The 64579-nt window shown below is 58.6% G+C and overlaps 5 protein-coding genes across 5 annotated transcripts in view; 1 reads left to right on the top strand and 4 right to left on the bottom strand.

Annotated features, from left to right (window-relative positions):
• The window catches only part of LOC100346360 (keratin, type II cuticular Hb6), a 13253-nt gene extending 1210 nt beyond the window's left edge, over window positions 1-12043 (top strand). The window contains exons 2-9 of the mRNA XM_002711114.5: window positions 2009-2217; window positions 3676-3736; window positions 4613-4708; window positions 5964-6128; window positions 6317-6442; window positions 9255-9475; window positions 10564-10595; window positions 11633-12043. Of these exons, the coding sequence (XP_002711160.2) occupies window positions 2009-2217; window positions 3676-3736; window positions 4613-4708; window positions 5964-6128; window positions 6317-6442; window positions 9255-9475; window positions 10564-10595; window positions 11633-11784 (1062 nt within the window). The 3' untranslated portion in view covers window positions 11785-12043. The remainder of the gene's footprint in view (window positions 1-2008; window positions 2218-3675; window positions 3737-4612; window positions 4709-5963; window positions 6129-6316; window positions 6443-9254; window positions 9476-10563; window positions 10596-11632) is intronic.
• Window positions 12044-18695: 6652 nt separating this feature from the next.
• Window positions 18696-24320, bottom strand: LOC138843004 (keratin, type II cuticular Hb5). The gene is made up of 9 exons (XM_002710996.5): window positions 23821-24320; window positions 22419-22627; window positions 21828-21888; window positions 21607-21702; window positions 20852-21016; window positions 20517-20642; window positions 20104-20324; window positions 19447-19478; window positions 18696-19032 (listed from the first exon to the last, which is right to left on the bottom strand). The coding sequence occupies exons 1-9, from the start codon at window positions 24238-24240 to the stop codon at window positions 18839-18841; spliced, it is 1524 nt and encodes a 507-aa protein (XP_002711042.1). The 5' UTR covers window positions 24241-24320; the 3' UTR covers window positions 18696-18838.
• Window positions 24321-33189: 8869 nt separating this feature from the next.
• Window positions 33190-40792, bottom strand: KRT84 (keratin 84). The gene is made up of 9 exons (XM_002711115.4): window positions 40216-40792; window positions 38959-39167; window positions 38581-38641; window positions 37961-38056; window positions 36979-37143; window positions 36760-36885; window positions 36091-36311; window positions 35648-35679; window positions 33190-34887 (listed from the first exon to the last, which is right to left on the bottom strand). The coding sequence occupies exons 1-9, from the start codon at window positions 40705-40707 to the stop codon at window positions 34655-34657; spliced, it is 1635 nt and encodes a 544-aa protein (XP_002711161.2). The 5' UTR covers window positions 40708-40792; the 3' UTR covers window positions 33190-34654.
• Window positions 40793-48542: 7750 nt separating this feature from the next.
• Window positions 48543-57940, bottom strand: KRT82 (keratin 82). Its single transcript, XM_051845525.2, has 9 exons — window positions 57475-57940; window positions 55855-56063; window positions 54325-54385; window positions 53811-53906; window positions 53349-53513; window positions 51683-51808; window positions 50564-50784; window positions 49975-50006; window positions 48543-49706 (listed from the first exon to the last, which is right to left on the bottom strand). The coding sequence occupies exons 1-9, from the start codon at window positions 57877-57879 to the stop codon at window positions 49498-49500; spliced, it is 1524 nt and encodes a 507-aa protein (XP_051701485.1). The 5' UTR covers window positions 57880-57940; the 3' UTR covers window positions 48543-49497.
• A 4762-nt stretch (window positions 57941-62702) lies between these two features.
• Window positions 62703-64579, bottom strand: part of KRT75 (keratin 75) — a 9417-nt gene continuing 7540 nt past the window's right edge. The window contains exon 9 of the mRNA XM_008256489.4: window positions 62703-63275. Coding sequence (XP_008254711.1) covers window positions 63037-63275 — 239 coding nt within the window. The 3' untranslated portion in view covers window positions 62703-63036. The remainder of the gene's footprint in view (window positions 63276-64579) is intronic.

A 64579-nucleotide genomic window follows, 5' to 3' on the forward strand; every position in this document is an offset into this window, starting at 1 on the left:
TCTCACGCCGTGTTGTTGGCTGTGTGCCCCGGCGGTGGCGGAGGCTGGGAGGCAGCACCCGCCTGGAGGAGGCATCTTCTCTCGCTCCGCCCAAAATCCCAATGAGGGCCCTTGGCCTGCAGATTCCAAGGGATCATTGTGTGTGGCCTTGGACACTGCTGTCTCCGCTGAGAGACTCGAACGCTCACCTGTGGCTCTCCCCCTGCCACCCGCCCGCCTCCAGCATCTTTCCCTCAGAACGGGCTCCAGGCTGCAAAGTGCACGTGGTGAATTGAATCCTGCAGAGCAGCAGGCACAGGGCTGCTGGCGGCCTGGCCTGAGTGTGCACGCTCAAGGCAGGCACTGCGTGGGTAGTCAGGGTGCGGTCTCGTCTTCCCACCAGCGTGGGCAGTTGAGAGGTTTTGTTTTGTTCTGTTCTCTGCAGCCGGCTTGTACTTTTGGGGCTAAGGGCTTGAGGGGAATCACCCACTTTATAGCTGCAAACTGCAAGCTTTGATGGGGGCCTTGGGAGCCCCATGAATGAATCCAAATGACAGAGCTGCCTCCCTGGAGGGACTGGGGCAGCAGCTCGCCTGCAGCCACAGGCCTGGCATTGTCAGAGCTCCCGGTTCGTCCTGAGGGTCAGAGAGAGATCCAGATTCTGGCCTGAAATCCCAGCAACGAAGCAGATGTGTGCAGGACAGCGTGCAGGCTGAGTGAAGCATCCTGTGGCCCTGAGGGAGCCCCGGGGACCTGTTCCTGCTGCAGCTCAGAGGGAGCGAGCAAAGTGGCCTTGGTTGGTGGTGGAATGAGAAAGCGAAGGGGGTTGCCAGCGCCAAGGCTCAATAGGCTAATCCTCCGCCTAGCGGCGCCAGCACACCGGGTTCTAGTTCTGGTCGGGGCGCCGGATTCTATCCTGGTTGCCCCTCTTCCAGGCCAGCTCTCTGCTGTGGCCAGGGAGTGCAGTGGAGGATGGCCCAAGTGCTTGGGCCCTGCACCCCATGGGAGACCAGGATAAGTACCTGGCTCCTGCCATCGGATCAGTGTGGTGCACCGGCCACAGCGCGCCGGCCGCAGTGGCCATTGGAGGGTGAACCAACAGCAAAGGAAGACCTTTCTCTCTGTCTCTCTCTCTCACTGTCCACTCTGCCTGTCAAAAAAAAAAAAAAAAAAAAAAAAAAAAAGATAGAAAGCCAGGGATCTCCTAATTCCAGCCTCGGGGTCTCCCCTCCTCAATGGCACTGCTCCAGGATCAGGGTACAAGACACCAATGGTGGGTGCATTTTTAGACCTCAGAGGGTCAGCAGGGCTGCAGATGTTCCTGAGGCCCTGGGGCAGAAGTTGCTTCCAGGGACGCTCAGGCTTTGGGCAGAAGGGAGTCCCAGTGGTTGTAGGCTGTGCTCCCTCCCCGCTGCTGGCTGGCTGCGTGGGTGTCCCCAGCTTCTAGGAACAGCCCACAGTCCTCGGCTCAGGGACCCTTCTTCCCGCAAGTTCAAAGCCAGGAATTCCTCTGCCTCTTTCTTTGGAGCATATCTCTCTCTCTCCCTCCCTCCCTCCCTCCCTCCCTCCCTTCATCTCTCTCTTTCCTTCCTCACTTTGAAGGGCCCATGTGACAATCTCAGGACCGGCTGTGACCCATGACAACTGCCAGTCTTTGCACTGTGACCTTGACTCCTTATGCAAGATCCCCTTTGCTATGTGATGAGACATAGTCACTGCAGACCCCAGGGTTGGGGCATGGGCACCTTGGCCGATGTTATTTGCCTTGCTTCTGCAGGATCAAAGCTTGTTTCATTCTGGGCGGAATAAACAGATGGCTGGGAATTGTGGGCTCTTTTCTGGGTGCTAGGAGGGCTGGAGGGGAGTGGTTATTTGGTGAAGGACTGCAATCTGCATTTGCCAACTTTGCGCACAATTTGGTTCCCTGGGGAAAAGGGCAGAGCCCGCCTCCAAGGGGGCAGTGAGAGCTCTTGGGGATCACACACCCCTGGGTTTCCCCTGAACCTCCTTCCTCCGTCTCTGACGGCAGGTGCGCTTCCTGGAGCAGCAGAACAAACTGCTGGAGACCAAGCTGCAGTTCGTGCAGAACCGCGACTACTACCAGGGCGGCCTGGAGCAGCTGTTTGAGGGCTACCTCCAGATGCTGCGGCGGGAGGCGGAGTACGCAGAGGCCGACAGCGGGCGGCTGTCCTCGGAGCTCAACCACGTACAGGAGGCGCTGGAGGGCTACAAGAAGAAGTGAGTGGGTAGCGCAGGGCTTCGGGCCCTGGAGATGGAGGCGGCTCTGTCTTGTCTGTCGACTAGGCAACCAGCTCTTGCAGCTCCGCCCCAGGGAACTGCAAAAGATCGAGAGAGAGAGAGAGAGAGAGAGAGAGAGAGAGAGAGAAGAGCTCCCCATCTGGGAGGGGTGGGACGCCCGTAGGGACCACAGACTCAGAGACTGAGAGAGAGAGAGAGACCAAGAAGTGACCACAGGGTGGAGAGCAGGTGCCTGCAGGATGCAGGAAAGAGAGCGCCCTGGAAGAGATACCTTAGCGAAGACCTGGCCAACACCATACAAAGTATCCGATGAATTGGGATTCGTGGTTTACTTATTCTGCAGACAGACTTCCCCTTCCATAGGCGGGGCCTCTCCTTCCATAGGGCTCCAGGACACAAACACCAGCGTAAATCCTTTGCCTTGTCTCTCCTCCCCTTGGAGAAAACTCAGTGTGATTTTGACATTGACCGGCCGGCCCTGGCTCTGATCTGGGAAGTCAGTTCCCGCCTCCAGACGGACACTTTCCCTGGGGGAAGCAAAGGCAGGCACCTCTTCAGCTCCCAAGCCTCAGTTTCTGCCTCCCACTCAGGCTGTGGGGGCTGCTAATTAAAGAGCCAGAGTTTACTGCAGGCCCAAATTGCCCTGTGGTTAAACAGTTGTAAAAACCCTGGGAACTCTGGTTTTCCACATTGTAGGGGGAGGGGAGGCAGGGCTGCTCCTGGCCAGGGAAGAGGAGCCAGGTTGGGGGAGGTGGGCTGGGGAGCTGCCTCTGAACTCTGGCTCCCTTTCCGGAATTCTGGATGTTGCGAGAGGGGCTGTATCCTTGGAGCTTTTGTCCTCTGTGCATTTGGGGAGCTGAAGGGTTCCTTGGGACACCTGCCGTTGTTTGTTGCATCCCATGAGTCCAGCGGGGTGGGGTCTAGGGACTCCCGTGGATAGCAGATGCTCAGCTCGCTGATCTAGGACGGCGGCGTATTTGCAGGGAAGCTAAGGGCGTCTGCCTGTCTAGATTGCCCACAAAGGCCAGTGCCGTGTGAACGGTTATTATACTGCATCGACCAGTGCATATGAGCTGCAAACAAGTCTGCGCATGCTCAGTACAGGCACATTTGCCACCCGTGGTTGATTGACTCTGTGGATTCGTATGTTCAGTTCCGGTGGACCCGTGGGTGTGGAACCCACGGACACGGAGGGCCAGCTGTGCTCACTGCTCGCCTCAGCGCTCCCCAGGTGACCCCACCCAAGCGCCAGAGAGGGGCATCATGGTAACTCCAAGCACAGTGGGACAGATGCCCAGGTCCTGGGTCCTTCTGATTGGCCACATCTCCTCTGCAAAAGGCACATGGAAAGCACAGGAAAACCCCCGGGGAGCTCTGCCAAGCAGGGGCTCAGGCTAACCAGCCCCGTGGCCGACCCGCCCGTGTCTGTCCCCTCAGGTTTGAAGATGAACTGACCTACAGGGCCACAGCGGAGAACGAGTTCGTGACACTGAAGAAGGTGAGCGACCCCTCCTCCTCTGGGACATGGGGCAGCCACTGGCGCTGGGTGTGCTCTCGAGGGCCAGTCCACAAGGTTCAGGTGCCCTGCTGGGTGAGGGGGCTGGCTTGGTCGGAGTAGCCAGAGTGGGCCAATGGAGGCTTCTTGGAAAGAACCCACTCATCGAAGACACTGCCTGGCCTTTGTAAACCCCCTGATGGGCGGAAATGCCCACTTTTAAATGTTTGGCCCTCATGTGGATATCACCACCTCCCCGCCCCCCACAATTCTCCCCCCATCCCCCACCGCCTGGTGGTCCCACTGAGGTTCATGGCATGGGAGTAGCCGCAGAGGGACAGAGCAAACTGCCCTGCTTCTGCATGCGGAGCTGGGGGGCACCCTGAGGGCAAAGATGAGAAGTCCAGGAATGTCCGTCAGCTTTATGGTACTAGAACAAAATAACCGAGGCATCCCACATCGTAGAGAAAAGAGGTTTACTTACGGCTCACGGCTCTGGAGGTTCGCAGCTTGGGTTTCCTTGCTGGCGTGGCAGAGCCAAGCATCACACGAAAAGAGGTAGGGGGTGCATGTGTCTGTCTGTCCATCTGTGGTCTCTCTCCCCTTAGGAAGGCACTGGGATTCAGTCACAGGGGCTTCACCCTAACAGCCATAAGTAGATTAATTTCCACCCTCTTAGTCCTGTGAGCTTACAGCTGTGTGGCTTAAGCTCTGTTATAAGTTTGGGATGCAGATCCTCTGCAAACCTTAGCACCGGTTTAGCCGTGGACGTGCGGGCTGGACAAGCAAGGCGGAGGCTGAGGAGACGGCCGCAGGCAGCGGGCAGATGCTCAGCGCAGGGCCAGGCCCCTCCCTTCCTCTCCTGTCTGTCTCTGCCAGGACGTGGACGATGCTTATCTGCGAAAGGCGGACTTGGAGGCCAATGTGGAGGTGCTGGAGGAAGAGATCAACTTCCTGCGGCGCATCTATGAGGAGGTAACTCTCTCCCCACTTCCGGGAGAGCAAGCAGAGGAAGGAGGTGCAGGCATGTTCTGGGTGTGGCTGGTCGTCTTCCTGGGCTCCAGGGAAAGTCATGCTCGGCTCCTGTGACCACAGGGGAGTTTTCTCTTGTTCGGGCATCCTTTCCAAATGGAAGAGGTGGCTGGTGGCAGGTGCACAGCTCAGCAGTTAAGCCAGAAGCTGGAAGCCTGTGTTGCATGTAGGAGAACCTGGGAGTGAGTCCCAGCTCTGGCTCTTGACCCCGGATTTCTGCTGATGCAGACTGGAATGCAGCAGCTGTGCTGGCTCATGTCGTTGAGTTCCTGCTACCCTGGGTTGGGGAGAAAGGGGGGACCTTAGATTGAATTCCCAAGGCTCCTGATTTGGGCCTGGCCCAGCCCTGGTGGCTGTGGGCATTTGGGGGAGTGAACCAGAGGCTGGGAGCAGTCTGTCTCTGCACCTGTCAAAGACTGATGATAATAATAAAAAAGAAGTGGGTGATGCCCTTCCTTAGACAATTTTTTTAAAAAAAGATTTATTTATTTATTTGAAAGTCAGAGTTACACACACAGAGAGAAGGAGAGGCAGAGAGAGAGAAAGAGAGGTCTTCCTTCTGTTGGTTCACCCCCCAAATGGCCGCAATGGCTGGAGCTAAGCCAATCTGAAGCCAGGAGCCAGGAGCTTCTTCCAGTCTCTCAAGTGGGTTCAGGGGCCCAAGGACTTGGGCCATCTTCTGCTTTCCCAGGCCACAGCAGAGAGCTGGATCGGAAGTGGAGCAGCTGGGACTTGAACCAGCGCCCATATGGGATGCCAGCAGGTGGTGCCTTTACCTGCTATGCCACAGCGCCGGCCCCTGTTAGAGGATTTGAAAGGCTGCAGTTCACTCCCTGTGTACACAGCGAGGGCAGAAGTAGAGAGCTAACGTATTAACACAAGTAGTCTAGAAACCTGATCAGATGATCCAGGATTCTGGCTGCGGTCTGGTTGGTGATTTTTAGCAGATGGCTCAGTGGAATGGTCCAGTTTGCAGCCACACATGTGGAACTGCCTGGCTGATGTTGGCGTTGGTTAGCAGTGTTCCCCTCTGACTCCTTGCCTGCAGGCCGTGGTCCTGTTCCAGACTTTTCCTTGTAGAGCTGCACGCCTTCGCTTTCCCTGGCTTGCTGGTCCCGGAGTTGTCTGGTTTCCTTCCCGGGGCTTTCAGGGTTGGAGCGGGGGATGCAGAGCTGAGCCTGCGTCTTGCCTCCTGCAGGAAATCTTCCTGCTCCAGTCGCACATCTCCGACACCTCGGTGGTGGTGAAGATGGACAACAGCCGGGAGCTCAACATGGATGCAGCCGTGGCTGAGATAAAGGCTCAATACGACGATATTGCCAGCCGCAGCCGGGCCGAGGCCGAGTCCTGGTACCGATCCAAGGTAACCTGGAGGGCTGAGCACGGAGGAGCGCTGTGAACCTGGAGCTCCCCTGCGAAATGCATCCATGCGCTCCCCGTGGGGTGCTGTTGAGACCCAGGCAGGGCAGAGCCGGGAGGTGCGCCTCTGCAGGACAGCGGGCTGGCTCCGCCGGCCCTCCAGCCTCTGAACGCTGCCTCCCAATCCTGCAGTGCGAGGAGATGAAGGCCACGGTGACCCAGCAGGGTGAGAACCTGCGCAGAACCAAGGATGAGCTCAGTGAAATGAACCGCCTGATCCAGAGGCTGACAGCCGAGGTGGAGAACTCCAAGCAGCAGGTGTGTGTGTGTGCGGGTGGGGGGCACTGGGACCTTGCTGGGGCCTCCTGATGCTTCTCACCCCACTTCTGTTTCCTGCCTAACTCCGGGGGCTGTACTGTCATTGGGAGGCCAGATAACACCCTCACTGTCCTGTCCCAGTACCTGCTATGACCAGACTTCCAAATTCCTGTGGAGCTCACACCTAAGTGCTGTTTCAATTCTCACTGTTCCAGTTGCTTGGTGATATTGAGTGTCTCCTCACAGACTCACCTGTAGGAGTATTACCCCTTCTAAGAATTGCCTGTTCTGGCCAGCACCACGGCTCAATAGGCTAATCCTCCGCCTATGGCGCTGGCACCCCTGGTTCTAGTCCCGGTCGGGCCACCAGATTCTGTCCCGGTTGCTCTTCTTCCAGTCCAGCTCTCTGCTGTGGCCCGGGAGTGCAGTGGAGGATGGCCCAAGTGCTTGGGCCCTGCACCTGCATGGGAGACCAGGGGGAAGCACCTGGCTCCTGGCATGGTGCGCTGGCCGAAGCAGCCACTAGGGGGGTGAACCAACGGAAAAAGGAAGACCTTTCTCTCTGTCTCTCTCTCTCTCTCACTGTGCACTCTGCCTGTCCACAAAAAAAAAAAAAAGAATTGCCTGTTCCTACCACCTGCCCATTTCTCTATTGTGAGTCCTGTCTGTTTTCATGATGATGGGCAGCATTTTCCTATCCATTCGGTCCCAATTGTCACCTCGGGCAGTTACACTTGTTGCTGTCACTCTTCTATCACTCTTAGCTGTTGGCTTTGCTCAATGCTTTGTACTGATCCAGACCTTTAACTTGAATGTTGCCAAACCTGACAGTCCTGTGCTTCCTAGTTTATACTTAGGAAGTTTCAAGACAATAGAGATATTTTCTTACATTTGTTTGGTCCTCTTTTAATTTTACAGTTTTATTTCTCACATTCAGGTCTTTAACCCTTCTGAACTTCATTTGTTGTCTACACACTAAGTAGGGTCTTAATTTTAATTTCCCACATTTAGTAAGAAAATAGAAAATGAGCTGCATGCTCTCCCCACTCATTTGTGATCCTGGTCTGTCATGATGCTGTCTCTGCACCCTGCCTGGCTCCATTTCTTTCCTTTCCTTTCTGGGCAACTATTCTCAGTCACTGTGCAAAATGTATCACAAACAGCATGCTATGGTTCATAGCAGAGAAGGTGAAATATGGTGGTTCACATCTTTAAAAAATATTTATTTGAAAGGCAGAGTTAAAGAGAGAGAGGAAGAGAGATCTCCCCAAATGAACACAATGGCTGGGGTTGGGGTTGGGCCAGGCTAAAGCCAAGAGCCTGGAACTCCATCCGGATTTCTCAAGTAGATAGCAAGACCCAAGCACTCAGGCCATCTTCTGCTGCCTTCCCAGGCATATTAGCAGGGAGCTGGATTGGAAGTGGAGCAGCTGGGACTTGAACTGGCATCCAGATGAGATGCCAGCATTGGAAGCAGTCGCTCAACCCACTAAGCCCCAACGCCAGCCCCACATTTGTTTACTTTTTTTATTTATATTTTTTAATTTTTATTTTTTTATTCGACAGAGTTAGACAGAGAGAGAGAGAGAGAGAGAGAGAAAGGTCTTCCTTCCATTGGTTCACCCCCCTAAATGGCCACTACGGCCGGAACTACGCCGATCTGAAGCCAGGAGCCATGTACTTCTTCCTGGTCTCCCATGTGGGTGCAGGGGCCCAAGCACTTGGGCCATCCTCCACTGCCCTCCCGGGTGACAGCAGAGAGCTGGACTGGAAGAGGAGCAACCAGGACTAGAACCCGGCGCCCATATGGGATGCCAGCGCCGCAGGCGGAAGATTAACCAAGTGAGCCCTGGCGCTGGCTCCGTTTGTTTAAGAAGTGACATCGGAGAAGATTTGAAATCCTCCCTATGATTACATTGTAATTTCTTTTGCATCTGGATGTGTTCTGCCCAGTGGGGCCAGAGGTGGGCGTGGTTAGCACTCTGGGTGTTGTGTGGAAGATTAAGAGCTTTAGAGTGGCTTCTGAAGACCGAGGCTAGCCTAGGGCAGTGGCAGCCTCTCTGTGCCCCAGATTCCTCATCTGCATAATGGAAACAATCATGCCTGCCCCAAGGAGCTGCAGGGTCACTCACTCTGAAGGTCCAACAAGGCAGTGGCATCCGTGCAGGTGCCTTGAGCACCAGCGACCGTGTGCGCACACAGTCATAGGGTGGCTATCATCCGCAATACCTCAGTGCGAACGTTTCCTCCCTCCAGCAAGTTGGTTGGTGGGACAAAAATCAAGGAAAAAGGAGTGATGGTTTTCCTGCCTAGTCTATTTTCCTTTGGTGTATTTCTTTATTTAAAGATTAATTGATGTATTTGAAAGGCAGAGTTACAGAGAGAGAGAGAGAGAGAGAGAGAGATGGTGGAGAGAGAGATCGAGATCTTCTACCTGCTAGTTCACTCGCCAAATGGCCAAAGCTGTACCAGTCTGAAGCCAGGAGCCTGGAACTCCTTCTGGGTCTCCCACGTGGGTGCAGGGGCCCAAACACATGGGCTGTCTTCTGCTGCTTCTCTCAGGTGCATCAGTAGGGAGCTGGACTGGAAGTGGAGCATCTGGGACTTGAACCAGTGCCCACATGGGATGCCGGCATTGCAGCTGGCAGCTTAACCCTCTGTGCCACAGCGCCGGCCCTGGGGTATGTCTTTAAAAAGATTCAGGTTCAAATGCTGCCTATTTTGAGCAATGTCCTATTGGGCTCCCCCCTCCCCCACCGCCCCCTGCTGCCGCGTTCTTCTCAAACCTCTTCCCTCGACACCTCCCTCACAGAACAGCAAGCTGGAGGCGGCCGTGACGCAGTCTGAGCAGCAGGGCGAGGCGGCCCTGAGCGACGCCCGCTGCAAGCTGGCGGGGCTGGAGGAGGCCCTGCAGAAGGCCAAGCAGGACATGGCGTGCCTGCTCAAGGAGTACCAGGAGGTGATGAACTCCAAGCTGGGCCTGGACATCGAGATCGCCACCTACCGCCGCCTGCTGGAGGGCGAGGAGCAGAGGTGAGGACAGGGGCGCGTGGGTGCGTGGGGGGCTCTCAGCTCCCCACCCATGGAGAGTGGACTCATCCTGCAGTTGGATACTATTCAGGCCTACCAAGTCCCTAGAGACCGTGTCTCGCCCCATCTCCCTACTTTACAAACAGGTTTGGAGAAAAGGAGTTTGCCCAGGACCGCAGGGGTTGGTGGCTAAGCTAACTTGGCCCCGGTCTTCGGGTGGGCACTCTGGCGTTCTTTCCTGCTATGCTCTGCCCACAGGCATACCCACGGTGCTTTCTGAGGCTGCTGCATTCCCCTGTTGGCAGAAAGGACATTTCTGTGGTCATTGGGGCCTAGAAGCGGGGATCATTGAGAAAATCCGTTCAGATGCACAGGGATGCACAGGGACGGGATCCTGCTGACCCGGGGCCTAGTCCTTGGGACCAAGGGAGCGAAGCAGCAACTTGCAGGAGAAGCCGGGGGCAGGTGCAGGTGCAGGCTCCTGTCTGGAGGCATCTCAGGAGGAGCAGAGGAGCTGAGAGGGTGGGAAGGGAAAGACATTTGAAGTACCCTTTCCAGCTTGAGCCAAGAGGTGAAAGCACAGGACCTCAGCGTGGGGAGGGTGCATACGCCCTTGGCTCCAGGCGGCTGCGCTGTCAGAGCCCCCAACTGGGTCCCCTTCGAGGGGCCAAGAGCTCAGGTTGCAAGCCTGCCCTGCCCACCTGGGTGCAAGTCCCAGCTTCCTCCACTTCTCAGCTGTAGGACCTCTCTCCCCTAAACATCCCCAGGCATAACACAGAGGGCATCACGTAGCCAGTGTCTCAAGTCTCATCCCGTCTCACGAGAACGGGTGTGCGACGCTGCTCAGCCGGGATGACCTTCAAGTCCGCCAGGTTTCCATGGCTGAAAACAAGCAGGGCACAGAGTGGCTTTGCGGACCCTGCCACCTGACCTACCCCTGTCTCTTTGGGATCCATGGGTGGTGCTAAGCATTGGGACATTGCGTGCAACCGGCAGGCAGCCCTTGCCCAGCCCCTGCCCCTGCTCCCTTGTCCTGGTGCACAGGGACTCACTCTGATGCCCCCCCCCCCCCCATCTCCTCTTCCCTGCAGGTTGTGCGAAGGCCTGGGCCCTGTCAACATCTGTGAGTTGGGTCTTGGTGGCACGGCTGTCTATGGGGGTCACAGTCTCAGTGTCAGTTTCCGTCTACCTGGGGACCGAGGCTTTGTCTTCCGGGGAGGCGCTGAGGGAGGGACTCCAGACCTGGAGTCTCAGGGATCTGGACAAATGGGTGGCCTAAACTGTTTGGCTCCTACACGGATCCGTCTGGAACCTCCATGGAGCTTACGTTAATGAATGTGGCAAATTCTGGCCCCCTCATGTGTGCTGCAAACACAGAGCACGCCTCTCAGTGACACACAGAACGCACCTCAGGGGGTCCCATGTATTAGAAGAAATGCTCCATTTATGCTATGCTCGCTAGCGCCCCCTGCAGGCACTTTCTCTTGAGTCATCGTTGTATTCATGGCCCCCAGGCTGGGTGTCGGCTCCTCTGATTGTTCTAGCAGCCACAGTTCTAGATGGTTTTTCTAGAATGATCCATCAGTCTTTGCTCAGAGGTGTACAAACCATCAGCCTGGTCCAGGTAGAGTTAGGTGTCCAGTTTACTCATCCAGAATCAGATGGCCATGGGTTTAGTTTAGCCTGTAGATTTTTTTTGAAGATTATTTTATTTATTTGAAAGACATACATCAGAAAGACATGGAGAGACAGGGATATATCTTGCATCCACTAGTTCACTGCCCCAAATGGCCACAACAGCCAGGGCTGGGCCTGGCCAGAGCCAGAGCCAGGAACTCCATCTGGGTCTCCCATGTGGGCTGCAAGGGCCTAAGAACTTGGGCCATCTTCCACTGCCTTCCAAGGTGCATTAGCAGGGGGAGCTGATTGGAAGTGGAGCAGCCAGGACTTGAACTGGTGTTCCCATAGGATGCCAGGATCACCTGAGACGGCTTAACCTTCGGTGCCACAATGCCGGCCCCAAGCCTGTGGTCTTTAAAACACTCTTGTTGCTGGCCTCTGGGAGACCAAGAGAATGAAGCAAGCATTGATTGTAAGAGATTTTGGGCCACACTGTGTCTGGAACGGTAGAGCAGGCTAACCCGGTGTCTCTGTCCGCAGGTGTGAGCCGTTCACAGGGTGGCGTGGTCTGCGGGGACCTCACGTCCACGGTCACGTGTGGCCTCAGGGGGTTGGCCCTCAGCAGTGGTGCCCTGTGTTCCCCCTCCGTCGTGGGGGCCGGCTCTGGTGCCAAGTCTGTGCGGTTCACATAAGAAGGGGTGGGGCTCCAGACAGAGTGGGCTTGATGGGAGTCCCCACGGGTGGGAGGGGATGTCTTTCTGTCTCACAGACTCCAGGGTCAATAACTTCTCCTTACAGGGAGTACAGCACTGGCTGTTCCATTTCCAACTTCTTGTGATTTATCCTTCCAGTGCAAGCCTGGGTCTACTGAGGAGCTTGGGGGAGGGTCTCGCCAGTGTGGGCTTTGTTCTCAGTGGGAGGGGCTGCAGCTGAAGAGGCAGAAGGGAGGGTGGGTGGGCCTGGGGCTCCGGGAAGCCCCGCACTTGCTCTGAGAGCTTCTCTGTTCCTGGAGCACCCCCCCCCCAAAGGGCTCCTACGCCAGGGCTGAAGGGTTGAGGTTACCTGGCATGGTTGCCTGGAAGGCTGTTGTGTTTGTCTAATTCCTGTATGGTTCCTGCTTTGCTTTGAAGAGCTTCATTAAATGCTGATAGCAAAAGGCTTTCTCCTGGTCACCAAGTTAATGCTGGCTTCCGTCACTGTCTTCTTTCTTTAATTAAAGATTGATTTATTTATTTGAATGGCAGAGAGTTACACAGAGGCAGAGAGAGAGAGAGAGAAAGAGAGAGAGAGAGAGAAATCTTCCATCTGCTGGCTTACTCCCCAAATGGAAGCAACGGTCAGGGCTGTGCCAATCCGAAGCCAGGAGCCAGGAGCTTCTTCTGGGTCTCCCATGCAGGTGCAGGGGCCCAAGGACTTGGGCCATCTTCTACTGCTTTCCCAGGCCATAGCAGAGAGCTGGATAGGAAATGGAGCAGCCGGGACTCGAACTGGCACCCATAGAGGATGCCGGCACTGCAGGTGGCAGCTTTACCTGCTATGCCACAGCGCCGGCCTCCTGGGTTCAGTTTTCTGCTCTAGCTCCTGACTCTAGCTTCTGGGTCTCCCACATGGGTGGTAGGAGCCAAGGTACTTGAGCCATCCGCTGCTGTCTCCCCAGGCACAGTAGCAGGGAGCTGGATGGGAAACGGAGCAGATGGGATTCAAACCCATGCTCATATGGGATGCCGCGGTGTCACAGGCGTCTTAACTCATCGTATCCCGACGCCAGCCCCTTTGGTTGTTTCCCTAAGCCCCTCAGGCCCGGGTGGTTCTGGTGCTGCTCGAGGTATGGTCCATGGACCACCCCCCCTCCCCTCCCCGACCTGGCTCAAGGACCTGCCAGGTTCTGTGAAACAAGCAGATCCTGGATTCCAGCCGGGAGCGCCGCACCCCCTGTTTTGAAGCTCCCAGGTGGTTCCGCTGTGCACGGCAGCACGGGGAGCACCGGTGTATGTGGGCAGAGAAGGACGAGATAGTCTGGCCAGGGAGGTGACTTCACTGCAATGCCCGCCGGATCAGTTATTAGCCCCTCTGCCTTTGTCTGTTGGACTCCGCCGAGGGGTCAGAGCCCCAGCTGGGCCATACACACCCTGGGGGTGGCGTGGGGGTGATGAGCGGGGGAGGAGAGGGAGTCTGTGTTCATGAGGCACCTGCTGGATGTCCGGCATGTTACACGCGTGCTTCGTTCAGTTCTTTGCCAATAAAGAAATTACAGCTAGGCCGGCGCTGCAGCTCACTAGGCTAATCCTCCACCTACAGCGCTGGCACACCGGGTTCTAGTCCCGATCGGGGCGCTGGTTCTGTCCCGGCTGCTCCTCTTCCATTCCAGCTCTCTGCTATGGCCTGGGAGGGCAGTGGAGGATGGCCCAGGTCTTTGGGCCCTACACCTGCATGGGAGACCAGGAGGAAGCACCTGGCTCCTGGCTTCGGATAGGCGTAGCACACCGGCCGTGGCGGCCATTTGGGGGGTGAACCAACGGAAGGAAGACCTTTCTCTTTGTCTCTCTCTCTCTCTCTCGCTCTCACTATCTAACTCTGCCTGTCAAAAAAAAAAAAAAAAAAAAAAAAAAAAAAAAAGAAAAAGAAAAAAAAAAGAAATTACGGCTAAAAGAAGCAACGCTGCTGATGTCACATCGCTGGTCCAGATGGCAAGTTCCGATCTAGGGACCATCAGGAACTCATCAGGAACAGCTCTGCCTGCTACTGAAAGAATGGATGGAAGGTGGCATAAAGAAACTTCTGGAAGCACAGGTGGATGCCTCTCCTCACAGCCCCTGCTCTCCAAGGACCACGGACAGATTTTGTTGCCCAACAACCAAACTAATTGGAAGCATTGCTATAGAAACCACCAAACCTGGGCATGCTTACCAGATGCGCAGAAAGCCAATCTCTGACATGGGGTGGTAGGAGAAAGTAGACATTTATTGCTTCATTCCCAGGCTCCCCAGGGAGGTGTTAGGGGTGAGGAAGTTTCTTTTGGATTGAAATGGTGGGGGTGCGGGGGGCTGAGAGGTGCCTGATCAGCTCATGTCCAAGTTCCTGGCTGGTCAGTGGTGCTGGTGACTGTCCTTTGATTGGTCAGTGATGCCATACTCTCCAGGGAATTCTTACAGTGGCCAAATGGGCTTCAGGAAGTCTGGGGAGGGGGTTATGTGTAGGTGGTGGTTACTTCCTGCCCCAGACCTGGGAGTCCCCTAACAGATATCCCCCTAGACAATACTGGCCAGCAGGGCTCTATATTGGAGAAGACAATGGTGGTAAGAACTTTGTAGAGCCAATTCCAGCTCAACCTCAACTCAGTGAACGCCTTTGGATGCAAGGCCACCTTGGACTGGAGCAGGGTGGTGGCATTCCTATAGGGACATTCCTATAGGGATTCTGTCTCAACCTCAAGATGGCGCTGTTGAGACAGTGCTCTAGTGCGCAGGCCCAGAAAGAAAACTGCCCTCTGGCTGCAGGGCGGACCTAGGCAGCTGATTGGTGATGGGTGTCTCTGGCCGATTTCTGAGCCCCGGGAAGAGATGGAGGGAGGGGTTTCTGATGGACCGCTTTCTTCTGTTTCTTGTATGGGAAGAACTCAATTTCTTGCACGGTGTTTTCCTGGAGCTCAGTCTGTCAAAGCACCACATGTTCGGTATCGTTTGCTCAGCCCCCAGCACAAGACCTCAGCCCAGCAGGACGAAGACCCTCTGAGGAGTACAGCAAGGGCTCCCCTCATCTCCTGCCTCCTGGGCCCCCTGGCCACACCGTGGTCAGGAGACCACCAAGTTGGAGCAGGGATGGCGTTAGGTTAAATGGGGCCACCAGAGTAGCTCTGAGAAGGGACAGGGCTGTCGTTGGGCACTTGAGGGACACAGGAGGTTACTGAGGGTGCACAGCTAGTCTACAGAGAGCGTTTCCTTTTCTGAAAAGCTATTTATTTGTTTGCATTTTATTTGAAAGGGAGAGAGGGAGGGAGAGGAGAGGGGGAGAGGAGAGAGAGAAACAGAGGTGTCTTCCATCCTATGGTTCACTCCTCAGATGCCTGCAACAGTCAGGTCTGTGCCAGGCTGAAGCCAGGAGCCTGGAATCCCCTCCAGGTCTCCCATGTGGGTGGCAGGGGCCCAAGTGCACGAGGCATTACCTCCTGTCTCCCAGGGTGCATTTTAGCAGGAAGCTAGAACCGGAAGTAGAGCCAGAACTTGAACCCAAACACTCTAATAGGGGATATGGACATCCTAACTAGTGTCTTAAACACTGCAGCAAATGCCTGTGCTGTGTTTTACTTTCTGATCATGGTGATGGTCATGATAGTGGCGGCAGCAGCAATGGTGGTGGCAACAGTGCCTCTATTTTTTTTTTAAAGATTTTTTTTTTATTTATTTGAAAATCAGAGTTACATGGAGAGAGGAGAGGCAGAGAGAGGTCTTCCATCCGATGGTTCACTCCCCAACTGGCTGCAATGGCCAGAGTTGCGCCTATCCTAAGGCAGGAGCCAGGAGCTTCTTTTGGGTCTCCCACATGGGTGCAGAGGCCCAAGAACTTGGGCCATCTTCCACTACTCTCCCAGGCCATAGCAGAGAGATGGATCGGAAGTGGAGCAGCTGGGTCTCGAACCAGCGCCCACATAGGATGCCGGCGCTTTAGGCCAGGGCATTAACCCACTGCGCCACAGCGCTGGCCCCAGACGGTGCCTCTTTCAAGCACAAGCTCATCCTATGAGTGCTATCTGACCCCACTCTGTTCCTGGCTGCTCACCGTCCTGGTCCAGGAGCACCAAGGGAATCGTGGCAGGCACACTGGGGGACCCCTCCGATTTCGAGCAAAACAGAAGTGAGCAGAAAATTTTCCAGGAGCATGAGGGGATCCAGTGAGGGTCAGCAGGGCAGGCAGGGGCGTGCGGCCAGGGGACGCAAGCATCTGTCCTTTCTGGCTCTTCCTGGCACACCCATAAACCCAAGGAGAGAGGAACTTACAGCCGGTGTCCTGGTTGCTCTGCTAATGGGTGAAAGGTTACTTCTCACTGTCCATGTTCAAGAGAGTGGCAGGGGTTGAACCCCTGGACCTGGGGGCTCACTCCTCGCTGGTCATTCCCGTGTCCATTTGCAACACATGGGGGCTGGGTCTGATGACATTGTTCGTTGCATTTGTCACCATGCCTGACTGATGTGGAGTGATTTCCTGAGATGCCAAAAACAGACATCAGGGACACTGGGCTGGCAGAGGGCACCTTCTTGGGAGTAGGAACTCATGAGCTGTTCCAAGCCAGAGGATTTGAGATCTGGCACAGAGGAGGGTCAGTGGCCTCTGGGGAAAGGAAGAGCTGAGGAGCCCTCAGGAGCCCACACTGCCTGTCTGTCTTGAAACAATGTATCTATTTTCACTTATTTGAATGGGAGGGGGGAGAGGGAGCCAGACACAGGGAGATCCCTCTCTGCTGATTCACTCCCCAAATGCCTTCCACCGCCAGAGCTGAGCCAGGCTGAAACCAGGAGTCTGAAACTCCATCCGGGTCTCCCACATAGGTGCAGGGGCCCGAGCATGGGAGCCACCATTGCTGGCTTCCAGGGTACCAAGAACCGGAAGCTGGATTGGAGAGGGAGCAGGCCCTCCTAGCCTGCACACGGGCATCCCAGGCTGTGCCCAACGCCCTCTCCCTCTCCACCTCTTCTGCGGACTGTCACCCAGACTTCATGCTTTGTCAGCTTGGTAAGGTTCTGGAGGAACCACACAGACTTACATATGAGTTGAACCCGGACAGAGGGCCTGCTGTGGAGCCATTGGCTCAGTTTGTGGGGCTTCAAAGGAAGGCTCTGGAACCACGCCCCTTCAAAGGAAGGCTCTGGGCCATTTGCTCCTCTGCTTTCCCGGAACTCTTAAGTTAGATCACTCGACACTCCCTCAAGCTGTCTAGCTAACCCATCCTTAGTCACTCATGAACTGTGCCCTTGATCTTCCATGGGGAAGAGCTCACAAATCAGGAGAGGATCTGCCCCACCTGCCCTCCGCCCCTAGGATCCTTTGAACAGGAAGAACTTGCTCTGGGTTTGGGCCGTTGATTGCAAGGAAGGCTAGGTGGGGGGTGGGGGGGTGGGGGGTGGTATTTACATCCTCAGGAGCCCGCCGCACCTCTGGCAGGCTCAGCCGGCTGCCTGCTCTTGGCACACCAAGTGTGCAAACATATTAAACAGCTGCTTAACGCCTCTGAGACCCTTCAGTGCCCAGTGTTGTCTTCTCTTGGGGCCAGTTCCTCTTGGCTCACGTCCACGGTCACCCGGACTTGTTTGCCCCAAATGCACATTTGGCTGCAGCAACCCAGGATCCCAGGGGAGCTGGACAGGGCTGGAAAGGGCTCCCAGACCCCTGCCACATCTCCCCCTAGATAATTGGCCAAGGTATCACTGAGACCCTGTGGTCTCGGCAGAATCGGGGCTCACGTGTCAATTCCTGGCCTGTTAGCCCCTAAGAGTGAACCTTGCTGCTCCTGGGGAGTTGCTTATGCGAGATGCAAAGCCGCCCACGCAGAGCTCGCCCTCAAGGGTCAGAGGCTGGGAGGAGGGGGCAGATGGCTGGGGGGGTGGGCTGGGACCAGGCCTGCGGGGGTCGCTCTGCAAACCCCAAGCAGTGCGGTAGCCAGGAGTGCTCAGAGGAAGGCCAGGTTGCAATCTCCCTGGACCTGAAGTGAGACTTCTCTGGGACACGGGGGCCTTAACCAGTTAAGCGCTGGTGGAGAATGGCCGAGCAGCCTCGGCTGGGTGTCCCCTTGTGGGAGGACCAGCGTTGGGGGCAGAGGGGCTTCACAGGACCGAAAAGGGGGCAGGGAGAGGAGCTGTTAGGTCGTGACTTGAGCCGGGCGGGAGGGGGCGAGAGCAGTGAGTTTGGAAGGTTCTGGATGCTGGGAGTGCCGGGGGTGTCAGGATGGGGAGAAAGAGGTCGTGGGGGTGCTAGGGCCGTGTGGATGAGGAGGATCAGGTGCCATCGGGCTGTGGGAGGGGACAGGAAGACGCAGAGCCACTGGGGGCAGGAAGGGGGTGGAGACACAGCTTTGCAAGGCAGCAGCATTTATTGAAACACAGTATCGACTGAGACAACCCGGAAGGCAAGGCACACCACAGACAGTCACACCAAGAGAGGGACCCAGGCCCTCCTTCTCTATCCCACCACTCCAGACTGGGGGGCAGGTGGGAGCCCCCGCGGAGGCTTTGAAATGTATAAAGGGGCTCTGACAGGAAGACCAGCCCAGAGGCACCTGCCAGGCAGTGGAGACCAAAGGACGCCCCCCTGGGAAAAGGGGCCTGTGTGCTGGGAGGACCCTGGGGTGGGGGGAGCCTGGACTGGACCCTGTTCACCCGGGAGCCGGCCAGAGGCACAAGCGAGCGCCGAGCATCGGCCGCAGGGGCTGCTGGGAGGGCCCCTGCTCTGTCCGGGTCTCAGGCTGAACAGTTAGGGTCACGGCTTGCCCTGGGAAACTTGTACGTTGCCTGGCCTCTCTGGCCATGGGTACATCGGAGCCAAGTTGCAGTTAAGCGAGGGAGTGACTCTAAACTGAAGGCAAGAGGAGAACGAGGAGACAGCCCCCCAAGATGAGGAGGCGGAGGAGAGCGGCCCCGGGGTCTTTCCCTCTGCAGGAACTCTGGAAGGTTCTGGAAGCAAGCACACGTTTCCCATTCACACACCAGTCCGTGCTGGGGCGGACGCGCGGACGGGCCAGGCTCGCGGGGGCAGGCACTAGGCGAAGCGCACGGACCGGCTGCTCCCGCAGCTGAAGCTGGTGGAGCGGGGCTGGCAGGGGCCGCAGGAGTCCGGTGCCATCACCGTGATGCTGCCGCCCGTGGCTGAGGGGCCGGAGGCAATCTGGCGCCCCGGGGTGGTGCTGTAGGTGAGGCCCCCGCAGCTGACACCGCCGCGGGAGCTGCTGACACCTGTGGGCAGAGGAGACACGGGTGCAGGAGGTGAGGGGCTGGCTGAGACCCCAGCCACCCCGGGGACAGGCCCCAAAGGCCAAGGCCTTGGGGGAGCCGCTGCTGCCGCCTCCTCCGGGAGTCCAGGGGTGGACAACCAGGCACTGCTGCTCCTAGCCTCCCAGCCCACCTTGGAGACTGGGACAAGATGGTAGTGAGGAACCCCATACCCAGAGGGGACAAAGCCACCCACTCCACTTCCCAGCAGGCAACTCGCTATCGCCACTGGAGACGGGGGTCCAGCCCAGCCTTCCCCCCTCCCAGAGAGAGGCCCTGGGAAGGCCGAGGCCCCTCCTAGTTTAGGAACATTGGAGGTTCATGGGTTTGCCCTCCAGCCGGGCCATCTCCCCGGGGTGCTGCCCGGTGGGTACTTACACACATTCACGGAGCCCACGCCCTCGCACAGCCTGTGGGCAAAAACACGCTGTTAGTTTTGGAGCTGGATTCCTGGAGATGAGCCGTGGGATGGGGCCAGGGAAGGTCTTCCCATGTCCAGGGTGTACCCCCTGAGAGGCAGGAAGGAAGCCCCCACCCCAAATCTGCAGGCACTTTGGAAAACAAGCCTTGACTTTCAGCCCTGGGGCGGTTGGTGGTCATGGATTCCATGCGCTCCTGCGGGAGGCGAGCTCAGAGAGAGGGAGATGGAGCCGACCGACCACACCAGCACCTGGGAAAGCACTGCTCGCATGTGGAAGGTGGCGTCCCCCTGCGCCGGGGTGGAGGCCGAGAGCTGCAGCATCCCAAGGAAGCTACTCCACAAGAGTGCATGTTCCCGTCACACGGCCTGGGCACAGGTCCAGGACCCTCTGCTTGGTACTGTGCAGCCGTGAGAAAGCCGCCGAACTCTGAGCCCATTTCTTTCCCTTTGGGTGAGAAAAGTGAGGCCCGTCCACTCCACTGCGACCATTCTACTGAGCACAGGCCTCGGACATGGTGAGCAGGGGGCAGATTGCTACTATTACTACTTCCCAGGGTGGCAGCTCAAGGAGACTCACTCCCAGGGGACCGGTGCCTCCCCTTTCCTCGCCCCACCTGTGTTCCTCGCCCTCCAGCAGGCGGCGGTAGGTGGCGATCTCGATATCCAGGCCCAGCTTGGAGTTCATCACCTCCTGGTACTCCTTGAGCAGGCATGCCATGTCCTGCTTGGCCTTCTGCAGGGCGGCCTCCAGCTCAGCCAGCTTGCAGCGGGCGTCGCTCAGGGCTGCCTCGCCCTGCTGCTCCGCTTCGGCCACGGCCGCCTCCAGCTTGGCGCGCTGGGGAGGTTGGAGATGGGGGACGTGAGGACAAGGGCAGGAGGAAGAAGCAGGAGCACAGGAGTGGGAGCTTTGCGTGGTTCAGCCAAGCTGGTGGAGCAAAGGCGGGCAGTGGGGGGGCGTGGGCGGGGGAGGAGAGTCCTGGGGAGAAGGCGGGCCCCCGCTGGGTACCTGAGTCCTCCCTGACCGTACCTGGCACTTGGCGTTCTCCACCTCGGCCGTCAGCCTCTGGATCACACGGTTCAGCTCGTTGATCTCCTCCTTGGTGCGGCGCAGGGTCTCCCCGTGCCGGATCACCGTGGCCTTCATCTCCTCGCACTGGGGTGAGGGGAGCACAGGTGCCCCTGAGGCTCAGCACCCACGAGCCCTCCCTCAGGTCACCACCACCAGGATGGCGCGGGTTGAACAGTGCTCAGCCTGTGCACCCACACGGGGCGGCCTGTTCTCACCACCCTCAGGGGTCCGCACCACAGCCTTCTCCAGGGGACGCCCTGTGACCCTTCCACTTGGTGCCCGGGGTCGCTCACCTTGCTGCGGTACCAGGACTCGGCCTCAGCCCGGCTGCGGCTGGCAACATCGTCATACTGGGCCTTGATCTCAGCCACAACGCAGTCCATGTTCAGGTCCCGGCTGTTGTCCATCTTGACAATGACTGAGGTGTCGGAGATGTGGGCTTGGAGCACGCGGATCTCCTGTGGGACCAACAGCCGCTGTGTTTGCATCTAGTGCCTGGCTCGGGGTAGGGGGGAGGTGCATGCCCCCTGCCTCTACTCCTTTCATTCACACACAGTCACTGGATCAGCCACAAAGCTGCAAGGGGCCTTCAAGGTCATCAGAGGATAGCCTTGGACTTGACAATGGGAACATGGAAAAATGCCTGACCCCAAGGTGCCCAGCAGAGGGGCTGCTTTGAGTGGCAGGGAGAATATGTGTCCACTAGTAAAGACCCCTCCCCCCGTGGAAGCCCACCGCTGAGACCCCCAGCCCCACTGTCGTGTGTGTCTACAGACCAGCACTTACACAGATCAGGGCACAGGCATGACCCTCCCTGCACAGGTGCTCACACAGAGTCCCATGCGCACACACACGCCACCACCCCCACTCAGGCGTGTGTTGGCTGGGCATACGCAACCCACACAACATGCATGTGCGTGTTCTTTTCACTTCTTTCCCACGCTGGTGAACAGGTGCACGCACCTGCACCTGTATCCCTCCCCCTGCCTCCCCACCCCACCCCGGGTCTCCACACCTGCCCTGCACCTGCCCCGCTCCTGCCCCTCACCTCCTCATAGAGGCGCTTCAGGAAACTCGACTCCTCCACCAGGGCTTCCACGTTGGCCTCCAGGTCCGACTTCCGCAGGTAGGCACAGTCCACATCCTAGCAGGGGAACAGGCAGGGAGGGGCTGTGTATGTGGGTGGAGGCCAGAGGAGGGGGCCTCTGGTAGGTGTGGAGACCGTGGCACCCCTCCTCCGCCCCCCAGCCCCGGAGGCAGCCCCCTCACCTTCTTTAGAACCACAAACTCATTCTCTGCCGTGGCTCTCAGAGCCACCTCCTCTTCATACCTGGGTGTGGGAGAGAAAGGGCCGGAGCTGAGGGGTTGGGGCTTGAACACCGGCCCAGCTCCTGGGTGAGTTCTCGCAGGGCTCATGAGGGCCCGCTCCTGCAGCTGCATCTTGTCCTGTGGCCTCATTCATGCTGGTCCCACCTGGCCCACCAGCGCCCCAGCCCATCCTGCTCTCGGATGAGATCAGGGCACACAAGAGCTCTTAGGTCGTCTGTGCCTCCTATGTCCAGACAGAGCAGGTGCTACCTGCAGGGCGGGGCTCAGAGCCTGCACCACACAGGGAAGCTGGAGAGGGCAGGGTCTGTGGACAGCTGCCGGCCTCCCTGGGTTTCCTTTCCTGACCCCTGGAACGCCAGAGCCCCCACGGGGTGGAGGTGGAGCAAGGAATTGGCAAAAACCAAGCCTCCCACCCCACCCCCTAGGCACCTGCCCGTGGTCCCAAGCTCCTCTGTGGAAGGGCACTGAACAAGGGCCGTGGGTGGAAGCCTCAGCTCTCCCCAGGGCTCCCCGGGATCCGGCCACACTCACTTCTTCTTGTAGCCCTCCAGCACCTCCTGCACGTGGTTGAGCTCGGAGGCCAGCCGCCCGCTGTCGGCCTCCACGCACTCGGCCTCCCGCCGCAGCGTCTCGATGTAGCCACTGAACAGCGGCTCCAGGTTGCTCTCGCAGCAGCGCTGGTTCTGGTAGAACTGCCACTTGGTCTCCAGCAACTTGTTCTGCTGCTCCAGGAAGCGCACCTGCCGTCCGGGGTGGAGGAAAGAGACTCAGGGTTGGGGAGGGAGTGGGGGGAGCCTGGCAGGTGCCCCCAGAGCCCTCTCTGCCCTCAGAGACAGGGGGTACACGTCTGGAGCTCTGTCTCCCCGTCCTCCTCCTCCGCCCCACAGCACCCCCCCAGAAGGCAGTCGTGGGGGGTGGGTGACAGAGAACATCCGGGTCCTGCCACTTTCCGTGGGTGGGTTGTTTAACCCCTTGTTGCCCACTGTTCTCTAAAGTGGAGATAATAGTACCCAGCTTAGAGTTATGATGGCACCGGAGCCCGTTAAGATATGCAAAGGGCTTAGAACTGTTCCTGGCATGGGCTGAGGGCCCAGGCAATTGACCTATTAACATAATTACCAGCTGCCCTTCATTAATTCATTTCTGCAGCAGACACGCCGACTGTTTACCGGGTCTACGGGTCTGTGCTGATACACGCTCACCGCTCGCACGACCTGTCTCTGTCTCTGTCTCTGTCTCTGTCTCTCTGTCTATCCACATCCATCACTTCCACCCCATCCTCCACTTTCCCTGTGTCCCACAGGGGGGATGATGTGGGCGGAGTCTGGATTCCACTTCTTGCAGGTCCCCTTCCCCCACCATCGCCTGCCCACCCTGCGCATGTGAGCTGCTCATTTAAACTCTCCACCCCAGCTCGTCGTTTGGAGAGTGGGGATAGAACACCTGCCCCATGGTGTCATGTTGAGGATCGCTAAGGAGAAAGAGATCAGAGCAAGGTCCCGCCCCTCCCCACCCCAGATCCTCCCAGCCTGCAGAGAAGCCCACCAAGTTGGTTAACTGTTGTCACCTCGCCCTCACCACGCTGGCTGATCTGTCCCTGGGGGCGGGGAGATCTCACACTACTGACAGGTGCAGCAGGGACCTGAGGAGGCAGCGCGGCTCATGTGCTGCCCTGGCCATGAGGCCCATGGTTCTCCCCCTCCCCATTGTCACCCTCTGTGCCAGCAGCCGGCGGCCTGGTCCAGTGTCTCAGGGACAGCCGGGGGGTCTTGGCTCCTCACCGCTCCTGAAGACCACAGACTCAATTTCCCAGCCACCCCTGGGCCTCAATCTGGAATTCTCCACGCAGAACTGTCCTTGTGCGTTTCTTTCCCTCTGCGGGTCCCCAAACCCGAGGGCGGGCGGGGCCGGGGGTCTCCTCTGCCCCACCGACCTTGTCGATGAAGGCGGCGAACTTGCTGTTGAGACACTTGATCTGCTCCTTCTCCTCGTGCTTCACGCACTGCGCGTTGGGGTCGATCTCCAGGTTGAGGGGCGTCAGGAGGCTCTCGTTGACCGACACGGTGGTGATGCAGGGGGCGCTGGGCCCGCACACGCCGCCCGAGCGGTAGCCGAAGCTGCGCCCGCAGGAGCCGGCACGGAAGCCCCCGACGGCCATGCGGGGCCCGCCGGAGCCCAGGTTACCCAGGCTGCGGCTGCTGAAGCCGGTGAGCCCTCGGTAGCAGGACACCCCCCGGTAGGGGGCGGCGCTGATGCAACAGCGGTTGCCGGTTTTGGGGGCCACGGCGGAGCAGGAGCTGAAGTTCCTGGTGACCCCGCATCCTGAGCTGATCCTGTAGGAGCGGCACGACATGGCGGGGGGACTCTCTGCGTGGAGGCTGTTGAGTGTGAGCTTGGGATCCTTGCTCCTCCGTTCCTGCCTGCTCCTTTTATTGGTGGGGAGAGCTGGGGTTGGCGGCATAAAAGGAGTGAAAAGCCATTTTATGTTGTTTATTGGCTTGGGGAGTTTGCCAGCAACTCCCCAAAGACTCCTCTTAAAGGTGAACTCAGCGGCGGCTCCGGCTCCGAGCGGTGCCGGGGATGTTAATAGGGGAGCGGTGTTTGCACTTTCATCTTCAAAGCTCGTTTACATACATTCAGTAATTAATCACCTCACAGTCTCTCTGGGAGACGGCCCCAGCCCACACTTGGAGACGAACTTGAACTCCACAACAGTTCGGGGTCTCGGAGTGGGGTGGGGTGGGGTGTCCCAGGGTGGATGAGAGCCGGGGACCTCATGGCTGCCACCTGCCTGGCTTTGTGCAGGATACGGTGCTTTAGGTGTGGTGGATCAGAAGAGGCCACGGCATGGCCTGGCAGGTGGCTCAGGACCACAAGGGTCCTCCCGGCCACAGCCCCTACAGATCAAAGATGCTGTCTTGGAACCTTCTAGATTCCAGCCCAGAAGGCTGTGTGGCCAAGTGTCTGTATCTCACCCAGCCAAAGTGCAACGCACTCAACTCTCAGTGGCCACACAAATGACCACTTGTGGGTCACAGGGAGGCCTCTCTTTAGCCACTTTCTTCCATGTGGCCACCAGGATGGGTGAACCTAGGTTCGGGACAGCTGGCCGCTGTGACCTGGCCCTGGCCTTTGGGCCTCCACCTCCGTCTTCCCCTGAGCACTGGCTCCGGGAGCCTCTGCCATCTGACCTTGCTTCCGTGGGTGGCCTTGGGCCACTTACTAGGGTAATGATCCTCCCCCCCCTTTTTTTTGTCCTGTTTTCTGAGCACAAACCTAGGTGAGCTAGACCCCAGGTGTCAGGGATTTAGGGAAGAACCATTGAGCATCCTCAGGGGGGCCTCCTCCTCCTCCTCCAGGAAGCCCTCCGGAACCCAGTTGCTGCCACGGAGCCGCTACCCTAAGCATGAGGCCTCGCTGGAACACCCCGTGTTCTGTCGGGGGGTCCTCACCTGGCTGGTACCTCCACCGCCCGCCCCTGTTGTTGAAAGTGGACAAGGAAGAGAGACCAGGCACAGCCGGCGGCGGAAGAGGAGCCTCCGCTGCTGGTCCTGAGAGAGCTTCGGATCCGGGCTCCGCGGGGAAGCCGCTGGGTACAGCAGCCCCCGCCCCCGGCCTCCGGGAAGTCCCCGACCTCTCAGACTTTCCATGTCCTTGACCTTGAGGTGGTTTAGAATGAGCGTCGGGGACCGTGGGGAGGAAAGGGCCCCGCAGCCCGAGTTGCTCCTAGTTCTCCCACGCCCCTCACTTCCGTTGCAACTTTAAGACCTCCTGGCCCTTTCAAGGCTGCGTTTCATGTCTTCTTTAACCTGATTTCACTTGCGTAAAATCTCTGGGTGGAGTCTGGGGGTGGAGAGAGAGAGGCTCAGGGTGCAACACGGTCGGGGGTGGGGGTGGGGGTGGGGGGATGCGCCAGGCTCCTCCCTCTGCCGGGACCCAGAGGGGTGGCGGCTGGGGCTGCGGACAGTGAGTTCCTGACCTGCCTAGCCGGGGTGGGGTGCGCTGGAATGTGGGAGCTGGAAGATGGGGCCCCTCTGCTCAGCTGCCCTCCACCCCCCTCTGACAGCTCTGCTCCCTCCAGGTTGTTGGAGAGGATGGAACCTGATCCATTTCTGTCTCTGCTGGGGGGCGGGGGGGCATGGAAACTTTGCCTTGCCCTGAACACACATTCTCTCTCTCTCTCTCTCTCTCTCTCTCTCTCTCTCTCTCTCTCTCTCTCTTTCTCTCTCTTCTCCCCATGCCCAAGCCTTCTCCCTGGAATGTCCCTGAACAAATGGCTGCCTCTTCCAGGAAGCCTTCCTGGGACTGGGGAGAGGGAGGCTGTGAATTCTCCTCCTTGCTGTCTCATAAAAAGCCCTCTGGGGCCCGAGGGGAAATCCAGTCACCCCCATCCACGCCCTCCTGTCCTGGGTGCTCCTATGCATCACCCCGCTTTGGTCCCGGCCCCTCCTGCCCCCATCTTTTTGAAGCCCCCACCCCCCCAGTATCAGGAATGTCCAACCCAGAGTCCATGACCTTCCCATGATTTGAAGAGGCCACCTCTTCCGAGAAGCCCTCGGGAGCTCATTGGGTGAGAGGGGTTCTTTACCTGACCCAGGAGGCCCAGGCAACCCCTAGGACCTGCCCTGAGTCTGCTCCGCACCCAGGCACATTTCCTGGGCTCTGCCCTCAGCCCTACCTGCATGGCACAGCCTCTCCTTTCCTTTACCTGAGCTGGGCTTGCTCTCTTCCCCACACCGGAGGCTCACTACCTCCCTTCCCTTCTGCTCCTTCTGCTGGGCATAAAACCCCCCTGCTTCCAGGAAGCCTTCCTGGGTTTGTCAGAGAACACTGACACCTTCGCTGGCCCTGCCCTGTTGGCTCATCCAGTTCCCTGCTTGTCTCTGCCTGGGCTCCCATGGGCCATCTCGTTACCCTTCCTGGCAGGCTGGTTCTCCTGGGTCAACCCTGATGAGCTGCCCAGGGACAGGGCCTGCCTCCCGGCTGGTGGAGGTTGAACCCCATCCTTCAGCTCTACCAGCCACACTGAACATTTTGCACCCAAACTATGCCCCCTGCTGGGTCTGCACCCTCCCTACCCCCGTTGTGGGAGACTTGCAGTCTCGAAGCCCCTTCTTTGGCTTTGCCAAGACGTGGGCGTGATCTGGAGATGCAGTGCAGGTGGAGTGAGGGTGGGAGCTGCTGGGTGAGCCAACCTTCCCTTCCCCAGGGTGTGGTAGGGTGTGGCAGGGTGTGTCTCCTCGCTCTCCTCCTGGGCCTCTCCTGGGCAGCTTCCCTGGAAGGGAGCCTGGTGCCCACCCTGCGGCTGCTGGGGGCCAGAGCAGAGGTCCCGCGGGGCACAGCCATGTCTTCATTCCCATATTTAGTTCCAGGACTGAGAAGATTGCCAGGCTGGGGCTGGTGTGTGGTGCAGCGGTTAAAGCCGCCGCCTGCAGTGCTGGCATCCCATATGGGCGCCAGTTGGAGTCCCAGCTGCCCCACTTCCGATCCAGCTCTCTGCTATGGCCTGGGATAGCAGTAGAAGATGGCCCAAGTGCTTGGGCCACTGCACCCGCGTGGGAGACCTGGAAGAAGCTCCTGGCTCCTGGCTTTGTCCTGGCCTAGCCCTGCAGCCACTTGGGGGAGTGAACCAGCAGATAGAAGACCTCTCTCTCAAGTAAATAAATCATAAAAGAAAGCAAAGGCTCTCATGCCAGTGCCCCTGCTCATGCCTGGCCCACTCAGGAGAAGCCGCTGGCAACACAAGGTTGGGCCTCGTCCCTCCTCTGCTCAGAGCGCCCCCCAGGGACCACCGTTCGTTCACCCAGAGTCCTAGCTGGCGAGGCCCCGCGTGCCCTGTGTCAGTGTCGCCTCTCTCCCCTTGTCTCCTTCCTCCTCGTCTCTGTTCCCAGCCCCTGAGCAGGCCCCCTGCTGCTCCTGGGGCACACAAGGCACGCGTCTGCCTCAGGGCCTTGACACCTTCCATCTCTCCTGCTCCCCGCCTCTTCCCTCCGCCACACGGCTTGCTGCAGCGTTTGCTCAAACACCCCCTCCCTAAGTCTTCTTTCTAGAACCGCAGCCTGCCCCCCCAAGGCTTTCTGCTTTATTCCACGGCACCTGATACCCACTGGCAACCCTAGAATTGACTCTTTCTGTCCATCGATTATGGGCTTTCTCTCCCCAGCCCCTAAGAGCACTTGCTGGGAGCAGGAACGGTGTGGGTACTGTCCACTGAAGCGTCCATGCACGGTGAAGGGTGTGTCTGAGGTTGGGGCTAAGATGCCCTGGGGCCCCGACTAGCACCCCCAGCTTGGAAATCACAGGATTCAGAACCCCTCGCAGGTCTTTCCTGCCTTAGGCTGCATTTTCTATTTGTCCTGGTAGCCTCTCGTCTTTCCCCTTGCTGTATCATAGAGTCAGTGCTGCCTGCAGCCGGCGCTGAACTTAGCGACCAGCAGAGGGCAGCAACCCCCCGCAGCTGTCTTGGCAGAGGCGCGGCCTGCCCGACAGGCAGGTCTCCAGTGTCTGGGTGGCGGCGGGAAATGGCCAGGAGGCGGCAGAGAAAAGGGCCAGGTCTCTCCCTCATCCACCTGTGCACGGGGCTGGGGGGGTGGGGTGGGGTGGGGTGGGGTCTACATGCTGACCACAAGATCTTCTGAGAATAGCGAAAAGGCAAACAGCACCACCACTGCTCCTTATTATGCACCCACTGTGTGCCAGGCTGCATGCTAAGTACTTATGCACCTAGTATGTTCAGGCTGCATGCTAAGCACTTATTGTGCACCTACTGTGTGCCATCTCCACAACTCTTGGAGACAGGCCATGATTTTCCGTTTCACCAATGAGGCAGGAGGCTTTATTGTGAATGACAGGCGAGCGCGCATGGTGGCGACACGCGGGGGCTCAGGAGTCCAGGCCTCTGCTTCCACACTCAGTTCAGTTCTCATCTGTCAAATGGAAACTAACAACAGCACGCCTCCCCCAGGGGTCTTGGGAGAATAACATGAGCTAAGATACGAAAAGCCCTGGGGTACGCCGAGTCTCGCTGCCACATAGCTCGTGAGTGAACTTGAGATTGAACTTGGATCTGCCCATACCACAGTCTTTCCACACATCTGCCTGGCACACAGTAGGAGCACAGGAAGTGCTTAACACACAGCCTGGCACACAGTAGGTGCATAATAACTAGTTGCTATTTTCTTTGAGGTGAAGTCGTAGAGTGAAGTGTTTTACTTTTTCGGGTGGCCTTGCAAATTATACCTTAACATTGTTTTGGATTTCCAGCCGTGCGTGGGAAGTACACAGACGCGCTCACGATCTCTGCCTACCGACTTTGCATCCGCATCCTTGCTTAGTTCACGAACTCTCCCTAGGGTAGCTTTGGAAACAAAAAAGATCTCAGGGTTTGTTACGTAGAAAATTATGGCTTCTGAAAACAGGAACGGGTCTGTGTCATCCTTTCCAACCTGTGCACTTTTTTTTTTTAAGATTTATTTATTTATTTGAAATAGTTACACACAGAGAGAAGGAGATGCAGAGAGAGAGAGAGAAAGAGAGAGAGGTCTTCCATCCACTGGTTCACTCCCTACTTGGTCGCAACAGCTGGAGCTGCGCCGATCCGAAGCCAAGAGCCAGGAGCTTCTTCCAAGTCTCCCATGTGGGTGCAGGGACCCAAGGACTTGGGCCATCTTCCACTGCTTTCCCAGGCCACAGCAGAGAGCTGGATCAGAAGTGGAGCAGCCAGGAACTGAACCAGCGCCCACATGGGATGCCGGCACTGCAGGCGGCGGCTGTACCCACTATGCCACAGCGGAGTCCCCCCACGCACTTTCATGTCTTCCTCTTGGCTCCCCCACCGGCCTGTACAACGTTGGCCACGGGGAGCATGCGTGAGCAGGCATCCTTATCCGGTTCTCCGAGTTGGAGACAAAGCACTCTTTGTAGATGCCAGTAACCAAGTGATGGAAACGCCCTTCTGTTCCTGGTTAGCTGAGAGCTTTTGTTTTTGACTCAGGAATAGATGTTAACTTTCCACACATCTGTTAGGTTAATCTTGTTGTTTTTCTTGTCATCAAGAATTACATGAGCAGATTCTTGCAAGTTGAACCAGGGGCCAGCACTATGGGGTAGTGGATAAAGCCTCTGCCTGCAGTGCCGGCATCCCATATGGGCGCTGGTCATGTCCCAACTGCTCCACTTCTGATCCAGCTGTCTGCTATGGCCTGGGAAAGCAGTAGAAGATGGCCCAAGTGCTTGGGTCCCTGCACCCACGTGGGAGACCTGGAAGAAGCTCCTGGCTTCTGGCTTTGGATCGGCCCAGCTCTGACCACTGCAGCTCTTTGGGGAGTGAACATGCAGGTGGAAGACACCTCTCTCTCTCTCTGTCTCTCCCTCTCTTTGTAACTCTACCTCTCAAATAAACACAATCTTAAAAAAAAAAAGTTGAACCAGCCTTTCATTTCTAGGGTAACTGCTACTTGGTTATGATACAGAGAGTCTCTTGCTGTATTGAATTTACCAATACTTTGTGGAGAATTTTATGCATATGTAAAAATACAGAGAAACTGATTTCCAGATTTCTTCTACTGTCGGTGGCTGATTCTGACTTGGGAGATGTCCCCGCCTCTTAGATGCTTGGGAGGAATCTGGGCTGAATCCTTTCTCGAATCCTTGGCAGACGCCCCTCTCTTCCTCTGAAGTTCTCATTGTTAAGAGGTTGAAACTACATCGTCCACTCCCGAGACCACTGACTGGGGGGGGGGCAGTCTTGGTGGCGGTGGTCCGCCGACACTTGGAAAGAGCAAGCATTTCCCCATTTTGGGTAAGTAGGTTCTGGAAATGTTGATTCCGCCAGGTCGGCTGATAACGACACGAGTCATCGAGGGCAGGACGGGAGGCCTGAAGCTGGCCCCTGTTGCCGGGTGCATGCGCAGGCTCACAGATCCTGGGCCTCACCTGGGTACAGGAGGCCTGATCCTCGCTGTGTGTGGATGACTTTGTCCATTATCAGTAATAATTTATGAGGTTTCCTGCGGCTCTATCATTTTTCATTGGTTTCTTTTTGGTCCTTTGTTTTGTTTTTCTAACACCCCCTCTTACTATCTCTGGGTTATTTGTGAATTTTTTTTCTTTTTCTGTTTTTAATAATTTTGGGACATTCCACATGGAATGCCAGAGCCAGCTTGGATTTGCATATTTATTTATTTATTTATTCATTTTAATTATTTGCAAGATAGAGTTACAGACAGAGAAGGAGAGACAGAGAGAGAGAGAGAGATCTTCCATCCACTGGTTCACTCCCCAAATGGCCACAACAGCTGGGGCTGGGCCAGGCTGAAGCCAGGAGCCAGGAGCTTCTTCCAGGTCTCCCATGTGGGTGCAGGGGCCCAGGGACTTGGGCCATTCTCCATTGCTTTCCTGGGTGCATAAGCAGGGACTTGGATGGAAAGCAGAGCAGCCAGGACTCAAACTGGTACTCCCAAGTGAGAATCTCTCCCATGTATTCATTTCAGATGTGTTTGCCTTTATTGTATAGGACATGGTTACCCCAGTGCTTTGAAGTCCTCGCACGGCCGCTCCAGCCTCTGCTGATTTCCTCTTCCCTGGGACTACTGGTCACCTGTCACTGTCATTTCTGACTGGAGCCTGGATGTGTGGCCATGCTGTGGGCTGGGCTCGGGTCCTTGCTTTGTTAGGTTTTTAGAGGGAATCAGCCTGGCCCAGGCCCCACTGCTGTTTCAGCTTCTCCCTTGGAAGGCAGTGAGTGGGAGGCACGCAGGGGGAAAGAGGCAGCCAGCTGGGTTATGCTCAAGCTGATGGAGCTGCCGCCGGTGGATTCAGCGTGGGGATGCGAGAGAGAGAGAGAGAGGCGTCCAAGACCACTCCACAGTTTCTGGGCTTCAGCGTGGAATTGCCAAGGACGTGGAGGGAGCAGCCTGGAGAGGAAGCCGAGGGGTGGTTTGCAGACGTGGGTTTAGTCTGAGACGCACGTTTGGCCACACCATGGGGAAGCAAACCTGTATGTCCCAGCCTGTGGGCGGGAGATAGAACCTCCGGAGCCCTTGGCATGTACGTGGACAGTATCTGGACCCACAGAGCTGACCGGGTGAGATCCTCTGTGTTGGGGGGAGAGCAGAGAGAGAAGACCTGGAGCCTGGGGCCTAGGGTCTCGGTGTCGGGGCGGGGCCTGGCTTGAGGAGCTGGAAGCTGTCATCAGGGGCCAATCAGGAACCAATCAGGAACCAATCAGGAGCCAGTCCCCCACAGCAACTTGAGCAGCAAAAGCTTAATACAAGGGTCCTTCAACCATGCCGCTGAGAAACACAATCGGGGGACAGTTTTGCCAAAATTCTCCGCGCGGTGTTTTCCTAACACAGCTTTGCAGTGCGGGAGACTAGGCAGGAAGTGGGGAGCGCAGGACAGTAGGCGGGCCTGAGGCTGGAAGCAGGAGAGCCTGCAGGTGCCTGGGCAGGACACACAATGATGAGACGTGTGCTTCCTGCTCTGTGACAAGGGCTGTCTCGGGGTGCGGCTGACCAGCGAGCAGCTCCCACGAGGGACGGGCGCCCTCCTGGGGCTGTGTCCAGGGTGTTGGTGTGAGCACGCCCTGGCTGGCCCCGGTCCCCACCTGCTATGACGTCCTGCCCTCGCCCCTAGCCACAGCCCCAGACTTGTTATGCTGTCTCCTTGGTTTTGCACACACTGCTGCTTCTATTTGGGACACGGCTTCCTCGTCTGTGACTAATTCATCGTCCTCTGCTTCTCTGCTGGGACATCTCATTCTTCAGGAAGCTTCTAACGATGCCACAAGTCTGGGCTGGGCCTGTCCTCTCTGTACTGGGGCTTTGCCTTTATGCCCAGCACAGCACTAAGCATGCCAGGTCATAATTGCTTGTGTGCCCATCCATCTACCAGATGCAGACAGAAACTCATCCACTATTGTTTTCCCAGCATCGTGCCTGGCAGGTGACAGGCACTTACCAAAGGTTTGTTGAATGAATGAATAAAAGAGGCGAGCCAGGGGCTGGCGCTATGGCATAGAAGGTAAAGCCCCTACCTGCAGTGCCGGCGTCCCATATGGGCACAGGTTCAAGTCCTGGCTGCGCCACTTCCAATTCTACTCCCTGTTAATGGCCTGGGAAAGCAACGGAAGATGGCCCAAGTCCCTGGGCCCCTGCACCCATGTGGGAGACATGGAAGAAGCTCCTGGCTCCTGGTTTAAGCCTGGCCCAGCTCCAGCCATTGCAGTTGTTTGGGGATCAACCGGTGGACGGAAGACCTCTCTCTTTCTCCTTCTCTCTCTGTATCTCTGCCTTTCAAATAAATAAATAATTTTTTAAAGGAGAGGCTGGTGGTGGGATGCCAGGGGTTGGGCATATAACACAGGTCTTTTTTTTTTTTTTGAAGATATTTTATTTATTTATTTGAGAGGCAGTGTGTGTGTGTGTGTGTGTGTGTGAGAGAGAGAGAGAGAGAGAGAGAGAGATCTTGCATCTCCTGGTTTACTCTCCAGATGGCTGCAACAGCCATTGATGGACAAGACTGAAGCCAGGAGCCAGGAGCTTTGTCCGGGTTTCCCACATGGTTGCAGGGGCCCAAGGACTTGGGCCATCTTCCACTGCTTTCCCAGGCCATAGCAGAGAGCTGGATCAGAAGTGGAACAGCCGGGACTCGAACCAGAGCCCATATGAGATGCCAGCACTGCAGGTGGCGGCTTTTACCTGCTGCGTCACAACACCAGCACCCACACTGGTCTTTTACACCATGTCAAGAGCTTTGGCTGCTTCTAGAAGGCCATGGGGCAAGTGCCCAGTGCCCTCCCAGGAACTGTGATCGGGGAGAGCCAGGGCTGGTTTCTGTGTGGGAAAGACATCTCTGGCAGAATCAGGATCAGTGAGTCAGACGGGACAAGAGTGGGGGTGGGGGACGGGGTGGGGATTCCCTGCAGGGATCCCAGGGCACCTGGCTGCAGGCTGGAACCTGGGGAACTGTGGGAAGTTGTTCCCCATGGTTAGCAGGAGGGCGCCTTCCTTCTCTGCGAGTCAGGGTGGGGGCCATGGGGCTGAACCCGCAGTGCTGTGAGCCAGGGAAGGCTTGCCCCTCCTCCTCAGTGCCCAGGGCCCCCACCCCTGCTTTTGGCGAGGCCTCGGTGGTGGCAGACGGGGCTGGGGCAGTCTAGCGTTGCTGTCTGGTGTCCAAGGAGAGGCCGGGGCTGTCACAGAGCTGGCCGGGCAAGTTTATTGCAAGCACGGGAACGCACAGGGGCACCACGCTCCACTCCCCAGGCCTACAGCAGCCGGCAGAGGAAAACCCTCCCCCGACCAACTCGGGCAGAGGCTCAGGCCGCCCTGCAGACCCCCTCTCCCCTGCCCCCTCCCCCCACACCACCCGCCCCGTGGATTCGCACACCCAGAGAGAGGCAACCAGGACATCAGCTACTGGGGGAAGAACAGTCTCTGGAGCTCCGGGACCTGTGGATCCTCCTGGGTCAGGAGGAGAAGAAAGAGCTAGAAATCGGGGAGAGGAAGAGGAGGGAGAGAGAAAGATGCAGGGCTGGGTCACACCTCCAGGCTGGTCCGAAACCACAGATGCAGATGGTAGCCTGAGGCTTTCTTTAAGGTGCTGAACTGGTCCCCCTTCTCCCCCGAGACTGGAATCCTGCGATCCCGAGCAAGGGGGGGAGGGGCAGGCCAGCCGGCTGCGGCTGCGGATGAGACAGCCACGTCCTGGCAGAAGGGGCGACTGAGTCCACGGCTTGGGTCTTCTCTGGCCAGCGGCTGTCTGGGCTCTTAGTATTTGGTCCGGTGGGAGGTGGTGGTGGACGCAAAGCGGACACTGGAGCTGTGGCTGCTAAAGCCGCCCTCTGTGGCCAGGGGACAGGGGCTGCTGGGGGTAGAGGCCGTGCCCGTGGTGGTGTGGACACCGCTGCTGCCTGAGAAGGTGACCCCGCCGCGGGTGGGGGTGGAGCTGGCCACCGAGGACTCAGGCCCGCACAGCAGGCCGCCCCGGGAGCTGCTCACGGCTGCGGGATAAAAACCAAAAAGTAGGTTGATGCCAGGATGTGGTGCCTGCTGTCCCGCCTCTTGTCTGGGGGCTCAGAGACCGGGCCTCCACCCAGAGCAAACCTCCACTTTCAGCTTGTCGGAAGCGCCCAGCCCATTCCCTCCAGTGCTGGCGGGTCGCTGCACGGCGGCTGCCGCCCGCATCAAGTCCAAGCGGGCTGGGTTATGTGAACCTGATTGCCGGTGCGGCCCGGGGCAGGAGCCCCCAAAAGGCCACGGGCTTGTCTCTGCTGTGTCCAGGAAGCCCCAGGCCCAGCACGAGCTCCTCATCAGTCCCCTCTGACCTCCGGGAGGCTCCGATCTGTTGTACCCCAGCCCCACCCCGGTCCGCGCCGGACACGCCCACCCCATGCCGGAACTTGAATCCGGCTGAATCTAAGGGCGCTCTCCTTACGTCCTGCCTTCTCACCAGACCCCTTCCCACCACCCCAGCCTTGCTCGAGTCTGAGTCGCAGGATCATTCGTTGTCTGCTGTCCCCAAGTGGACGCTGTCTCCCAGGGCACTCTGCCACGTGGTGAGCTTTGCACCTTTGTGCACGCCTCTCTCTGGGGAAGGCAGGCTCTGGGCGTGACCTGGGACCTCAGCTAAGGGGCCGGAGGGTCCTTGCTCTCCTGACAGCTGTGGTCATTCCGGCCATCGTGGAAGTCCATGGACTCCCAAGCTGAAATGCCCCTGAAATTACGGAAGTGTGTGAAGAGGGAACGCCTCAGGTCACTCACATATGTTCACGGGTCCGACACCTTCACAGATCCTGCAGAGAGAGAGAGAGGACTCAGCGCTTTCAAATAGGGTTTCTTTTTGGGTAGCCCAGGGCCCAGTGGTTGCACCCCCTAGCTGTACCCAAGACCACCGAGCTTTGAAAAATGACATATTCCTCCACTCTACCCCAAAATGACCATGTTGAAACACTTGAGGAAATGTATTCTTATTGCTGATCGCACCAAAGGAACCAACCAGGCAAAAACCGCCTGCAGATCTGGCCAGCCAGTGCACGCACCAGCATTTAAGAGGTACAAGTCTGCAGCCCTGGCAAGGGCATAGAGGCACTGCCCCCTCTGGGAGAGGCTCGGGTCAACCCTTCTTGGCCTGGCACCCTCCAGCATGCCAGCCGCCTCCAGGCAGCAGCCCACCCATCCTGCCCTGCCCAGCTGGGTATGCTCACCGGCTCTCCTCGCCTTCCAGCAGCCGCCGGTAGGTGGCGATCTCGAGGTCCAGGCCCAGTTTGGCGTTCATGAGCTCATGGTACTCGCGCAGCTGCCGGGCCAGGTCCTGCTTGGCCCGCTGCAGGGCGGCCTCCAGCTCGGCCAGCTTGCAGCCGGCGTCGCTCAGGGCCGCCTCGCCCTGCTGCTCCGCCTCGGCCACCGCGGCTTCTAGCCTGGCGCGCTGTAGGGAGGGAAGTTTGCAGGTGCATGGAGACCCCCCAGGGTGGCGGCGCTACAGACGCTGCCCCCTGTTGGTGGGAACACAGCCTCCTGCGGCGCCTGGGAGGGAGCTCCTGGAGGCTGCTTCCCGGAGACCTGTAGTTTGACATGACTGGCAGGGAAGCGGAGCATGGCTTTGCTATTTTCCCTCGACTTTGCCCTGCCCAATTTCTGCTGCCCTAGACCCTAGGGTTCCGGAGAGCAAACCTATTCTGTCTGCCTCCCCTCCCCTCTGAGTCAGCTCCAGACAGGCCTTATCCTATAAGGGAAGCTGGCCCTCCCCCCATATTTGCTTCCTCCAGGAAGCCTTCCCAGACTGATCCCACCATTCCTCTGCTTCTGTCGCCCTCACCTTGGCAGTCGTGGGGCCCTGCCTGTCCTCCCTCGGGTCCTCGCCCTCCTTTGCACACCTGTGCCTTGGTGTGCTCCACTTCTGCCTTCAGCCTCTGTTTCAGCCGGCTCAGGTCGTTGATCTCGTTGCGAGTGACGCGCAGGTTGTCCCGGTGCTGGCCAGCTGTCATCCGCATCTCCTCGTACTGGTGGGGTAGAGTACAAATGTCAGGCCCCCACTAAATTGGGGCCCTCGACCTGCACCAGGCCCCTCCCAGAGGCTGCCTCCTCTTGCCCACCTTGTTGTGGTACCAGGCCTCGGCATCCGCCCGACTGCGCCTGGCCACCTCCTCATATTGGGCCTTGACTTCTGCGATGATGCCGTCGAGATTCAGGTCCCGGCTGTTGTCCATCTTCACTACCACCGAGGTCTCCGAGCCATGGGACTGCAGCAGCTGGGTCTCCTGTGTTGGAGAATCGGCACCACGGAGGGGCTCAGACAGGGTCCGGCACAGGGGCCCCAGGTTGTGGAGTCAGGGGCAAAGAACATTGCCTACTCACTGGCTCAGAGCAGAGAGAGGTCTCAAGCCGAGAGCAGAGAGAGCGAGAGCGAGCGAGTGAGAGAGTGCGCGCCTGCCTGCAGAACCTTTGTTCCATATGTGGGGCTGTTTCTCCAACAGCTGCCTCAATTAGGAGCCCATCAAAATCCCAGGGATCTCATGGGGGCCGGCGGGAGCTCCTCTTGGGGTCACTCAGAGTGGTTGTGCTGGTTATGGCCCCCCGCAAACTGGCCGGATTTTAGAAGATGATCAGCTACTAACACCTGCATCCCAGGTCCTTAATAGAACCAAGGGCTGGGAACTGCGGGCAAGGCCAAGGGCTTGGCAGCCTGGTCCCTGGGGGCTGCAGGTCAGCCCTGCCCAGGGCCATAAGAGACCCAATAGCTCATGAACAAAGCAGAAGGGAGCTGGGTGATTAGGTCAAACACGAGGATTTGTTAGTGCCTCTTGGAGGATGGACGTTTCTAGAACATTCCTTGGAAGGGACATTCCTAGAACCCAGCTGTTTTTGCTGGGCCACAAAAGCGTTTGCTCAGACATGAGTCAGGCCCCCGAGAAGCTGCCTCCCTTAGCTCCTGCCCGGCAGGCGCCTCGCCACGGGGGATACATCAATCTGAGTGGGAGGGAAGATGCAGGACGCGGATGGCTTGCAACACATCAGCTCAGAGCCCAGCTCCTGGGGGCGGGGTGGCGGGTGGGGGCTGGAGGAGGTCGGCCTCACCTCCGCAAACAGCGCCCTTAGGAAGTGCAGCTCCTGCGTCAGGATATCCATGTTGGCCTCCAGGTCCGACTTCCCCAGGAAAGCCGCGTCCACAGTCTGTGTGAGAGAGAAGACACGCTCTCTCCATGTTCTGCTCAGCTTTCCCCCGCAGGCAGGGGAGGCGCTGGAGCTGAGTGCGGGGAGCAGGCCAGTTCCCGGGGAGCCAGGCCCTACAACAGGCTGATGGGAATGGTGCTGGCGTCATCGGGTGGGGGTGAGGCTCTGTGGATTTGCTTCCCTATGCCCCCTGCAGTGTGAGAACTGCCCCTGTGCCGGCTGGGCGCTGGCCGGTGCTTATTTAGCGGCAAGGAAAAACGAGAGAATCCAAGACACCTTGTCCGAGATGCTCCCGTGGGACCCAATCCTAAATAATCCGAGGCCACATCAGGGGGGAACCTGCTGTGTGGTCTTTGGGGTCCCGCCGTGGCCGAGCGAGCAGGTGCTTTCCCGGGCGCGGGTGGGGTGGGGTGGGGTGGGGTGGGGTAGGGTGGGGTAGGGTGGGGTGGGGTGGGGTGGGGGGGCGGGTCTTGAGGACCTGGTCTGTCTTGGGAAGTTGCTGGGCACCTGTTGCCTCCATTTACCTTCTTCAGAGCTATGAACTCGTTCTCAGCATTGGCCCGGAAGCCCACCTCCTCTTCATACCTGGGGTGGCCAGGGCGAAGAGGGTGAGCTCTCACACTGATCGGAGAGCCGGTCACTCCCAATGCCCCCAGCGATCCTCTCAAGCCTCTCCGCACCCCCACCCCCCAGCTGCATCCAGGATTGCATACACAAGTGTCTCTCCCACACCCCCACCTCCACCCCTTCCCAGGGGGCCGTCCCCACTCCTGCTCCCAGGCTGGGCACTGTAACCAACGTTCAAGCCAGGTCTTTGCGGCTGCTCTCTCGTCTGAGCCTGGCCGCGGCTCTGGGCTGGCCGGGGGCCTGTCCTTGGCCTGTGCAGTGCACACACCACTCACTTCCTCTTGAAGCCTTCCAGGACGTTCTGCGTGTGGTTCCTCTCGGCCTGGAGCCGAGCCTGGTCGCTGATGAGGCCGTCCAGCTCCCTGCGCAGGCTGCTGATGTGGTTCTCAAGGAGAGGCTCCAGGTTGCTGCTGGCACATCTCTGCTCTTGCAGGAGGCTCCACTTGGTCTCCAGGAGCTTATTCTGCTGCTCCAGGAACCGTACCTAAACCCGCAGGGGCAGAGAGATGGCGACTGATCACGGCGTGGTCACCCGGCATCTCACCAAGTACTCCGGAGGCTCGCGGTGCCTGTCGACCGCCTGGGGACTGTGTTTTGTCCTTTGTCTCTGCAGAAGCTGGAAGGGCAGCCCTGCGACTCCTCTGGTGCCCAGGCACATGTGGAGGCTTTGCACCAAAGCACTTCGGTACCGGCTGCCCTTGCGCCCCCTAAGCAAAGTGTGGAGAGTATAGATTTTTTGTATTTTTTTTAAGAATGCAGAAATTACTCAATTCTTTTCTCTACTTTCCTGAGCCTGAAAAGAGAAAGCCACCCAAACTCAGACGCCTTAGAAACCTTACAAAGGACACCCACAGCCACTAGCCCCGGCTGGGGTCCTCTGGTTCCTAAGGGATCACGTAGCAAGTGTTGGTTCCTTCAGGGGCCCTCATATGGGGCGGGGTGCTCTCCCCCCGCCTCCCCCCAGCAGTTGGCCAGAGCCTCAGCCTATCCCACTGTGCAGCAGAGCAAGCCAGAAAGCCCAGTGCGGGGTCCTTGGAAGACACCTGAAGGAGCTGGGGTCAAGGTCCGTGCCCCAGACACAGGCTGTTTCTTTCTAAGGGAGAATCATCCATGGGGCCAGCACTGTGGTGCAGCGGGCTAAGCTGTGGCCTGTGGCGGTGGCATCACATATGGGCACCGGTTCTAGTCCTGGCTGCGCCACTTCTGATCCAGTTCTCTGTTATGACTTGGGAAAGCAGTAGAAGATGCCCCGAGCCCTTGAGCCACTGCACCCATGTGGGAGACCTGGAAGAAGCTCCCGGCTCCTGGCTTTGGGCTGGCTCAGCCACAATCATTTCAGCCATTTGGGGAGTGAACCTGCGGATGGAAGACCTCTCTCTCTTTCTCTCCCTCTCATTCTCTCTGTCTGTAACTCTGCCTTTCAAATAAATAAATAAATAAATCTTTAAAAAAATAATAAAAAAAGACACCCCCCCCCCAGTGCCTCTCGCCTCTCCCTGTCTCAGATCCAGACTCACAGCTAGGATGGGTACCTTGTCGATGAAGGAGGCAAACTTGTTGTTGAGAATCTTGATTTGTTCCTTCTCATCCGTCTTTACCCGCTGGGCACTGGGGTCAATCTCCAGGTTCAGGGGGCTCAGCAGGCTCTGGTTAACAGTCACGGCCGTGATAGATGGAGCTGCCTGGCCTCTGAGTCCTCCGACTCGGTAGCCAAACCCATGGCCTCCAAAGCCATGGCCAAGGTCACTGCCGACTCTGAACCCCAGACCCACCCTGCTGCCGTTGCCAAAACCAAGGGCAGCTCTGGCGTGGATGGCACGAGGGCCCACAGCTGCTACCCGGGGTGTGTGGGACGCCAGGTTGCTCACGCTCTGACTGCCAGAGCCTGCCCGGAAGCCGGGCCCACTTCTGCAGGAGACCGAGCTGGCCCGGAAGTGGCTCAGGTTCCGCACTGTCACGGCCGAGTAAGAGCTGAAGTTGGCCACACGGCGGCAGGTGCTGACCGGGTAGGAGCAGCAAGACATGGCGGCTTCCTGGGAGAGAGCCACAGACTGGCTGTGTAGTGGGGCGAGCTGGAGCTGGGAGGTCCCTCTGGGGCAAGTGGGTCCCTCTCACCCCTTTTATGTGTACAGGGATCTGCGGGTTGACCCCATAAAAACGAGAAAAGCCATTCAGAGGCATTTATGAGCTTGGGTAGTTAGCAGAAACTCTCGGGGCCTTAACTTCCAGAACAATGAGCTATGCCGGTCATACCTATTCTCATGGGGATGAGAGTTATAACATCCACGCTATAAACATTAAAAACACATAAACATTATAGTCTTATTTTTTCCCTGTAAGTCCACCGCAATTACCATTATGGGGACATAAATGGGCTTTGGCAATAAACCCAATGGGGGTTTTTTCACTGCTAACCACCAGAAAGCTAGGGACGGTAACAGTTCCCGTGAGATGCTCTCAGTGGGGGCGTGCACCTGCCCCCCTAAGGACAGGAAGGGGATGTGTGTACAGTGCAGAGACAACATCTGCACAGCTCCAGGTGGGAAATGATACAGACACAAAGACTTTCTGTCCTCCAAGACCTGCTCTGGCTGTTTACACAAGAGATGCATCTAGAGTGACGCTCAGCAGGGCTGGTGTAGACACCCCTCTGATTTGAGGCTCCTGGTACTGAGAGTACAGAGGCCAAAGAGATGCCCCTGCCCTCCCTGGTGATGGAGCAAGGTGCATCCCGAGGACTTCCACCACTCAGCACTTTTGGGGCGTGATCTGAGGCCCAAGCCTACCCAGGCTATGCTACCGTGTTATCTGTGGGACAAGCTGATCACGTGATGCGGAGCCCACTGCCCTGGGGCACCATGGGGCTGAATGGTGGTCCTGCCCATGCAGGGTCGCTGAATTGTCAAAGCATCGTTCTCGTGGAAGAGAGACACCAAGCAGGAGGCACCTGCACAGGAAATGAAAAGTCCCACAGCATTGTCCACTGTCGTCAGTGGGCAGCCGTTTCTGGACCAGACCAGGCTCCGGTGCTGTGGGTGTGACCTGTGCTTCCTCTCGCCACGGCATTGTCCACTGTCGTCAGTGGGCAGCCGTTCCCGGACCAGAGCCAGGCTCCAGTGCTGTGGGTGTGACCTGTGCTTCCTCCCGCCACGGCATTGTCCACTGTCGTCAGTGGGCAGCCGTTTCTGGACCAGACCAGGCTCCGGTGCTGTGGGCGTGACCTGTGCTTCCTCCCGCCACGGCATTGTCCACTGTCGTCAGTGGGCAGCCGTTTCCGGACCAGACCAGGCTCCGGTGCTGTGGGCGTGACCTGTGCTTCCTCCCGCCTGTCCTGTGCTTGGGAGGAACTTGCATTTGTCTCTGTTCTGGAGACTCGCTGGGCTGTGTGGGATTGCACTGGGAGGGGGCTGCATGCCCGTGGGCAGGACCAGGCCGACAGGTTCATGCCCTTGTCACACCATACGGACCTCATGATTTAAGCATTCTCTATCCATCAGTCACCTCCAAGGCCTGGCTTCCCCCTACCCCACCCCCAGGCCTTCCCTGCCCCCCACACACGGGTGCTCATCCACGTCTCCATCTGGATGCCAGATCGGCACCCCAAACTTGTTTTCTGGAGACACGGTCATCAGCTGTGCATCCTGGGAGAAGCAGAAGACAGTAACAAGGAAGTCCTTGTTCAGCGGTATATGACGTGGCTCGCCACACCCTTTCCCTTCGCTGTGGTCTTCTCTGGGTTTCCAGACACCACGCCGCTCCACTTGCGTGCCGATGACTCTGGGGTCACCCTCCATGTCCCACAACTGACCCATCGGCAAACCCTACCTTCAGCAAATGTCCAGGTTCCAACTACTTCTTGCCACGCCCACTACTGCCTGGTTGGCCCCATGGGGCCCAGCCAGCTGTTTCCCGGCCCCTCCCACTCCCGCTCCTACAGAGTGTGCCTTGCCCCACTCAACCTCCTTCCCGTCCCCCCACCCCACTCCCTGCCCCAAATCCCTATATGGCTAGTTCTATGCTCTTCTCCAGGTGTGGGTTTCTATGTCGCCTTCTCATCTCTGCTCAGAGCTCCCTGGCCCATGATCTCCCTGTCCCTCTCCCCTACTGCCATCGCCTCTTAGCAAGTATCCCTGTCTGAGGTCCTCTTCCGCCTGGAGTCACCTGCTGTCACCTCCCCACTCCGGCTGCAGCCTGAGCTCCAGCTGGTAGCCCTGTTGGGTTCTGTCCTCAGGCTGTGGCCTGGGCTTGGTAGAGAAGGGACTGGTGATATGCGTGCTGTCTGAATGCAGACACCACACAGGAACAAGAAGCAGGGAGCCGGGACATCCGGTTTTGCATAGATTTCAGGAAGCGAAGTCTCCAGGCTCTGAAATGGACCACAATTGGGAGGCCCAGGGGAGCCAGGCCACTTTGCCCTCCAGCTTTGATCTCTTGGGATCCAGGCGCCGGGTTCCAGGAGATCGGAAAGGGGTGCAGAAGACCCCCCTCTGCAGGCAGAAGGAGGGAGGGGTGCAGCATAATCATGAACACAGACTTTGGTGTCAGAGGGGCCTGGGCTGAGTCCTGTTCTTGCCACCCTCCTGCAGGGTGGCTTTGGACAGAGGAGAGCAGGGTGGGCGCAGGGCTCTGCTCTGGGTGCCCGAAGAGAAATCGGAAGTGACCAAGGCTGAGCAGGTGCGTTCTTCTCGCTCACCACGCACTGGCCATTCTTTTTTTTTTTTTTTTTTTTTTTTTTTTTTTTTTTTTGACAGGCAGAGTAGACAGTGAGAGAGAGACAGAGACAGAGAGAAAGGTCTTCCTTTTCCATTGGTTCACCCTCCAATGGCCGCGCTGATCTGAAGTCAGGAGCCAGGTGCTTCCTCCTGGTCTCCCATGCGGGTGCAGGGCCTAAGGACCTGGGCCATCCTCCACTGCACTCCTGGGCCACAACAGAGAGCTGGGCTGGAAGAGGAGTAACCGGGACAGAATCTGGCGCCCCGACCGGGACTAGAACCTGGGGTGCCGGCGCCACAGGCGGAGGATTAGCCTATTGAGCCATGGCGCCGGCTCACACACTGGCCATTCTAAATAACGCAGCCATCAGACTCAGGGACTCAGACGCCGCCCAGTCCTCCCGGGGTACCACGGGCTTGTGGCAGGGGTGGAGTGGGCTGGGGGGAGCTCCCAGCCTCTCCCAGCCTCAGAGTCCTCCTGTGAAAGGTGTGATCACCCCTGTTCCCCTTCGCTTCTGCGTGGTCCACCCCCGTGCTGTCCCCACACCCCACCTCCTGCCCACCGCAGCGGCTGGCTGAGGCACTGTTGGTTACCCCATCAGCCAGGCTGCGCCATCCCCCGAGTCACTCTCCACCCCCGATGCAGCCCAGGGAGTGGGGTGATCAGGGCCAGTCAAGCAGAACCCTGTTCCAGGGTGAGCTGTCACCACCGGCCCTGACAGTTCCAAGGCCTTATTTGGCTTGGCTGTTCCAACCCTTCAGCCATTATTTAGGGGGGCGGCCGATGGAGGTGGCGGGAGTTGCCCTGGTGACTCCTCACCTTCGTCATCAGTCAGCCGGGGTGCAGTCCCGGCTCCTGTGGGCTGAGTCCAGCCCCAGGGCCTCTGTGTCCAGCCCCAGGGCCTCCATGACGTTCGTTCCTGCTGGCGCCTGGCTCATGCCGACGCTATCTGTGGGCTGGGGAGGGAGGGCTTCCCTGTCCTGGCCCTGTCCTGGCTGGCCCAGGGCTCGGTTTGTTTCAGGAATCCTGGGCACGCTGTGGCTGTGTGTGTGGGAAGTGGATGAGAAGGGAAGCCCAGGCCCTGAGAAAGCTTTGCTGGGAGCGGCTGTCCTGCTTGGGGATGAGTGGGTGCGGGAGGGAGACATCGGCTGGGGAGGTTTCATGCTAAGACCTGTACCTGCCGGGCAAGAGAGCTGGGGGGTCCCCTGCAGAGGGAACCAGGGTGGGCCAGGCGGCTGAGACCACCCTTGCCTGCCCCACCCCGCCCCATCGCTGGCTGACAGCCACTCCTGGCTTCTCGAGGGAGTGCAGCACCCCTCCCTCCCCCTTCCCTCGGGTGCTCTGGCTGTCAACTGACCCAGAATGCTACAGCTGCTCCTAGGGGGCATGTAGCTCAGGTGGCTTCTGCAAGCCCCCACTGGGTGTGGGGAGCTGGGGCAGCCCTCTCTCCTCTACCACATGGGGCAACTCCGGCTCCCTTCCCCTGCTCACAGGGGGCATTTCTGAGGCTGCAGCCCCCAACCCAAGCCCCCATCTCGAAGGCACTCTGTTGTCACAGGTGGTTGGTTGCACCATTGAGGGGGGAGGGGCACTGGGGCTGCAGGTGTGGTTGGGCTGGGGAGGGGGTGGAAGGGCAGAGGCAGAGAGCCCCTGGGGAGGGGTCTTGGGAGAGGGAAGGGCCCCTGGGAGGAGAAAGGCTCCGGCCATCCTGCTGGCCACCAGGAGTCAGATCCTCTGGGAGGTGGCGGGGCCACTTCCGGAGACCTGGGCAGGAAATGCAGCTCTGGCCCCAAAGCCTTCTGCTCTTGGCTGCTGGAATTTCATGTTCCAAGTCTGGAGTCTCTGTGAGGTGTAGGCTTGGGCCAGAACCCCATATGTTTAGTTTTTTAAAGGTTTATTTTTATTTATTTGAAAAGCAGAGTGACAGCAGAGAAAGAGAGAGAGAGAGAGATTATCCATCTGCTGGTTCACTCCCCAAATGGTTGCAGCAGCTGGGGCTGGGCCAGGGCAAAGTCAGAAACCAGGATCTCATCTGGGTCCCCCACATGGGTGCAGGGACCCAAGCACCTGGGCCATCTTCTGCTGCCTTCCCAGGAGCATTTGCAGGGAGCTGGATCAGAAGCGGAGCAGTGGGACAGGAATCAGTGCTCCGATAGGGGACACAGGCATTGCAGGCGGCAGCTGGCTTAACCCCCACACTCTCGCGTTTCTAAGCAGCCCTGCAGAGCTATGATTCGTATCAGCACACACTCTGCTCCTTCCGAATGTGGTGCAAGCATCAGCGTGGTTTTTTTTGAGGGTCTTTTTCAGCACCTGGAAGAGAAACCCCTAGCTACAACCCCTATATGACTTCCAGGATTCCCTACCCCTCCAGGTGGACGTGCTCCCATCTCTGCTGTCTGCGGGAGCTTCCGCTCCGGGCCTTGCAGGATCCCTGGGTGGCTCAGTGCGTGGCCTCCGCGGCTGAGAGCCTTCACTGCGCGTCCCCGTTCTCATGGGCGCTCAAGTTGCAGCAGGTGTGCTGCTCCGCTCCTTTTCAAAAAGCCAAACACCATCTCCCTGCATGGATAATTTCAGCACATCTGCTTTACCCATTTTTTTTTAAATCTCTTGATGGATGTGCAGGTTATTTGCATGTATGGCTATGACAGAAAGTGCTGCCACGGATCTTCAGGGGCAGGTGTTCCCGTGGACTGGTGTTTTTACCACCATGGGCGTGGCCCCGCTGGATGACCTGCTGACTCTGTGATTGGTGCTGTGATGCACCCGGGCTGTTTTGCACCATGGCGTTCCATTGGGCATTCCTGAGCATGGGCCCTGGGTACGTCTCCCGTGCCTGCCTGAGAGGGGCTGGCGAGACAACAGTGACTAAGGCAGTCCAGCCTCTGACTCACTGCAGGTGCTTGATAAATGTATATGGAGTGGGGCCGGCGCTGTGGCACATTGGGTTAAAGCCCTGGCCTGAAGCACCAGCATCCCATATAGGCACTAGTTCAAGTCCCACCTGCTCTTCTTCCAATCCGGCTCTCTGCTATGGCCTGAGAAAGCAGTAGAAGATGGCTCAAGTGTTTGGGCCCCTGCACCCAAGTGGGAGACCCAGAAGAAGCTCCTGGCTCCTGGCTTCAGATCGGCTCAGCTCCAACCTTTGCGGCCAACTGGGGAGTGAACCAGCAGATGGAAGACCTCTCTCTGTCTCTCTGCTTCTCCTTCTCTCTGTGTAACTCTGCCTTAAAAATATAAAGAAATCTTAAAAAGAAAGAAAGAAAGGAAGAAAGGAAGAAAGGGAAAAAGAAAGAAAGAAAGAAAGAAAGAAAGAAAGAAAGAAGGAAAGAAAGAAGGAAAAAAGCAAGCGAGCAGGCAGATGGGAGCGTCTTCTCTCTCTCTTTGCTTTCTCTGTCTCTCAAACAAATAAGTAAATTTTTATAAAATAAGTGAATGAGTGACTCCTTTTGAATTTGCTGCCGGCGAGTCTGCGGCTCTGGGTTTCTTTGCAGGCTCTGTTCCTGCTCCCCTCTCTGCCAGTTTCTCTCTGACTCCCTTTCCAGAAATCACTCTTGTTCCTCTCTCCCTGTTGCTGCCCCCCTTCCCCCCACCTCTGCCTCCTCCTCCTCCTCCTCCTCTTCCTCCTCCTCTGAGTCCCCTGTGAGGCCGAGAATCTCTGCTGGGCGCAGAGGGCAGCTCAGTCATCTTTGTATCCCCTGCCCAACTCAGCTCCTGGGGCAGGGCTTGTGAGGGCCGTGGGGGAGGGGAGATGCACCCCAGCTCCCAGGGCGAGGGCTGCTGGGTGCAGGGAGCCCCCCAGGAGTTTCAGGGATCACTGAGGTGGCAGGGATGGAATTGCTGCCACCAAATGTCATCTCCAGGTCTGTTTCTTTTTTTTTTTTAAGATTTATTTATTTATTTTTAAAGATTTATTTATTTGAAAGTCAGAGTTACACAAAAAGAGAAGGAGAGGCAGAGAGGGAGAGAGAGAGAGAGAGAGAGAGAGAGAGAGAGAGAGAGTCTTCCACCTGCTGGTTCACTCACCAGTTGCCAGCAATGGTCAGAGCTGTGCTGATCAGAAGCCAGGAGCCAGGAGCTTCTTCCAGGTCTCCCACGTGGGTGCAGGGGCCCAAGCACTTGGGCCATCTTCCACTGCTTTCCCAGGCCACTGCAGAGAGCTGGATCAGAAGAGGAGCATCCAGGTCTCGAACTGCCGCCCATATGGGATGCTGCTGCTTCAGGCCAGGGTGTTAACCCGCTGTGCCACAGTGCCAGCCCCTTGAAGATTTATTTATATATTTGAAAGGTAGAGTAACAGAGAGAGGGGGAAAAACAGCAAGAACAAGAGAGAGAGAAAGAGAGAAAGGGAGAGAGAGAGGAGAGAGAGGGTCTTTCATCCTCTGGTTTATTTTCCAAATGCCCACAATAGCCAAGGCTTGAGCAGCCCAAGTCAGGAGCAAGGAACTTTTTTTTTATTACTTATTTATTTATTTATTTGAAAGTCAGAGTTATACAGAGAGAGAATGAGAGAGAGAGAGAAAGAGAGAGAGAGAGAGAGAGAGAGAGAGAGAGAGAGAGTCTTCCATCTGCTGGTTCACTCGCCAGTTGCCAGCAATGGCCATAGCAGAGAGCTGGATCAGAAGTGGAGCAGCCAGGACTTGAACTGGCGCCCATATAATATGCCGGCACTGCAGACAGCAGCTTTAACTGTTACATTGCAGCGCTGGCCCCAGGAGCAGGGAACTTAATCCAGGTCTTTTATGTGGTGGCAGGGACCCAACTTGACTTGAGCCATTACTGCTGCCCCCAGGGCCTGCATTAGCTGGCAGCTGGGATGGGAAGCGGAGCTGGGACTGGATCCCAAACACTACGTGATGTGAGAGGAGTCTCAAGTGCTGCGCCAGATGCCTGCCCCAGGCACGTGGTCCCTAACCCTGCAAGCAACTGGCAAACTCTGGTGGGCGTGATGCGCAGGTTCTCGGTGTGGTTTGTATGGCGTCTTATCTATTGCACAGGCCGCGTTACATCATTCACTAAGTACCTTTTCTGCTTGTATCACAGCCTTCGCAGTCATTCCCAAGCCTCCAGTCCCCAAAGCAGCTCATAGAGCCCCCCTCAGCCTTACCACTCCTCCAACAGAGCAGGATAAATAATTACATCTCAATCATGTGCAAACCGAGGCAGTTTATTGAGAAAGGCCCAGAGGCTCAGGGCGGAGATCTTGGATCCCCAGGTGGGCGGAGCGCAGGAAAAGGGGCTCTTGGGAGGTGGGGTCAGCCCAGCACCTCCTCCTCCTTCTCCCAGTCCAGAGCCAGAGCCGCTGAGCCTGCAATTCCCAACAGACATTCAAGGCAAAGGAGCAGAAAGTAGGCAGCTGTGTACAGAACGGGGTGGGGTGGGGGTGGGGCTTGATCCTACTGAGCTGGGGTCAGCTGGGGATGGTCAGTCTGTCTGGTCAACATTCTGTGTCCCCTGGCCCTTTGTTCCAGGCGCTTCCCTGCCATCACCTGCCGACGGGCATGACTTGTTTCAGACCTGGAGCTCAACACACCACAGCAAGGGAAGCCACGGCCCCGTGTCCATCACTGGGTTGTCTGTGCTATGACTTTGCCAAGCACTGAGCTTTAGAACCCAGCATGGGATCTGGGGCCGTCTCCTCTTGACACTTGCGATGTGGTGTGCGTTTCTGGTGCGTGTTGAGACAAGTTCATTTTTCTGCAGTGTGCATGAGAGCCAGAGCAAGGCAGGTGAGGAGCCTGGGGTGTGACGAAGAGGAGTCCGGCTTCGTGGGGCAGCTTCCACGGGACAGTCCAGAATGCAAAGGGCCTTTTGCTTGAGAGCTGCAGCCATTCTCTGGGGGCTGGAAGCCTGCGTCCTCTCTCTCTCTGCACCCCCTCCCCCAGGCCAGCTTGGAGTGAGCACACAGCTAAGTGGAAGCGATCTTGGAGATGAGGATGGCAGCTCATCACCCAGCAGGAATTCTGGGGCCGCCTAAGGTCAGTACAGGAAGTGGGGCTTTGGAAAGTGCTTGTCTTCAGCCCTGTGGGAGAGGTGACAGCGGGGGGTGGGAGGGTGGGGGCTGGGCTGGGGTGCTGTCCCCTGGGTCTCTGGGGGCAGGGCTAACACTTGCGGCTGGAGCCCTGACTGCTCCCACAGCCTCGGAGCCCCTGGGGCTCGCAGGGGATGTAGAGTTTCCCGGTGCCCACGACGCTGCAGCTCCCACCGCTTTTCAGGATGCTGGTGCCCCCTGAGCAGTAGTCGGTCCTCAGCAGGGGCGTGCTCTCCACGCACGGCTCATACAGGAGGGCGCCCTTGGAGCTGCTCACGGCTGCGGGGCAGGAACGTGTGTGCTCAGAGCCCACCCTGCGCAGTGCTGAGGCAGTGGCCCCAGACCACGCCCCTGCTGCCACGCCCCTCCAGGGGCACGCCCCTTCCACCTCTCCCCGCCCCTTGGACACACTAGGCTCTGTGGGAGGCAGGCAGAGCTCTCCCTGCCGGGAGGGGGAGGCACCAGGTTTCCGCTGAGGGGTCCTGCGTGTTGAGCGACTGCCCCTGCCCCCAACCCGGGGCCCTGGGCATGTGGTCCGTCTACTTACAGATGTTCACAGGTCCAATGCCTTCGCACAGCCTGGGGATAAGGGGAAAGAAGGCATCAGAGACCACACTGCGCATGCCTGCGGCAAGAGGCCCCTCTCCCGCTCCTGTCCATATGAGGGAACTCGCTGTGGCTTAGCGGTAAAGCTGCCACCTGCAGGGCCGGCATCCCATATGGACACTGGTTCGAGTCCGGGCTGCTATGTTTCCCACCCAGCTTCCTGCTAATGGCCTGGGAAAGCAGCAGAAGATGGCCCAAGTGTTTGGGCCCCTTCCATCCATGTGAGAGACCTGGAAGAAGCTCCTGGCTCCTGGCTTCCTCCTGGCCCAGCCTTGGCCGTTGTGGCCATCTGGGGAGTGAACCAGCAGATGGAAGGCCTCCCTCTGTCTCTCTTGTCTTTCCCACTCTCTCTGTAACTCTGACTTTCAAATAAATAAATGCTTTTTTTTTTTTTTTTAAGGAAGAGGCTTGCAGACCCTGTGCTGCTTTGCATTTTTGATGACTGCAGGGCTGGACACACACACACACACACACACACACACACACACACGCCTGCCCTTGACCAGCTCTCCTCCCGCCCTGAGGCTCACCTGTTCTCCTCGCCCTCCAGCAGGCGGCGGTAGGTGGCGATCTCGATGTCCAGGCCCAGCTTGGAGTTCATCACCTCCTGGTACTCCTTGAGCAGGCACGCCATGTCCTGCTTGGCCTTCTGCAGGGCGGCCTCCAGCCCCGCCAGCTTGCTCCTGGCGTCATTCAGGGCCCCCTCGCCCTGCTGCTCCGCCTGGGCCACGGCCTCTTCCAGCTTGGCGCGCTGCGGGAATGACACAGAGAAAGTTGTGACCAGAGCCCCAGGGACCCCGAGCCTGGCTCTGAGAAGGCCGGGGGCAACGTTGGGGTGGTGCACGCTCAGTTCAGGTTTGCTGTGGGTTGTGATAGCCTGTTCCTTCTAACAGGTGGGACCAGTTTTCTACCAACAACAACTCAAGGAGATCTGAGACTCTCCTCTTAGATGTGCTGAGTGCTTTCTTTGGAGCCAATGTGTTTGGAGGGCTTAGCAGGTCCCCACTTGCCTAGCAGGGTAGAATGGGTTTGGTTTTAACAACGACCCCAAGTCATCTCAAATTTCAGGATCATGGAGTATCGGAGTGTTAATGGGAAACATCTTTCTATACTCTTTATGGTAAAGTGTCTTTCTTTTTAAAATAATTTCTATTTTCATCTACTTGAAAGGCAGAGAGAGAGAGAGACCTTCTTTCCCCTGGTTCACTTCCCAAATGCCTGCAACAGCCAGGGCTGGCCCAGGTCGAAGCTGGGAGCTTGGAACTGCATCCAGATCTCCCATGTGGGTGATAGGGGCCCATGCCCTTGGGCCATCCTCTGCTGACTCCCAGGGGGTATTTAACAGGAAGCTGGGTCAGAACCAGGCGCTCTGATGCGGGATGCCGGCTTCCTAGGTAGAGGCTTATCTCGCTGTGCTGCAGCCCCTGCCCACCCGGGGACCTGGCTGCTCTGTGGGTCAGCTCTGTTGTGTGAAGCGCTCAGGTCCTCTCAGGCAAGACAGCACAGGCCCATTCCCTCTTCAATGGCGCTGCAGGGGGACCTGGACCACGCCCCCTCCCCACCCCATTCGGGTGGGCCGGCCAGCCCCGGGGCTGGGCTCTGGCCGCCTCAGGCCCCGCCCACTCCCCGCCCCCGCCCCCGCGTCTCACCTGCGATTTGGTGTTCTCTATCTCTTGCTGCAGCTGTTGGATTATCTTTTTCAACTCCAGGATCTCATTCTTGAGGCTCCGGAGGTTGTTTAAGTGGTTTCCGGCCGTCAGCCGCATCTCCTCGTACTGCGTGCGGACAAAGAGGTCAGCCCCCGCCCCCGGGGGTGGGGGGCTTTGCCCCGCGCCCTCGCTCTGCCGCCCTCTGGTGGCCGCCCGGGCGCGGTGATTCCCATGCACCTGCTCTGCTCCTGGTCTCTGTTCAAATCTCCTCTAGTTTGGGGTCGCCGTGGGGGTCACTCCTTGCTCCCACCTCACTGGCCCAGCCCGAGCTTTGCAGGTCGGTGAGGTTCTCCACATTCCCCTACCCCTTGCACCTGCTGCTTTCTTCTCTGCCCCAGAACCTGGAGTGTCCCGAGGACTCTCTGCAGGGGTTTCTGTGCCCAGGCCATGGACTTGAGGTCAGACCACGGACTTGAGGTCAGACCGTGCCTGCCCATCAAGAAGAGTGATTTTGCTTGTTTCCCCCTCAAAACCACCAAACTCCCGCCTCGGACCAACACTAACGAATCTTTGCACTCTGAATGCAGCGTCTGCACAGACAGTAGGTGCAGACTGCACACGCAGCTTGCTGAAGATGAGCCACTTTTCTGATAGCGTTTGGGAGCACTTTGCGCAGACATCAGGACACGAGAGAGGGGAGCCCAGAAGCAGGCCCTGGCTATTTTGTGACTTGGTTCCAGGGGAAGCCTGCAGTTGCCCGAGAGACACCCGCTCTTCTCTCCCAACAGAGCTGCGGGAGCCCAGCCATGAGCTTAGTCTCAGCACAGCGTCTGTGGCTGTTGCTGGGCGGGTTTCTCCAACAGCTCCCTCTCTGTTCTCCTTCTTCCTGCCTGGTGGGAACCTGTGAGGCTCCTGCAGCTCCTGCAGCTGTCTTGGGACAAGAGGCACTTTGAGCGGGCAGGTGCATGTTCAAGGTGGCGGAATGGAAAGCAGGAGGGACCCTGGGTCCCCATGTCATCCTAGGCAGGTTATCTTTGTATTTCTGGTTACCATGGAGAAAGTAAGAACTGGCTGTGAAAACAGGCGGAGCATGGCTTGGGGGCACTGCTTGGCCACCTGCTTGGCTCCCTGTTGTCCCTCCTGCTCTGGGACTGTTCGTGGCACAGGACAGAAGCGGAGGAAGCAGCTGAATGCGAGGCCATGAGCGGCTGCTCGCACTGAGTGTTGCACAGTCCAGGCAGGGGCGGCTGAGATGACAGTCATCCATCGGAGTTGCCCCCAGGGGCATCCGCTGGCCTCCCAGCAAAGCCCTAATTACCGAGTCTGGGGCTGCCTTAATCACTGTTTCTCTCCACTGTGCGTAACCTCCCCACGCTGCCAGCCCCCGCCCACGCGGTCCTCTGTGCCAGCACTGCTGGTGTTTACTGAACGCTGCCCTCAGAGAGTCTCAGGTAAACACGGCCGGGCACCTGATCACAGGCCTGGGCCGTCTCGGGCAGGGGTTGGGGGGCCCTCCTGAGGCCTGGCAGGAGGGAGGAGGTGCTAGGGTTTATGGGGTTCCCTGGCTCTGGCGTGGCCCTCATTAGCTCTGCAACCACTTCCACCTTGTTTCCTCTCGCCCCTGGAGTCCCCTTCCGCCCCAGCCCCGCGGCCCCCAGGGCCTTACCCGGGACTGGTACCAGGCCTCAGCCTCGGCCTTGCTACGGCTCACGATGTCATCATACTGGGACTTGATCTCGGAAATGATGTCATTTACATCCAGGTCCCGGCTGTTGTCCATCTTCACGATGACAGAGGTCTCGGAGATTTGAGACTGCAGCAGGAGGATCTCCTGGGGGAGGGGCCCCGGGGGAGAAGATGTGAGCTCACCAAGGGGGCGAGGGGCAGGAGGAAGGGGACCTGGGACGATTCCAATGACCCCGAGTCTCAGGGGAGGGGAGGGGCTTTCCCAGGGGTGTCCGAAAGTCAGAGGCCTGGATGGTCGGACTTCTGGGAATCCCATACAGATGGCTGCACCTGCTTGGCCTGATGCGTGCGTGCCAGGTGGACACGCCCCTGCCCCACTGCTCTCCCTGCCCCCATAGCCCCCGCAGGACCCCAGGGCGGGCAGGCAGCAGACGACAGGTACCTCCTCGTACAAGTTTTTCAGGAAGTTGATTTCCTGCACAAGGGCCTCCATGTTGGTCTCCAGGTCAGCCTTCACCAGGAAGACGGTGTCTACCTCCTGCAGTGGGGCATAGAGAGGAGCATGGCCTGGGCGGGGCTGTACCAGGGTTGCAGGCCACCCCCTACCTTCTCCGGGCACCACCTTCCCCCTGCCCCAGGCACCCCCGTGTGTGTGTGGGGGGGGTCTGACTCAGGGTTTCTGTTCTGTGATGTGGCACTAGCCACGTCTCCAGCTACGTGGGCAGTGGTGGACCCGAGGCCAGGCCGATCCCCAGCCCCTTGCAAGGGGGCACTGGAGGCTGGCTTTCCTCTTCAGGGTGGGGGAGAGGGGAGGGGCGGCTGGCACAGGAGTTGGAGGAGTCAGAGATCCTTCAGTGGGGTGAGGGGGTCGGGGACACTTGTGGACCCTGCCCCGGGCTGGGTGTCCTCCCCCCGCCCCTCCCCCCCGCCCCGCCAGCCTGGGTGGCCACTCTCACCTTCTTCAGGGTGACAAACTCATTCTCAATACTGGCCCGCAGGGAGACCTCCTCTTCATACCTGGCAGGAGGCAGGGAGCGGGTTGCTGTGGGTGAGGCTCAGTGCCACACTGCCTGTCCCCATGTGTCGCCCCATGGAATCTGGGCAGCCCCAGCTTCCTGGCTTAGGGCATGTGGTTATTACCATGGTTCCCCCAGCAGCTTCTCCAACTTTACCTCTTCCCCGCCTACTCCTCCCGTCCCCTGCGGCCCCCAGGAGCCTGGCACGCAATGAGTCAGCCCCGGGAAGTCCCTCTGCAGGCTGGTCCCATCCTGGGAACGTCTGGAGCCCCGCCCACTCCGCCAGGTTGCATCTGAGACTGCCTGCAGCCCCCAAGCCTTCCCCGCCGCAGTGGGCCGGTTGCAGAGGTAGCAATTACTGCCTGTCCCAGAGGTGGCCGGCTGTGCAGCTTCCGCCATGTCCCCCCCTCCCCCCGAGCTCCCTAGCCCACTTGCCACTGCTCCCCGAAAGGCACAGGGACTCAGAGTGCAGGGCTTGGCGAGCGACCGCAGCCCAGTGCTGGTCCCGCTCTGACGTCCACCTCTCTCTCCTTCCCAGCGCTGCCCTGCACACGCTTGGCACTGGGCTCTGGGGCCCCGCTGCCTGGCTATGCCACGTGCTGGGTAAGCGACTCGGCCTCTCCGTGCCTCATCTGCCCCAGGATGAGGAGAGCGGCAGTCCTGCCCCAGAGCGTCCCACCTCCCAATACAGCCTCTGGCATCTACACCCAGACAAGGCTCCACCCCACGGACCCGCCTCCCCGTGATCAGTTGCTCTCAATATATTTGCATGGCGTCTCCTCGTTGGAAATGTCTCCCTCAAGGCTCAACCATGAGCATACAAGCCCCACAGACCCTGGTCCCGGATGCCTGAGCACTGAGGCCGCCCATCTGGGCCTCAGCCCCTTGCAAGCACGGACACTCCTTCCCAGCAAGCTCTGCACTGACCTGTGCTTAGCAACAACACCTGCTCAGGCCTGGGGTTTGTCCTCAGGGGACAGGGGTGGCGGGGTGGAGGACAGGTTCTTCCCCAGCCCCGGGGAGTGGGGGGCGCAGAGCAAAGCTGAGACAGGGCTGACCAGGCAGAAGGGATGGCAAGGGTGCAGCTGGGAGGGGAGAGGCCTGGGGTCTGTTTGGGAGATAGAGAGTGGGCCAGGCTGTGCACAGGTACTGATGGGCGCAAAGGCAGAACCGGCAGGTGATGGCTGGGAGCTGAGCCCTGGGGCTTCAAACCAGACAGGAGAAAGCGCGTTTCCCCGCACGAGGGCTGACAGCAGGGAGATCAAGACGGCTGCCTGTCAGGTCTCAGAGGGTTTGCCTGGGGCAGGGGCCCCAGTGCGCACGCGCCGCTGCCGGATGCTCCGCCCGCCGGCTCCCAGCAATGGACCCGCTGCCACCAGCTAGCGAACCGGTTTCCACCACCCCCTCCCCGCCCCTGCCACTTCACGGACGGAGTGGCCGAGGCCCAGCTGCCTCCCGTGGCCGGCTCACTTTTTCTTGTAGGCTTCCAGCGTGTCCTGGAAGCTGCAGAGCTCCGCCTCCAGCCGCCCGCGCTCCCCGGACACGGCGTCCAGCTGCCTGCGCAGGTTGTTGATGTAGGCGTCGAAGAGGGGCTGGATGTTGCTCTGGCAACACCTCTGCTGCTGCATGAAGTTCCACTTGGTCTCCAGCAGCTTGTTCTTCTGCTCCAGGAAACGCACCTGTAGCGGCACGGGTGGGGCCGCAGCCCGGGGGGCCGTGCCGTGAGGAGGGCCGTGGAATGAGTGGCTGCCCTCCCTCCCAACACAGCGCTGCCCTAGCACCACTTGGGCTCTGTGTAGACTGGCCCCAGTGTGCTGGGTGAGCGCTCTGCGAACCTCCGCCCCAGCACCAGCTTGTGTGATGCCCGGCAGCCCGGGACCCCTCGGGGGAAGGGATCCAGGACTTTATCCTGGGCCCCCCCTCTTTCCCCAGGGGTACAAGTGACGGAGGCGGCAGCTGGCCCACCTCCTCACTCTCTCTGCTTTGGAAATGGAGACTAGGGGCAGGGGGTGAGTCCCCTCTGGCCCCTAGCTAGTCCCGGGAAAACGGAGGCGTGGTCTCTAGTCCCAGTCTGGGGTTCCCCCCTCCCCAACACTGCAGAAGAAGGAACACCACCACGGTGGGCGTCCTTGGCACAGCACAGCTGGAGAACAGGCCCGAGTGGCTGGAAGGTGTTCATAACCAGAACTTCAACTTGGAAAATTCTGGGAGCTGGCGTCTGGCTTAGTGGTTAAAATGACTACGTCTGGCATCAGAGTGCCTGGGTTCTAATTCTGCCTCTGGATCCTGGCTTCGGCTTCCTGCTAACACAGACTTTTCCAGACAGCAAGCATGGCTTAAACTTGCTGTCTGCCCGGCACACCTAAATTGAGCTCCTGGCTCTGGCCTGAGCCCAGCCCTGGCTGTTGTGGACATTTGGAGAGTGAATCCCGGATACAAAAAAAAAAAAAAAATAAAAATAAAAAAATAAAAAAGAAGAGTGAGAAAACTCTAAGGGATTAAACAAATTCCTTCTGCAGCTCTTGGGTGTGTACCCATCCCCCGCCCCCGCCTGGGTAGCCAAGGGATGACAAGCCAGACCTATGCTCTTCCTTGCCCACACAGCTTGGCTCTGGAACTGACACCTGCAAGGCCTTGGTGAGGGCCACCGGGTGCTACCAGCTCTGAGTGCCCCACTCTTGTCTGACCCCAGCCCTACTCGGTGGCAAAGTCTGGGGTCACAAGCCCTTCAGGCCCACAGGGTCCACCCAGCTCGGTCACTTGGAAGGCTGTTTTGTGGCTACAGCCTCATCAGGTCGGGCATGGTCTTGCCTGTTGGGCATGCCTGCCTGTTGGGCATGCCTCCCGGTAGGGCTGGGAAGTCCCTCTCGCGGTCTAACCTCAGGCAGCCTTGGCAATGTGGTCAGACAGAATGCAGAGAGAGAGGATGTATTTGAAAAAGGACTGGGAAGCAGAAATGCATGGTTCTGGGGCTGGTTTAACCAGCTGTCAACGGGGACTGGCAGAGGGACTAGCGTCTCTCTTGTTCGTCTCTCTCCAGGATCCTGGCCAGACCTGGGAGCCTGCCCCCCGCCTGCCCCGGCCCCTCACCTTGTTGATGAAGGAAGCAAAGCGGTTGTTGAGGCCCTTGATCTGCTCCTTCTCATCCCTCTTCACCTTCTGCACGGTCGGGTCGATTTTCAGCGCCAGTGGCACCAGCAGGTTCTCATTGATGGTGACAGGGGCGATGGAGGCAGGAGACCCGCAGGGGCCCCCCGCTCGGTACCCGAAGGCAGGCAGGCCACACCTGGAGGCCACCCGGGGCTTCCCGAAGCCCACATTGCACAGGCTCCGTGAGCTGGGGTAGCACAGGGTGCGGAGACCCCCGGCACCCCCATACCGGCACGAGCCGCTGCTCACTGCGTAGTGAGTGACCAGCCGGGGCACGATGGCCGAGCAGGAGCTAAAGCCCCGGCTGCTGCATCTGGAGCCCAGCTGGATGGAACGGCAAGACATAGCAGGAGAGAAGAGGTGCGGCTCTGGAGGGGAGAGCGAGAGCAGAAAGGATGGAGTGAGGGCTTGGTTTGCCCCCTTTTATCTGGGAGCGGAGTGGAGGGTTGAGCTGGGTCAAACCCCAAATCACCATTAAATGAGGTTTATGAGCTTGGGCCATTGGCAGCTGCCAAGGAGCAAGGTGGGTAATTAGGGGAGCTTGGAGCATGGAGGAGGAATTGAGGATCGGGGCTGGGGGGCTCTGAAGATCGGGGCGGCCAGACAGGGTGTGCCCCCACCCCAGGGGCTCAGCCTGGAGGACAGGGACAGTCAAGCTTCCAGGGATTTCACAGGAGGGGAAGCAGGGCAGTGACTCACAGCCCCCTGGCTGGCTGGGGGGAATGCGGCGCAAATTAGATGCACTCATGGCTGCTCCATTTCCCCAGGGCTGTCTCCACGTCTTTTCCAAGACATGTCCAAGAATGGAGGCTTTCTGGGTGGGAGACGCCTCCCGGCAGCAGACGGGTCCTTGAGAGTGAACAGGCCCTGGGGAACAGAGGCTTCTGTCCAAAGTTCGTGGGTCCAAGAGCAGTGCAGGCGACTCCCAAGGAGAGCCCTTGTCTGCAGGAGAAGAGAGTAACCCCCAACATGCTCTGGGCCCTTAGGTCTGGGGTTCCGTGTCCCCACTTCTCTTCCCTGCTTCCCATTTCACCCTGAGCATCCTTGGAGCAGCTGGAGTCTGCTGTGTCCCAAGGACATCCCTGGGGACAGTGGCTGCCCTCAGGTGGGTGTGGGATTCCACCTTTCTGCCCAGCAGCCGGGCATCGTACACAGCCCCTTTGGAGATGTCCAGAGCCCCCTCCCGCCCTGCCTCTTTTTACCAGTCCTGCCGGGGAAAGCATCTCAGGGGGGCGGCGGGGGGTGGGGGGCTGACACCACTTTGCCTTCCAGGCAGAATCAAGCCGATCGACCTAAGAGGGGTGACATTCGTCGCGTGGCCACTGAGTCCCTGCAGTTCTTAGGACAGCCTCCAGATGGGCAGATAAGGCAGTAAGGAGCTGTGTTGGCAGGTCACTCACAGGGGGATGTGCCCGGGTTCAGTTCCAGACCTGGGACGTGTCCGTGCTGTGCTGCTCCGCGGGAGAGAAGCCTGGGTTAGGAATCAGGCATCCACTGCCCGCAAGCTCTCTGTCGTCCCTGGTCCCCAGCCCCTGTAGATCAGGAGGCTGCAATTCCAGACGCCTCTACGTGCCATTGTACATGGCTCCCTTTTTCCGTAGTCTTGACCTTGGCGCCTGGAGCAGTGGGGAAGGGGATGAGTGTAACGAGGACCCTCTGGGTGATGGTGGGGATGGAGGTTACATGTGTGTGTGTGGGGGAGGGGGTCCAGTGGCCTGATGTCAGGGGAAGGGGCTTCTTGCTCTGCCTCGGATGAGCGTCCCACAGGCGGGCGTGGGAAACTGGGTTAATGGCGAGGGTGAGGCTGAGACAGCCAGACAGACAGCAAATTGGTGCTGTAGGCGGGAGTGAAATTGTGGGCAGACCCTTGAGGACGATGTTCCCTCGGGCTCTCCAGACACAGAAGAGCACCCCGATGGTGTCCAGGCCAGAGGGTGGGCACCATGGACGCCAGGACCACAGCCTGAGAGCACAAATGGGATGGTTCAGCCAACTCGCCGTGGGCCACACACACCTGCTCCCAGAGCCCACCCGCGCAAGGCTGCCCACCCGGAATGTGAGACAGGACACAGACTCAGACGTGACCTAGACAGCTTGGGGACACTTTACAGCAGCTGCTACAGGAAGTAGGCAAGCGTCGGGCAGCGGCCGTCTGGAGGGGGTTGCCTCGTTCCAAGGCGGTGAGCCGTCAGGTGGTGGGGAGGGGCTTAGAACTCTTTAGACGAAATGGAGAAACCACTACCCCTCTCTGCCTGCCCTTCTCCCTGTTTCCCGCTGTCCTGCCTCTGCTTTCTGGGAGGGGCTGCGCAACGTGACCCTCAGGAGGGGACAAAGCCCACCAGCGCAGGTGCCTTTCTGCTTCCAAAGCCACCGTTCCCACCGCCACTGCTGTAGCCACCACCACCCATGGAGAGGCCACCGCTCCCGCTGTACCCTATGCTCCCAGACAAGGGGCTGCAGAGACAGGGCACGGTGTGCACCGGCTGGGCCTTCCTATGGCTCATCCCCAGGCCTGCTCCCCCGCCATCCCCAGCCCCCAAGAGCCTCCAGGAACACAGATCTCCCTCACCCACTGCTTCTGTGCCTGCCTCCCCCACTCCCTGCGGGGAGGAGGGAGGATTCCTGCCCCTTTTGGGGGGCTGCTTCCAGACTTTCTCCCCCGCCTCCTTCATGCATGGGACTCCCATGGCCGGCGCTCAGGGCTCTGCTGGTGCCCACCTGAGTCTCTGGATTTCTTACACCCCCTTCGTCCAGCCAGGGCACTCTGTGTACCCTCCCCTCTCCCCCGCCAGATCTGGCCTCCCTCCTAGGAGCTGAGGCTGGGGCACAGCAGCCGTGTCTGCTTGTCCAGCTGCTTTGCTTACACTCCACTGGGCTTGGGCTGCAGGGGGTGGTTGGGTGGCGTCTGATTTGTTCCGTAGTGCAAGGAAAGAACGTTCCACCCTCCTGTGGCTGGGTGAGGTTCTTGGTGGGAACTTCAATCTGTCCACTGTCTGATGTGGTTTCTCCAGCTCTTGAATCTGGATTCAGTTGTCCACACCCTCCGGGCAGGCTGGGTTGGATCTCTGGGGGCTGCATCGAGGGAACTGTGTAGCCTTGGGTGAGCCCCTTCCTCGTGTTGCTAATTTGAGTGTCTGCTCCTCAGCTTGGAAGGCTGACCTGGCAAACAGGTGCAACCTTGCCCCTTAAATAAAATCCTGCCACCCCCGTACCTCCCATGCCCCTTGCAGATGAACCAACGACAGGTAGGGCCTCCGCGGCTGGGCTTCTGGGAATCGCGCCTGTATTGGTGCAAATGAGGCTGGGTGGGGTGACAAGGGATGGGAAAGTCAAGAGCCAGCGCCATGCCAGTGCCTTCGGCCAGCTCTCCACTTTGAACAACCTGGCTCTGTGTGGTTGAGACATCTCGAAGCTGTTAGGTCTGCCAGGTGGTGGTGGTGGTGGTGGGGGCTCTGTCTCTGTCCAGTCCAACCCAGGCTTGGAGAGCTTGCTGAGTCTCCTGGCCGTAGAGCCACAGTCGGAAGCTGGACTGGTGACCTCTTGGTGACCACGTTCTGTTTCTTCCCCGGACGGCGTGGGCCATCTCAGCTGGGTGATGGTGGTGGTGGTAGTGGGTGGCTCTCGTTCTAAATGTGCGGGCGGGGCAGCAGGGAGCACTCAGCTCTCCTAATGCCCCGAGTGGACCTCTCACTGCCCGCTCCATGTCCTTGTGTTGGGCCAGGGAGCTCTTGGGGCTGGAGGTAGAGGCTGTTCCAGCTCCCACCTGAACCAGGCAGGGTGCTTGCCTCTCTGCCCCATCAGCAGGACCCCCGGCCCCTAGGAGGACGGGTCCAGGGAAGTCATAGCTGGTCTCAGGAAAGCACAGAGGAATCTACAAAGTTGCACTGGGCCGAGCTGCCCACGAGAACTGGGCTTGGCTGCATCAGATCAGGGACCATATCTCCGAGCCCGTCTTCCTGCCCTGCTCATCACATGGGGAACAGGTTACCAGGGCAGGACCAGGCCTGGGGATGCTGGCCGGTGTCTGCAGCCCCTCAACTTCCCAGGTCCCTGGCCACGGCTGTGGACACACCCACTGCTCTCACCCGCACCTCCCTTCTCTAGCGCCTGGCCTTGGGTTCAAACTGCATCATCCTTGCCATGCTGGTCACTTAGGATGGAAAAGAAGCCATTGACTGGGGATTGAATCTGCACCACCCCTGGTGGGCGGTCAGCCACAAGCGTTATTTCTTTTGATTCTCACCATCACTCGGTGAGTGTGGCTGAGAATGAGGTCCCAGAGCCAGTGCAGGGGTGGGGATGGGGGTTGGAGCCCAGGGTGTGACCCCAGGATGCATGCCCTGAGCAAGGAGAGAAGACTTGGCAAAGGGACGTAGCCCCAGGCTCCCACTGCTAATTCCTGCCCCTCTGTTGCTCTGGGCTGCTGTCTTCACTCCCAGAACCACTCCCCCCTGAACCCCTCCGATTGTAGCCCCTTGGTTTCACCTGCTTCTGACTCAGGCCTCTCCCTTCCCTGCCACTGGACGTCCTGTCTTTTCCAGAATGCTGATGTGTCACTGCTGGTCAGTTTCAAGCTTGGTCCCCAGTGTGGAACCCATTCCTTCTAAGCCCACGGGGTGGCCCTGGGTGCGCCCAGGCTCTGGCCTGCTTGGAAGTGCTGGGAGACGCCTCAGCTCAGGAATGTGGGTGTTCCCAGATGTCTCATTGTGCCCGCAATTAAGGGCTAAGTGGCTCCTGAGCCTGCCCCTAGGCTGGCCTTTCGTTCCTTCTCCCTGGCCTGTTATTTTTTGGCTCAGCTCCTCTGCTGCTGCCCACCGTGTGTCAGCGTCCCTGGAACTGTCTGGTTTGGGGAGGGGAAGGCATGGCCTTGTGTAGCACACAGAGCAGTGGGCCGCCTGGCCAGGGGCTTCCAGGGGTGCATGGGCTGCCTGCACAAGGCAGGTGAAGTGTACAGAGACACCTGGGAGGAAGCCTGGTGGTCCCGTGCCCTGGGTAAAGCCCTGTAGCCCCTTGCATCTGCCCATGCAGCCCTCTCAGCTCCCAGGGAGGGAAGGGGGCACGGGCTAGAACGCTCCGAGCATTGCTTGCATGGAGCCCATGCGGGTGTAGGGGGACAATGGTTCAGGACTCAGTCACCATAGCAGACAGAGAGGCTCGGACGCCAGGCATGTGACACTTGCAGTTTAATGGACACTGGAACACTGACTCTGAGCACCTGGAGACACGCGGGGGAACCACCTGGCCTGGAGTCAGCCAGCCTCAGAGACACAGGCTCGTCTATCACCGCAGCTGGAGGGAGCAGGGGGGCAGGGCGCTGAGTGTTAGCCAGGAGGGAGGGCAGGCTCCGGTGTGGCCCACGCGAAGCGAGAGTGCCACCAGCAGCCTGGAGTAGTGGACAGGAGGGGCATCGGCCCCAGACTTCCGGGCAGTACAGGGGGGCCTTATGGAGGCAGACGGGGAGAAGGGCGCAGGTGTCCGGGCAGGAGTGCCAATGGGTTGTGCTTAGTGCCTATAGCTCTTGCGGCTGGATGATGTCGTGGAGACAAACTTGACGCTGGAGCCACTGCCCCCAAGGCCCCTGCTGCTACCAGCACTGAAGCTAGAGCCCCCCAGGCCGGCGCCCAGGCTGTGCCCACCGCTGCTGGTGAAGGAGTAGCCGCTTCCTCCGCTGAGACCCAGGCTTCCACCTCCAAGGCTGCTGCCCCCGCCGTAGCCACTGGAAACAGTGGAGGTGACCACGGCTGCCGGAGGAGGAGAAGTGATGGAGTCAGAATCCAAGGGGGTAGAAGAAGAGACACAGGAGCGGCCGCTGGGACCTCTGTCCCCAAGTCCTCGGGGTGAGGATGGAGCCTGGCCAGGCATCTGTCCTTGTCCCTGCCCCTCCCACCTCCTGTGCCTGCCGGAAGTGCAGGTGCATTTTATCTCTGAGCTGCGGGGCGGGCATTCTCACAGGGGTTGGGCAGGGGGCGTGGCTCCTTTCCTCCCTTCCGGGATTTGCCTCTTCTCTTTCCAGAACCTACTGGAGACTTCCGTGGGGAGCTGTTCCAGCCCGCCTGCCTCTCTCCCTTGGTCCAGGGCTCTGGCTCTGGAGGCCTGACTTCCTCTGAGCAGCTCCTCTGTGGCTTACAAGCTCTGCCCTTGCTGCCACGTCCCCCAGCCCGGGCACCCTGAACCCGAGGACATGCAAGTGCTCAACAGCCCAAGTGACAGAGGAGCCACAGCCATCACCTCGACCCCTTTCTGCCTCCCAGCCTGTTCTGCTCCTAACAGCCACGGATCCCCTTAAACACACCCTGCTGGGAGCTCTGCAGAAGGAAATCTGAAGTTAAAAATGGACTCTGATGGGATGGGTTGTGTCCTCCAGAAACTGGTACTGAAGCCAGGGTGCCTGGTGCCTGAAGCCTGGGAACGGAGGCCTATTTGGAAATAGGACTGTGCAGGGGGCGCTAATCCACTGAGGCTGGCATCCTTAGAGACAAGGGTGAGTGTTGGAGGAAAGACAGACCTCAGGGACTCGGCCATATGACTGCAGAGAACCCGCGGCCACCACCAGCAGCTAGGGCCCCCCTGTAGACTTCAGATGCACCCCGAGCATGGACTTGCCCTGTGGAACCGTGGGAGGCTCCAGTGTGTTATTTTAAGGCCCCTGGGTCTGGGCCCTGGACACTGATGCAGACTTTCATGTGTAAAGGCAAACTTCTGTTCCCAAACTTGGCTTTGAGGGTCTCTGGAGCCCCCAGACAAAGGCACTAGGGAAGGAAGTTGCCTGGGTGGGCACAGAGGACACTGCCTTCTAGAACTTTCTGCCAGGACAGCCAGTTGCTCACTGGATTCCACGTCTAAAAAGCTGAGCCCTGTGTGAAGTGAGAGTTGCAAGAGTCAGGTTCAGGGGGCTCTGGGTGCCAGCTCTGACTCTCACGGGTACCAGGACTGGCGGGAGCTGCTCCGCCGCCACCTCCTGTGTCTCTGCTGCCCCCACCGCCCAGACAGGTGTTGGCAGCTGTCTGCGGTTGAGCTCCGCAGAGCTGAGCCAAGCAGCAGGGTT

This window comes from Oryctolagus cuniculus, chromosome 11 (assembly GCF_964237555.1).
Source record: "Oryctolagus cuniculus chromosome 11, mOryCun1.1, whole genome shotgun sequence".
In the NCBI taxonomy this organism is placed as follows: Eukaryota; Metazoa; Chordata; class Mammalia; order Lagomorpha; family Leporidae; genus Oryctolagus; species Oryctolagus cuniculus.

Coding starts and splice junctions, on each gene's coding strand:
- KRT84 (XM_002711115.4), bottom strand. CDS start 40,707: ATGTCTTGCTGCTCCTACCCGGTCAGCACCTGCCGCCGTGTGGCCAAC. Junction 37,144..37,960: donor TAAGGGCGCTGTTTGCGGAG/GTGAGGCCGACC, acceptor TCTCCAACACAG/GAGACCCAGCTGCTGCAGTC. Junction 35,680..36,090: donor CTGGAAGGCGAGGAGAGCCG/GTGAGCATACCC, acceptor CTCTCTCTGCAG/GATCTGTGAAGGTGTCGGAC.
- LOC138843004 (XM_002710996.5), bottom strand. CDS start 24,240: ATGTCGTGCCGCTCCTACAGGATCAGCTCAGGATGCGGGGTCACCAGG. Junction 21,889..22,418: donor CTGGAGGGCTACAAGAAGAA/GTGAGTGTGGCC, acceptor TCCCACACCCAG/GTATGAAGAGGAGGTGGCTC. Junction 21,017..21,606: donor TGAAGCGCCTCTATGAGGAG/GTGAGGGGCAGG, acceptor TTGGTCCCACAG/GAGATCCGCGTGCTCCAAGC.
- KRT82 (XM_051845525.2), bottom strand. CDS start 57,879: ATGTCTTGCCGTTCCATCCAGCTGGGCTCCAGATGCAGCAGCCGGGGC. Junction 53,514..53,810: donor TGAAAAACTTGTACGAGGAG/GTACCTGTCGTC, acceptor CCCCTCCCCCAG/GAGATCCTCCTGCTGCAGTC. Junction 50,007..50,563: donor CTGGAGGGCGAGGAGAACAG/GTGAGCCTCAGG, acceptor CCTTATCCCCAG/GCTGTGCGAAGGCATTGGAC.